Below are 70,431 nucleotides of genomic sequence, written 5' to 3' on the forward strand. Positions count from 1 at the left end.
GATAAAGGCGTAATTAGTGACTGACAGGAACGTATGAGATGGATTTAGTGTTTGCTAAATGTTTGTAGAGGAGAGTGAGCAGCTAGGTTAGCTACTGTTAATAACATATGAGCTTTACATTTCTATTGGAAACGGTTAAGGCTATTCATCATTTTCAGGCGTACATAAAATGATCCTGCATTGAAGCCCTTAACTCCCGCCTGAACCGAGCACATTTTCTCCAGTTTGGCTTTACCCCAGTCCAAAAGCTCCTGGAAAAAAGGTGTGGAAATAGCAACAAAACTGGAACAATGATGGAAATGACAAAAAAAGTGACAAAAATGTGACAAAAATTGACAAAAAATGACAACAAAAAAAATAAAAAATAAATAAAAAAATATGAAAACAAATTTAAAAAAATGACAAAAAATGAAAAAAAATGAAAAAAAAATGGAAAAAAAATGAAAAAAAAAAATGTAAAAAAAAATGAACAAAAAATGGAAAAAAATAATAATTAATAAATAAAAAAAAATGTGACAAAACATAACTAAATGACAACAAAGTTACAAATATGAGTTGAATACCCAACAAAAAAATATCCTCTCGGTTCAGGCGGGAGTTAAGAGGTTAAGCATCTTTGTCTGGATTAGTAAAGTCAAACATAAAAGTTTGAGTTGGGGGGGCCCAGGTGTGAGCGACTCCACCGCAGCTGTTTCCATAAACAGTTGAGCTGGTTGAGCTAGCTAGCTTTAGCTTCAGGTTAAACAGCGTAAAAGTCATTTTTTGTCTTATTTTTTTTTTAGCATTTTTTGTCATTTTTTGTCATTTTTTTGTCATTTTTTTGTGTCATTTTTTGTGTCATTTTTTGTGTCATTTTTTGTGTCTTTTTTTAATCATTTCTTGTGTCATTTTTTGTCTTTTTTGGTCATTTTTTTGTCTTTTTTTGTCATTTTTTTGTCTTTTTTTAATCATTTTTTTTTATCATTTTTTTCTATCATTTTTTTGTCTTTTGTGTCATTTTTTGTCATTTTTTGTGTCATTTTTTGTCATTTTTTGTGTCATTTTTTTTCTTTTTTTTAATCATTTTTTTGTATCATTTTTTTGTCTTTTTTGTGTCATTTTTTGTCATTTTTTTGTCATTTTTTGTCATTTTTTTTCTTTTTTTTAAATCATTTTTTTTGTCATTTTTTGTCCTTTTTTCACGTAAAAGTGTTTCCGGGTTAGTCCTGTTGTGTTGTGATTCTGTGCTGATGTTGTGTCGTTGAGCCTGACTGAGATCCTCGTAATAGCTGCGGAGAATGACTCGCTCTGAGACCAGCCTTCAGTGACCGGCTAATAACCCACACAAAATAGTCCCGTAGTCTGGCAGATTTAGTGACTTTAGTTTATTATAAATGTTAGGTTTGTGGGACCCTGGTATAAGCGGATTAAACAACGAGGAGCCGCGTTAGACGTTAGAATGCAGGAGGAACAACACTGTGTCGGCCGTTAGAACCGACTAATGCGGCTCCGAGTTGTTTAATCCTGACTTATTAGATGTATGTTTTCTCGTTCCCCAAGATAATTTGTGGTGTAAAAAAAAAAACTTTTTTTTTTTAATCCTTTTTTTTTCACCCCCAATTATTTTTTTGTCTGATGTAACTTCTAGGGTTTCCGTACAATATTGACCAAAACAATAAATACATAAAAAATTGGGACAAAATTTAAAAAATAAATAAATAAATGGGGCGAAACATTGGGGATAATTGGAAAATGTTTGAATATGTAAGAAAAACTGGGCTGATCCGGTTCCTTTGTTTGTGCAGAGTTTCTGAAGATGATGGAGAACGTTCAGTAACGACGCTCCAGAGAGAAAACAACAGACCCTACCTACAAACACTTACCACAGCGCCACCGTCTGTCAGAGAGAGGAACTACAGCTCCGTCTGTCAGAGAGAGGAACTACAGCTCCGTCTGTCAGAGAGAGGAACTACAGCTCCACCGTCTGTCAGAGAGAGGAACTACAGCTCCACCGTCTGTCAGAGAGAGGAACTACAGCTCCGTCTGTCAGAGAGAGGAACTACAGCTCCACCGTCTGTCAGAGAGAGGAACTACAGCCCCACCGTCTGTCAGAGAGAGGAACTGCAGCTCCACCGTCTGTCAGAGAGAGGAACTGCAGCTCCACCGTCTGTCAGAGAGAGGAACTGCAGCTCCACCGTCTGTCAGAGAGAGGAACTGCAGCTCCACCGTCTGTCAGAGAGAGGAACTGCAGCTCCACCGTCTGTCAGAGAGAGGAACTGCAGCTCCACCGTCTGTCAGAGAGAGGAACTACAGCTCCACCGTCTGTCAGAGAGAGGAACTGCAGCTCCACCGTCTGTCAGAGAGAGGAACTGCAGCTCCACCGTCTGTCAGAGAGAGGAACTGCAGCTCCACCGTCTGTCAGAGAGAGGAACTGCAGCTCCACCGTCTGTCAGAGAGAGGAACTACAGCTCCACCGTCTGTCAGAGAGAGGAACTACAGCTCCACCGTCTGTCAGAGAGAGGAACTACAGCTCCACCGTCTGTCAGAGAGAGGAACTACAGCTCCACCGTCTGTCAGAGAGAGGAACTGCAGCTCCACCGTCTGTCAGAGAGAGGAACTGCAGCTCCACCGTCTGTCAGAGAGAGGAACTACAGCCCCACCGTCTGTCAGAGAGAGGAACTACAGCTCCACCGTCTGTCAGAGAGAGGAACTGCAGCTCCACCGTCTGTCAGAGAGAGGAACTGCAGCTCCACCGTCTGTCAGGGAGAGGAACTGCAGCTCCACACACGCCACACCTGGTTTTGTTTTATGTTTTGAATGAGTTTCCTGTGAATCACTGACATAAAAATGAGGAAAAACCACTGAGTGTCTTTAGTTTTCTTCTGTTTTCTGTTTTAACCCCTAAACTCCCGCCTGAGCCGAGCACATGTTCTCCAGTTTGGCTTTACCCCAATCCACAAGCTTCTGGAGAAAAGGTGAGAAAATAGAGACAGAACTCGAAAAGACGAAGAGACGAAAAGAAAAAAGTGAGAAAACTTAGACAAAAAAATGACAAAAAAAATAATTAAAAAATGACAAAAAAATGATTAAAAAATGATTAAAAAATGATTAAAAAATGATTAAAAAACGACAAAAAAATGATTAAAAAAATGACAAAAAATGACAAAAAAATGACTAAAAAATGACTAAAAATGACTAAAAAACGACTAAAAAAAGGACAAAAAAAATGACCAAAAAATGATTTAAAAAATGACAAAAAAATGATTAAAAAATAAATTAAAAAATGATTAAAAAATGACAAAAAAATGATTAAAAAATGACAAAAAAAATAACAAAAAAATGACAAAAAAATGACAAAAAAATGACAAAAAATGACAAAAAAATGATTAAAAAATAATAAAAAAATGACAAAAAAATGATTAAAAAATGACAAAAAAATGATTAAAAAATGATTAAAAAATGATTAAAAAATGATTAAAAAACGACAAAAAAATGATTAAAAAAATGACAAAAAATGACAAAAAAATGACTAAAAAATGACTAAAAATGACTAAAAAACGACTAAAAAAAGGACAAAAAAGGACAAAAAAAATGACCAAAAAATGATTTAAAAAATGACAAAAAAATGATTAAAAAATAAATAAAAAAATGATTAAAAAATGACAAAAAAATGATTAAAAAATGACAAAAAAAATAACAAAAAAATGACAAAAAAATGACAAAAAAATGACAAAAAATGACAAAAAAATGATTAAAAAATAATAAAAAAATGACAAAAAAATGATTAAAAAATGACAAAAAAATGACAAAAAATGATTAAAAAATGATTAAAAAATGATTAAAAAATGATTAAAAAATGACAAAAAATGATTAAAAAATGACAAAAAATGATTAAAAAATGACAAAAAAAACTTTAAAAAATGACAAAAAAAATTACATAATAATGACATAATAAAAAGGTTAAAAAAACAGAAAAAAATGACCAAAAAAAATGACAAAAAAGTTACAAAATGAGTTGAATACCCAAAAAAGATGGAAAAAATGTGACGACGTGATGAAAAAGATCCATTCAGATGAGTTTTGTAGATCTTATCTTTCAAATGAGGCGTTACACTGGCCGACAGGATTTGGGTAAAGCTTGGAGAAAAAGCTCTCGGTTCAGGCGGGAGTTAAGAGGTTAACGCCGTGTTTTAAACCTCGTGGACCACCTGGTGACATCATCAGGTGAGCTCTGCGGATCGTGATTAAAGGGGAGTTTGTGTTTCTTTAAAGGAGCTGAAGGCCTGAGTCTGTGACGTCTATAAAAGGTTTGAGCCTCAGGGACCAAAATAAACCCACCGCTTTTAGACACGGCTCCGGCTTCAGCTGTCGCCGCCTCAGCTGCTCAGGAACGCAAGCCCCTCCCCCTCTCTACAGCCCCTCCCCCCTGTCCACAGCTCCTCCCCCCTCTCTACAGCTCCTCCCCCTCCCCCTCTCTCCTCTCTCCGTGATTAAAACTCCTCACTTCCACTCCTAAGTCTCCCCTGCCTCCCTCTGCACTTTCTCTCGGGGACACACTCCGACCCGCCGGGTAAATACCCGCCGGTCCAACATGGCCGCCCCCTCCACGCCGCCTCGGCCCCGCCCACCAGGAACTGCCCTCCTTACAAGGGAACGCAGAAGGGTCAGCCCCGCCCCCGTTCTGGCCTCAGGGACGGACGTTCGGACAGAGGGTCAAACGTTCAGAAAAGGAGCGGGAAATGATTCAGGACAAAATGGGGGAAATGATTCAGGACAAAATGGGGGAAAGGATTCAGGACAAAATGGGGGAAATGATTCAGGACAAAATGGGGGAAAGGATTCAGGACAAAATGGGGGAAATGATTCAGGACAAAATGGGGGAAATGATTCAGGACAAAATGGGGGAAATGATTCAGGACAAAATGGGGGAAATGATTCAGGACAAAATGGAGGAAATGATTCAGGACAAAATGGGGGAAAGGATTCAGGACAAAATGGAGGAAATGATTCAGGACAAAATGGATGAAATGATTCAGGACAAAATGGGGGAAATGATTCAGGACAAAATGGGGGAAATGATTCAGGACAAAATGGGGGAAATGATTCAGGACAAAATGGGGGAATGATTCAGGACAAAATGGGGGAAATGATTCAGGACAAAATGGAGGAAATGATTCAGGACAAAATGGGGGAAATGATTCAGGACAAAATGGGGGAAATGATTCAGGACAAAATGGAGGAAATGATTCAGGACAAAATGGAGGAAATGATTCAGGACAAAATGGGGGAAAGGATTCAGGACAAAATGGAGGAAATGATTCAGGACAAAATGGATGAAATGATTCAGGACAAAATGGGGGAAATGATTCAGGACAAAATGGGGGAAATGATTCAGGACAAAATGGGGGAAATGATTCAGGACAAAATGGGGGAATGATTCAGGACAAAATGGGGGAAATGATTCAGGACAAAATGGAGGAAATGATTCAGGACAAAATGGGGGAAATGATTCAGGACAAAATGGGGGAAATGATTCAGGACAAAATGGAGGAAATGATTCAGGACAAAATGGGGGAAATGATTCAGGACAAAATGGGGGAAATGATTCAGGACAAAATGGGGGAAAGGATTCAGGACAAAATGGGGGAAAGGATTCAGGACAAAATGGGGGAAATGATTCAGGACAAAATGGGGGAAATGATTCAGGACAAAATGGGGGAAATGATTCAGGACAAAATGGAGGAAATGATTCAGGACAAAATGGAGGAAATGATTCAGGACAAAATGGGGGAAATGATTCAGGACAAAATGGGGGAAATGATTCAGGACAAAATGGGGGAAATGATTCAGGACAAAATGGGGGAAATGATTCAGGACAAAATGGGGGAAATGATTCAGGACAAAATGGGGGAAATGATTCAGGACAAAATGGGGGAAATGATTCAGGACAAAATGGGGGAAATGATTCAGGACAAAATGGGGGAAATGATTCAGGACAAAATGGGGGAAATGATTCAGGACAAAATGGGGGAAATGATTCAGGACAAAATGGGGGAAATTGTAATAAAAATGTGTAATAAAAATGAGGAAAAACGTTGTAAAATTGTGGCTAAAATCATCTCTAACTCTACTTCAGAGTCTTGATGTTTCTGCTCGAAAGTAGCAGAGAAAATGTTTGCCCTGTAACCACGGAGACGTCTGATAACGTTAGGGCAAAAAGGGCTTCAGTTTGAGCAAGGTTCTTGCGTTCTTGAGCCTCCAGAGGACTTGAACTTAAAGCTGCAGTTCCTGACTTCAGCTGCTGTAAAGTAAATGTATCATTGTTGTAAACACAGATCTCGTCTCCAAACGTTTAAGGAACAATAGAAGAAGAAGAACCTAAATAAGGGCAGTTTCTTTTGGTGCTGAGGGGATTGTGAGAACTAGAAACAGGTTTGAAAACAATCATGGTCATTTATAAATAGGCTACTTTAAAGACACATTTTATGCGGGAAGGAGGGGGCGTGTCCTGACGGCCGCCATCGACGCAAACGCATTTCATGGAGAGAAGAAAATACATGTTGGATTGAAAGTTGTTATATGTGAATAAAGTGTTGAAGTTTGTCCTCGCTCTTTGGATGAAGCTCTGAGACAACAGAGCTCCAGGATCATCCAGACTCAAACCCTCCACCACGTTAAGGTGGCGGCTCCAGGAGGGGGTGCATTGATAATATTGATTCTAATCATGTTTAATGTTGTTCCTCTGCTTCATGTTTCTGCTCCACATGAACAAAGCTCAGAGCTGATCCTTTAAACATGATCTGAGGCTCTTTCAGACGCTCAATACAAGTTTGGATGATTTTAGTCTCTCCTTTTCATTTTTATTTAGTCTGATTTTAGTCGACTCAAATATCTGGACGTTTTAGTCACAGTTTTAGTCTCATGAGAAACTTTTCATTTAGTTTTAGTCCAATTTTAGTCACAAAAATATCACTTTGACTCAAATTAAGACTAAATATTTTAGTCAACGACATTAACACTGGTTTAAGGTACATTTATGTGGGAGGAGGGGGCGTGTCCTGACGGCCGCCATCAACGCAAACGCATCTTATGGAGAGAAGAAAATACAGATTGGATTGAAAGTTGTTGGCAGACTTTATATGTGAATAAAGTGTTGAAGTTCGTCCTCACTCGTGGACATTTGAAGCTCTTTGGGTGAAGAAGCTCTGAGACTACACTGTTCCAGAGATGGAGGACCAGACCTGGAGATGGACACGGTGTGGAAGCGTCAGGTCCTCGTGATTCATCCACATCAGCTCCTCCTCGTCCTCCGGAGCAGCCGTGACTTATGCACTACAAAAAGTCAATATCAAGCATCGTCTTAAATGACTTGAATTGAGGAAATGTTTCTTGTTTTGAGCGGTTTTCACTCATTTAGACACTTTTCCTGATCAAGTTTCCTTTGCTTGTTTGAGGACATTTCAGACCAGTTCTAGGGTAAATCTCGCTTGAAATAAGAAAGTAAAACTGCCAATGAGATACAGAACAATTTTCTTTCCCCATTGGCAAAGAAAATGACCTGAAATAAGGACGAAATGTATCGAAACGAGTCAGAAACATCTCAGAACAAGTGAAATAATCTGGGACAAATGCACAACAACTTCTTAACTTTTGGTCATTTTTTTGTCATTTTTTTAATCAAATTTTTGTCATTTTTTGTCATTTTTTTGTCTTTTTTTTTGTCAAATTTTTGTCCAATTTTTGTAATTTTTTGTATTTTTTTAGTCATTTTTTATCATTTTTTTGTCATTTTTTATCATTTTTTTTGTCATTTTTTAATCAAATTTTTGTCATTTTTTTGTCCAATTTTTGTCAAATTTTTGTAATTTTTTGTATTTTTTTAGTCATTTTTTCGTCCATTTTTTATCAATTTTTTTGTCACATTTTTGTAATTTTTTTGTCAAATTGAACTGAGGAAATGTTTCTTGTTTTGAGCGGTTTTCACTCATTTAGACACTTTTCCTGATCGGACCGAGTTTGCTTTGCTTGTTTGAGGACATTTCAGACCAGTTCTAGGGTAAATCTCGCTCGAAAATGACCTGAAATAAGGACGAAATGTATCGAAACGAGTCAGAAACATCTCAGAACAAGTGAAATAATCCAGGACAAATGCCCAACAACTTCTTAACCAGACAGAACAACTAAAATCTGGATTATTGTGCTCAAACTGAGATGTTTATACTGATCTAGTTAATGACTTTTTGCAGTGTGGGACTGGTGTCAGTTACAAAACGTTTCCATGGCTACGAAGTTCTCACGTCTTGTGAAGAACCTTTGCTTTTACAGCGAGACGAGGAAGAGCCCGGAGCCTCCGTCCCACAAAAGTGCTGCTATTCAGGGCACAGGAGGAGGAGGGGACGAGGGGGGGGGGGCAGGGTCTCCTCAGATTCAACCGGTTTCCAGTTTCACTCTGGCTTCGAGAAGAAGAAGAAGCTCCTCCAGGATCTGCTCGGATTTCCCCAAACACAGATCAGACCCAGAGCACTTTATCATCATCACAGTGAAGATCGAGAGTCTGAGTCTGAATCAGGGGGAAATCAGGGAATCAAAAGCTGAGACTCTTCCCCCAAAACATGTACAACAGCTTTATTTAAGCAGTAACAATGGGACAATTAAGCTCAGAAAACCCCCCAGGAGGAAGAGTCAGGATCATAAACATAAACTCTTCTCTGTGTTTCCTTCTGGTCCGGCTGCCATTTTGAATCTCCACAAAAATTTGATTAAAAAAAATACAAAAAAATTACAAAAATGTGACAAAAAAATTGATAAAAAATGGACGAAAAAATGACAAAAACTGACTAAAAAATTGACGAAAAAATACAAAAAAAATGACAAAAACTGACAAAAAAATTGACGAAAAAATACAAAAAAATTACAAAAATGTGATGAAAATTTGAATCTCCCCCGGGACACAGTCACTCATCTGCAGTCGCTTCTCTTAATTGAACTGATGACACCCCCTGTGAACAGCTGTAACATCTGTAAACCCCCCAGCTCTGCACGTGACCCCCCGCGTCTGATCTTTATCTTCAAATTTAAAAAAAAAAAAAAATGAAAAGAATCCGGACTTCCTCCTCTGCGCCTGATCTCCCCGCGGAACCGAGAGCCCTAAAAGTTCACGCATCTAAATCTGTTCCGCGGGAGGGGGCGGGGCCTGCGCGCGCGGTTTAAAGCGCTCGCGCGGCGTCACCGTGCGTCTAGTCTCTCTGTCGGGGCGCACGCGGATCTACCCGGAGTTTTTGGGGGGAAAACTAAAACCACAAACATGGTAAGATCCGCGGGTTTTTTACGCACCGTGGCGCGCACTTTTACGCACCGTGGCACACTTTTACGCATTTACGTAGCGGAGTAAAGGCGCCACGGGCATTCAAAACTCACTGTAAACATGACTTACGGACGCGAATGAGACGAACTCCTTTGGCACAGCTTTACGCACAGTTTTACGCACGAACGCTTTGGTCACAGAAAACAGCCATGAGCCAAAGATCTGACGCTAATCTATGAAATGCCACCGTAATCCGCTGGATAAAACGAGGCACGCGGCAATTACGCGCCGTGGCACACTTTTACGCATGAATAACTGCACCGCGGACTCTAAAAACGTCAGAAACGTCACTTTTTGCCGGAGACGCGATGGCACAGTTTTACGCACGAAGCCTTTGCCACAAACAACAGCCACGTGCGCGCGCTACAGTGTTAAATTAAACGGCAATCTATGAAATAACACGTTGGATTAAACGAGACATGGAACAATTACGCGCCGTGGCACACTTTTACGCATGAACGACTTCACCGCGGACTCTAAAACCTCACTGTGCCGCGCCATCAAAGGAGACGCGATGGCACAGTTTTACGCACGAAGCCTTTGAAACAACAGCCATGTGCGCGCTACAATGTTAAATTAAACGGCAATCTATGAAATAACACAGTAATCCATTGGATAAAACGAGACATGGAACAATTACGCGCCGTGGCACACTTTTACGCGTGAACTCAAACAAACGGCTTCCGCGTCGGGAAACATTTAAATGCCTTTTCAAATCCATTAACGCTTGAGGCTCGCGCTGGAACATGTGGAGAATGTTAATCGAGGTCATTGTTGTTGGATAAACTCACCCTGGCTCTTTCTCCTGGGGGGGGGGTCGTTTTTGGACCGTTTTGGCGCAGAGACAGCTGCAGGTGCGGATTGTGCCTCGGTGACAGATTCCCCGCGGGTTGAGTGTCTGAAGGCCATATACAGCGCGGCTAATGTGTTGAGCCCTAAAATAGCCGCGTGCGTTTTCGCCGAGTCCCGAGGCTCAAATATGCTCAGCGCCGCTCACTCACTGCGCATGCGTAACGACCGCGACGCGATAGGAATGTCGTTAACCTCTTAACTCCCGCCGGAACCGAGAGGAGCTTTTTCCTCACGTCAGCAGATTTTTCTCCATCATTTTTTTGTTGGGTTTTCAACTCATTTTAGTCATTTTTTTGTCGTTTTTTCGTCAGTTTTGTATAATTTTTTTGTCATTTTTTCATCCGTTTTTCATCAATTTTTTACCATTTTTTTATCTAATTTTTGTCATTTTTTCTTCCGTTTTTCGTCATTTTTTCGTCATTTTTTTATCAATTTTTTGTCGTTTTTTCGTCAGTTTTTCATCAATTTTTTACCATATTTTCATCAATTTTTTACCATATTTTCATCAATTTTTTTACCATATTTTTATCATATTTTTTGTCATTTTTTCGTCATTTTTTAATCATTTTTTTGTACATTTCTTGTCATTTTTTCGTCCATTTTTCATCCATTTTTACCATTTTTTATCAATTTTTTGTCGTTTTTTCGTGAGTTTTTTATCACATTTTTGTCATTTTTTTATCAATTTTTTGTAATTTTTTGTCAAATTTTTGTCATTTTTTCGTCCGTTTTTCATCCATTTTTTACCACATTTTTATCATATTTTTCATACATTTTTCGTCACTTTTTTGTCACATTTCCATCCTTGTTTTCGTCTCAGTTTTGTTGCTATTTCGTCACCTTTTTCCCAGAAGCTTTTGGATTGGGGTAAATCCAAACTGGAGAAAATGCTCTCGGTTCAGGCGGGAGTTAAGGGGTTTGATCCGCCCGTTTGTCTGAATGTAAACACTAAAGTCTATGTTGGAAATAAAGAGTCATCACATGTGTCTGTACTTTGTGTTCTCCTCACAGACTGACGCACAACAAGAGGCTCGCTCCTACCTGAGCGAGGAGATGTTGGCTGGTGAGTCTCACGCTCGGACATCGAGACACGAGAGTGACCACGAGAGTGACCACGAGCTCGGCCACTCACACCCATCTACATAATGTCACACTTTCTCCCTGAACATGACCACATTCCTGGATCTTTTATTTCAAAAAACTTTCTGCCTGATTGATTAAATTCTCTTTAAAACATTATATTTTCTTCATCGAATGTGTGAAGAAACTGATGTTTAAACAAAACTCTGAGCCAAAAAATTGGACTAAAACTAAATCAAAAGTTTCTCATGAGACTAAAACTGTGACTAAAATGTCCAGATATTTGAGTCGACTGAAATCAGACTAAATAAAAATGAAAAGGAGAGACTAAAATCATCCACACTTGTATTGAGCGTCTGAAAGAGCCTCAGATCATGTTTAAAGGATCAGCTCTGAGCTTTGTTCATGTGGAGCAGAAACATGAAGCAGAGGAACAACATTAAACATGATTAGAATCAATATTATCAATGCAAAGTCCACTACATTAGTCTTAAGTTTAGTCGACTAAAACTAGACTAAAATGAAACTACATTTTCGACTCAAACTAAAATAAAACATGTTGTCAAAATTAACACTTCTTTACCCTAATGTAAAAGCTTCTAAGGGGGAAAAAGCGTGTGTAAAAAGAGACAAACGGCCGCAATAAAGTGACCAAAATGTGTCGAAAAAGTAAAGATTAAAAAGACGATAACAGGAAAAAGATCCGTTTACTTCAGGTCAATGGTGTGGTTTTCAAATGAAGCTTCACTCTGGACTCTGGGCTGTGAGAAGCTTTTAGATTTGGGTAAAACTGAACTGGAGGAAATGCGCTCGGTTAAGGCGGGGGTTAAAATAAACCACAGACACTTTTGGACCACACACACACACACACACACACACACACACACACACACACACACACACAAGGGCGGCAGCTGCAGAAACCTGTCAATAAAGACCCACCTGTCTCTGAGTCCTCCAGTGTCAAACGTGACGAAAAAAAGACCCAAAAAAAAGACAAAAAAATATAACGAAAAAATGACAAAAAAGACAAAAAACGTGACAAAAAAATGACAAAAAATTGATAAAAATATGATAAAAAATGGATGAAAAAAGAAAAAAAATATTTAAAAAAGACGAAAAAATGACAAAAAACGTGACAAAAAATGACAAAAATACGACAAAAAAAATATTGAAAAAAGACGAAAAAATGACTAAAAATGTGACAAAAAGACAAAAAATGACCCAAAAAAAAGACAAAAAAATATAACGAAAAAATGACAAAAAAGACAAAAAAATGACAAAAAAATTGATGAAAAATATGATAAAAATATGGTAAAAAATGGATGAAAAACGGCCGAAAAAATGACAACAAATTGACAAAAAAATGATAAAAAATTGATGAAAAAAGACAAAACAAATATTGAAAAAAGACGAAAAAAAGACGAAAAAAAGACGAAAAAATGACAAAAAATGTGACAAAAAATGACTAAAAAACGACAAAAAAAACAAACAAAAAAAGATTTAAAAATGACTAAAAAATATGTGACAAAAATCGTTGAAAACCCCCCCCCCAAAAAAGATGAACAAAATGTGATGACGTGAGAAAAAAGATCCATTCAGATGAGCTTTGTAGATCTTAGCTTGAGGCGTCACACTGGCCTACAGGATTTGGGTAAAGCTGACCTGGACAAAGTGCTCTCGGTTCAGGCGGGAGTTAAGAGGTTAATGTGGCAGCACGGTGTCCCCCCCCCCCCCAGTGTCTCCTCACCGTCTCTTTGCCCCCCCCTCGCAGAGTTCAAAGCCGCCTTTGACATGTTCGACACTGACGGCGGCGGCGACATCAGCACGAAGGAGCTCGGCACCGTCATGAGGATGTTGGGGCAGAACCCGACCCGAGAGGAGCTGGACGAGATCATCGAGGAGGTGGACGAGGACGGTGAGCCGCGAGGACAAAACACTTCACGTTCATTCGCCGACTGTAAAGCCGCAGAGCAGCGCCGCTTTTACGCACAGATGGACACGTCTGTGCGTAAAAGCGCGTTCAGCGGAGAGACTGACCCGCGGACTGTCTCCCCCCCTGACTGACTGTCTCCCCCCCTGACTGACTGTCTCCCCCCCCTGACTGTCTCCCCCTCTGACTCCCTGTCTCCCCCTCTGACTCCCTGTCTCCCCCCTCAGGCAGCGGCACCATTGACTTCGAGGAGTTCCTGGTGATGATGGTGAGGCTGCTCAAGGAGGACCAGGCCGGAAAGTCCGAAGAGGAGTTGGCCGAGTGCTTCCGCGTCTTCGACAAGTGCGTGGCCCCAAAGCTCCTCCTCCTCCCCCCTTTCCTCTCCTTTCCTTTCCGCGCGCGTTCTCTCCTTTCCTCTCCGCGCGCGTTCTCTCCTTTCCTCTCCTTTCCTTTCCGCGCGCGTTCTCTCCTTTCCTCTCCTTTCCTCTCCGCGCGCGTTCTCTCCTTTCCTTTCCGCGCGCGTTCTCTCCTTTCATCTCCGCGCGCGTTCTCTCCTTTCCTTTCCGCGCGCGTTCTCTCCTTTCCTCTCCGCGCGCGTTCTCTCCTTTCCTCTCCGCGCGCGTTCTCTCCTTTCCTTTCCGCGCGCGTTCTCTCCTTTCCTTTCCGCGCGCGTTCTCTCCTTTCCTCTCCGCGCGCGTTCTCTCCTTTCCTTTCCGCGCGCGTTCTCTCCTTTCCTCTCCGCGCGCGTTCTCTCCTTTCCTCTCCGCGCGCGTTCTCTCCTTTCCTCTCCGCGCGCGTTCTCTCCTTTCATCTCCGCGCGCGTTCTCTCCTTTCCTTTCCGCGCGCGTTCTCTCCTTTCCTCTCCGCGCGCGTTCTCTCCTTTCATCTCCGCGCGCGTTCTCTCCTTTCATCTCCGCGCGCGTTCTCTCCTTTCCTTTCCGCGCGCGTTCTCTCCTGTCCTCTCCGCGCACGTTCTCTCCTTTCCTCTCCTTTCCTCTCCGCGCGCGTCCTCTCCTTTCCTTTCCGCGCGCGTTCTCTCCTTTCCTCTCCGCGCGCGTTCTCTCCTTTCCTTTCCGCGCGCGTTCTCTCCTTTCCTCTCCGCGCGCGTTCTCTCCTTTCATCTCCGCGCGCGTTCTCTCCTTTCCTTTCCGCGCGCGTTCTCTCCTTTCCTCTCCGCGCGCGTTCTCTCCTTTCCTTTCCGCGCGCGTTCTCTCCTTTCCTCTCCTTTCCTCTCCGCGCGCGTTCTCTCCTTTCCTCTCCGCGCGCGTTCTCTCCTTTCCTCTCCGCGCGCGTTCTCTCCTTTCCTCTCCTTTCCTTTCCGCGCGCGTTCTCTCCTTTCCTCTCCGCGCGCGTTCTCTCCTTTCCTTTCAGCGCGTTCTCTCCTTTCCTTTCCGCGCGCGTTCTCTCCTTTCCTTTCCGCGCGCGTTCTCTCCTTTCCTCTCCGCGCGCGTTCTTTCCTTTCCTTTCCGCGCGCGTTCTCTCCTTTCCTTTCCGCGCGCGTTCTCTCCTTTCCTCTCCTTTCCTCTCCGCGCGTTCTCTCCTTTCCTCTCCGCGCGCGTTCTCTCCTTTCCTCTCCGCGCGCGTTCTCTCCTTTCCTCTCCGCGCGCGTTCTCTCCTTTCATCTCCGCGCGCGTTCTCTCCTTTCATCTCCGCGCGCGTTCTCTCCTTTCCTTTCCGCGCGCGTTCTCTCCTTTCCTCTCCGCGCGCGTTCTCTCCTTTCCTCTCCGCGCGCGTTCTCTCCTTTCCTTTCCGCGCGCGTTCTCTCCTGTCCTCTCCGCGCACGTTCTCTCCTTTCCTCTCCTTTCCTCTCCGCGCGCGTCCTCTCCTTTCCTTTCCGCGCGCGTTCTCTCCTTTCCTCTCCGCGCGAGTTCTCTCCTTTCCTTTCCGCGCGCGTTCTCTCCTTTCCTCTCCGCGCGCGTTCTCTCCTTTCATCTCCGCGCGCGTTCTCTCCTTTCCTTTCCGCGCGCGTTCTCTCCTTTCCTCTCCGCGCGCGTTCTCTCCTTTCCTTTCCGCGCGCGTTCTCTCCTTTCCTCTCCGCGCGCGTTCTCTCCTTTCCTCTCCGCGCGCGTTCTCTCCTTTCCTCTCCGCGCGCGTTCTCTCCTTTCCTCTTCGCGCGCGTTCTCTCCTTTCCTATCCGCGCGCGTTCTCTCCTTTCCTTTCCGCGCGCGGAGAGGAAAGGAGAGAACGCGCGCGGAGAGGAAAGGAGAGAACGCGCGCGTTTTCTCCTTTCCTTTCCGCGCGCGTTCTCTCCTTTCCTCTCCTTTCCTCTCTCTCCTCTCTCTTCTTCTCCTCTCTCTTTGAGCACATTTAAAGCTGACATTTACACTAAACCCCCCCCTTTCCTCCCCCCCCTCCCCTCGTTGCACCCGTGCCCCCCCCCCCCTCAGGAACGGAGACGGCTACATCGACCGGGAGGAGTTCGCGCTGATCATCCGCAGCACCGGCGAGAGCGTCACGGAGGACGAGGTCGACGAGCTCATGAAGGACGGAGACAAGAACTCAGACGGCATGCTGGACTTTGACGGTGAGGAGGAGCCCCGCAAGGACGAGTCTTTGACCCGCAGTTATATCCACACGTTCACAAGGACGAGTCTTTGACCCGCAGTTATCCACACGTTCACAAGGACGAGTCTTTGACCCGCAGTTATCCACACGTTCACAAGGACGAGTCTTTGACCCGCAGTTATCTGTAAAGCCCGGTTAAACCGCACTGGCACCAAGCCCTGAGCCCCCACCGGAACCATGAGCAGTTTCTCCAGCTTCTCATTTTTTGGTAAATTTTTTAATCACAATTTGTCATATTTTTGTCATTTTTTGGTCTTTTTTATTTTTTTGTCAAATTTTTGTCAAATTTTTGTAATTTTTTGTAATTTTTTTGTCACATTTTTGTCATTTTTTTGTCAATTTCGTGTGACATTTTTCCCACTTTTTCATCAGTTTTTCATCAGTTTTTCATCATTTTTTTGTCACATTTTGCCACATTTTTTGCAATTTTTTTGTCGAATTTTTGTCGAATTTTTTTCATTTTTTGTCACATCTTGGTCACATTTTGGGAAATTTTTTTTGTCACATTTTTTGTAATTTTTTTTGTCAATTTCTTGTGACATATTTGCCACTTTTGCAACAATGTTTTCGTCACTTTTTTGTCACATTTCCATCATTGTTTTTGTCTCAGTTTTGTCCCCATTTTCTCACCTTTTTTCCTGAAGTGACCAAAAAAGACAAAAAATGTGACAAAAAATTACAAAAAATGTGACTAAAAACGACAAAAAAATTCAAAAAAAGACAAAAAAGTGACAAAAAATAACAAAAAAAATAAAAATTCTCGTATATTAGCCGGTATGCTAGCGCCCGGGTCAAAGCTAACACACTGACGCTTGTGTCTCCTGGGTTTTGCAGAATGAAGATGTGACAAAAATGTGAGAAAACTTTGACAAAAAAGTGATGAAAAAATGACTAAAAATACAAAAATGTGGCAAAAAATTACAAAAAAATGTGACAAAAAAATACAAAAATGTGACAAAAAAAGACAAAAAATATGGCAAAAATTACAAAAAAATGTGGCAAAAAAAGACAAAAAATTACAAAAAAATGTGACAAAAAAAGACAAAAAATTACAAAAAAATGTGACAAAAAAGTGATGAAAAAATGACTAAAAATACAAAAATGTGGCAAAAAATTACAAAAAAATGTGACAAAAAATTACAAAAAATGTGACAAAAAAAAGACAAAAAAGTGACAAAAAAGACAAAATGTGACAAAAAATTACAAAAAATGTGACAAAAAAGACAAAAAAGACAAAAAATGTGACAAAAAAATACAGAAAAATGTGACAAAAAATTACAAAAAAGTGACAAAAAATGTGACAAAAAATGTGACAAAAAAAATGACAAAAAAGTGACAAAAAATTACAAAAAATGTGACAAAAAAGACGAACAAGTGACAAAAAAAATGTGACAAAAAAATAAATAAATAAAAATCCTCGTATATTAGCCGGTATGCTAGCACCCGTGTCGAAGCTAACACACTGACTCTTGTGTCTGTTGCAGAATTCCTCAAGATGATGGAGAATGTGCAGTAATCGCAGATCGCCTCACGGACATTCCCCTCTCTCTCTCTCTCCGCCGCCGCCGCAGCAGCAGAACCGGCCCCCCCTCTGGCCCCCCCTCAGCACGTCTAGGCTTTCGCTGCTGCTTTAGACCAAGAAGCCGTTTTCAAACACGTCACTGTAACAGAGAAACCGCCCCCTGCAGTCGCCCCCCGTCACCAGACTGGATTCTGTTTTGAGGAAAATAAATAAAAGATGTTTGTTTCTTCTTTTTGTCCACTGTGATTCCCAAAAACATCCAAAACCCTCCATATTTACCACTAAAATGTTTTTGCCATTTCTGTGTTGTTATAGTTTTACTTCCTGATTGGACACGGACAGGAAGTGACATCACGGAGAACAGAATCTTTTGGGAAACACAATTTTTAGCCATTTTCTGGTGAAACATGAACTTATTTATCACATGCAAATAAAGTCAAGTCTAAATCAGGATGTTTATTCAGCAGGTTGTTCAGTAGAAGCGAAAATACGGCAGTTGTAGCTAGCGTTAGCTTTAGCACAATGCTAAAGTGTAGCATCATGTTAGCATTCTCTGTTTTTGTTTAATTTTTGCCTGAATGCCCTTTGTATTATGAAAGGTTGACCAAAACGTTCATCGAGTCGCTTCCATGCATCTTGATAAGCTTCAGGATCAGTTCGGAAAAAAGTTGCATCTAACATTTGTCTAGCAGAACCGCCGACATATTTCTTCAGATAATACAGTTTTTCCTCCTGTACTATATCCTTTCTGCCAATGAGTGTCGTGAATGCAGCCTTCCATTCAATGAACTGAATTGGATCACCTGTAAAAATGAATGGTTCAGGCGTCGGAAGTCTACTTGAAGCAATATTGTCTTGGACAATTTGAATTAACGAAGAAATTTCACAATTATCAATTAGCACAGGGGAAAGTGTCTTTGAAGAGGCTGAGGCAGGATCTTGAGTGGATCTGCAAGCAACGTTTTTGACATGATCATCAGAGGGTGAAATAGGAGCAGCTATAGCACTGCCATTCTGGGCATAATTCTTAGAGAAAGTATCCAAAATCCCACTGACAAACGGGGCACTTGTAGATTTCACAGCTGTAACCGTGGCCTTAACCTGTGTCTTATTTGTCACGGTATGTTTTGCAGGGGGGATGACGTTCTGAAGTTCAAAACATTCCATACCGTCTGTATTAATTTCATCATAAACCTTCACCCTCGCTTCTGCAACACGAATTTCTCTAGCTGCTTGAAATCGAATTAACTCAATTTTTTTGTCTTCCATCTCTCTCTTTTGTTGTTCCTCAAGTAGAATTATAGATTTTCTTATTATTTCCTCTTCAAGCATAAGTTCATAGTTTGCCCTTTTTGCAGCCAGATCAGCAGCAGCTTCAACTCGTTTAACAGCTATTAATTGTTTGTCAGAAAGAAAAGATGCCTCCGATCCATAAACCGACATTGCATAATCCCGGGAAAGCATTTCATGTAGTTTACTTCTTTCCTCGTCCTCATCAAAATTCTCTTTGTCATCAATAGCTCGGCCATAAGCAATACTAATAAGTTCTGATGTAACAGCTTGACAGGTATCAATTCGTTGTCTTACATCAACTGCTGGCGTAGCCATTTGTCTGATTTCATCGAAAATTCCCGTTACGCTTTTACTGCTTGCCTTAAGATGATCAATCAATGACCACGATTCCTCTTCAGATATGTACTTCATGAGTCTTTTCCTTGCATCACGGACATCGGTTTTCCATTGTTCATATAATGTCAGCATAAGTCGTTCCTTCCTTTGAACATCCTCTGTAGAATCCATACATTCTTGTTCAGCGTCTTCGTTTGTACCTTGCACCATTATTATTATTATTATTTTTTTTTTTTCTTTTCTTTTACATATTTAAAAAATATCTAAGATTAAATGTGCCAATACAAGTTCAAACAGTGCAACATTATCTTCAATGAAAAATTACGTGAAAAGGTCCACCGTTGCATTTTAAACACAAAAAGGCGAATCCCATCATCTTCTTTTATGCAACTCCATCAGTTCATGCGGGTTCAGTTTTGTTCGTGGCTCCGTGTGGCGCTAGTTTAATTGTAGCTCCGTATGACAGTTCAAGCTGGAAGTACTCACAGCGCCCACGGGTCAAACTTGTCCAACCAGTGCAGTGCAGCATCGAGAAGAGCGTGCGGGTCCCCGAAATCCAAATGCTTCCTTCCTTCGCTGGGTAACCGGGGCTCAGTTGATAAGGAGCCCACAAGCTAGCAGGTTAGCAGGCGAGTAGGTTTATGGGCGACAGCCAGTTCGGAAAAGCTCTTACTGTAGCCGCCTAGCTGAGAGATGAAGCGTACAAGTGGATGTGTTTGCCGTCTTTATTTTCCATAGAGTACACAGTACCACCGTAAGAGCTAAAAACAAACATATGTCAGTTCAACCAATTCAATAAACATAACCGTTGTACAATCAAAGTTACCTTTTATCCGCCTTTCAGCCAGGAGCTAAGAGTAAGTTAGAACCATATGATGCCTTCCTCCCGCCGTGTCAACATACACACGTTTAAACACTTCCTACCATGATTACCGGAAATGACGTGCCCAGGAAACAGGTCAAATTAAAACAATCCGTTACAGTCTGAAAGAGCCTCAGATCATGTTTAAAGGATCAGCTCTGAGCTTTGTTCATGTGGAGCAGAAACATGAAGCAGAGGAACAACATTAAACATGATTAGAATCAATATTATCAATGCAAAGTCCACTAAATTCGTCTTAAATTTAGTCGACTAAAACTAGACTCAAATTGAAAAGATTTTTTTCGACTAAATCTCGACTAAAACTAAAATAAAATATGTGTCAAAATTAACACTGGTTTCTTCAAACCCGATCTAATTACAAACATGTAAAAATAGCAACAAAAATGAGACGAAAACAATGATGGAAAAATGTGACAAAAATTCAACCAAAAAAATGACAAAAATTGATGAAAAAGTGCCAAAAATGTTACAAAAAATTGACAAAATCTGTGAGATCAATAAAGTATCATCTTATCTTATCTTATCTTAAAAAATGTCTCCAAAAAAATAACAAAAAAGTTACAAAAATCAGTTAAACCCTCCCCCCCAAAAAATGTTATATGTAAATAAATGTGATGATGTGAGGAAAAAGATCCATCTAGATGAGTTTTGTAGATCTTAGCTTTCAAATGAGGTGTTACTCTGGCCTACAGGATTTGGGTAAAGCTGAACTTGAGAAAAGTCTCTCGGTTCAGGCGGGAGTTAAGAGGTTAAAAGAAAAAAAAAAGACTTCAGAGCAAAGGAGTAAGAAAAGAAAACATTTAATCTTCAACAACAAAAGGGGTTACACGAGAACAAACACTGAGGAGCCGAGGATCACGAGGATCAGGAGGATCAGGAGCCGTAGTTGGCCTCGTCGAAGGCCTTCCTCGCTCGCTTCAGCTCCTCGTTCATGGTCAGCAGGTCTTTGACTCGGGCGAACTTCCGCGGGTCTTTACGGATCAGGTACACGATGTCCTGGAACAAAGGACACATTTAAAACCTGGACACGCCCCCCTGTGACTCACCACCATCTAAACACGCCCCCCTGTGACTCACTCTTTTTTGTCAATTTTTGTCATTTTTTTTTGTCAATTTTTGTCATTTTTATGTCAATTTATTATAATTTTTCAATGTTTTTTTTGTCAATTTTTTGGGTAAATTTTTTGTCTTTTTGTTCAACGTTTGTCTTTTTTTTTGTCTTTTTATTTGTCAATTTTTGTCATTTTTAGGTCAATTTTTTGTCATTTTTTGTCATTTTTTGGTCAATTTTTTGTCAATTTTTGTCATTTTTTGTCTGTTTTTAATCATTTTTTTGTCTTTTTTTTTTGTCAATTTTTTGTCAATTTTTTTGACAATTTTATTTCTTTTTTTGTCAATTTTTTCATTATTTTTCTTCATTTTTTTCATTTTTTGTCTTTTTTTCTTTCTTTTTTTTGTCAATTTTTTGTCAATTTTTGTCAATTTGTCAATTTTTATCTTTTTTTGTCATTTTTTTGGTCTTTTTTGTCATTTTTTGTCATTTTTTTGTCATTTTTTGTCATTTTTTTTTAAATTGACACCTCCATCTGTGACTCACCTCCATCTAAACACGCCTCCCTGTGACTCACCTCCGCCTCGACACGCCCCCCGGTGACTCACCTCCATCTGGACACGCCCCCCGGTGACTCACCTCCATCTGGACACGCCCCCGTGTGACTCACCTCCACCTGGACACGCCCCCCTGTGACTCACCTCCACCTGGACACGCCCCCCTGTGACTCACCTCCACCTGGACACGCCCCCCTGTGACTCACCTCCATCTAAACACGCCCCCCTGTGACTCACCTCCCTCAGACCACGCCCCCCTGTGACTCACCTCCGCCTGGACACGCCCCCCTGTGACTCACCTCCCTCAGACCACGCCCCCCTGTGACTCACCTCCACCTGGACACGCCCCCCTGTGACTCACCTCCACCTGGACACGCCCCTGCCGCCCGATGCTCATGGCTTTGTGGGTCATCTCGGTGATGAACTCGATCACCAGGTCCTCCAGGATGTCCACGGACTCGGTGTACGGATTCTGGTCGTCCCCGAAGCCGTACATCATGCACCTGCGGAGGAACATCAGGAGGAACATGAGGAGGAACATGAGGAGGAACATGAGGAGGAACATCAGGAGGAACATCAGGAGGAGGGGAAACATCAGGAGGAACATCAGGAGGAACATCAGGGGAAACATCAGGGGAAACATCAGGGGAAACATCAGGAGGAACATCAGGAGGAACATCAGGAGGAACATCAGGGGGAACATCAGGGGAAACATCAGGGGAAACATCAGGGGAAACATCAGGGGAAACATCAGGAGGAACATCAGGAGGGACATCAGGGGAAACATCAGGAGGAACATCAGGAGGAACATCAGGAGGAACATCAGGGGAAACATCAGGGGAAACATCAGGAGGAACATCAGGGGAAACATCAGGAGGAACATCAGGGGAAACATCAGGAGGAACATCAGGAGGGACATCAGGAGGAACATCAGGAGGAACATCAGGAGGAACATCAGGAGGAACATCAGGAGGAACATCAGGGGGAACATCAGGGGAAACATCAGGGGAAACATCAGGGGAAACATCAGGGGAAACATCAGGAGGAACATCAGGAGGGACATCAGGGGAAACATCAGGAGGAACATCAGGAGGAACATCAGGAGGAACATCAGGGGAAACATCAGGGGAAACATCAGGAGGAACATCAGGGGAAACATCAGGAGGAACATCAGGGGAAACATCAGGAGGAACATCAGGAGGGACATCAGGAGAAACATCAGGAGGAACATGAGGAGAAACATCAGGAGGAACATCAGGAGGAACATCAGGGGGAACATCAGGAGGAACATCAGGAGGAACATCAGGAGGAACATCAGGAGGAACATCAGGAGGAACATCAGGAGGAACATCAGGAGGAACATCAGGAGGAACATCAGGGGAAACATCAGGAGGAACATCAGGAGGGACATCAGGAGGAACATCAGGAGGAACATCAGGGGAAACATCAGGAGGAACATCAGGAGGAACATCAGGAGGAACATCAGGGGAAACATCAGGGGAAACATCAGGAGGAACATCAGGGGAAACATCAGGAGGAACATCAGGAGGGACATCAGGAGAAACATCAGGAGGAACATGAGGAGAAACATCAGGAGGAACATCAGGAGGAACATCAGGGGGAACATCAGGAGGAACATCAGGAGGAACATCAGGAGGAACATCAGGAGGAACATCAGGAGGAACATCAGGAGGAACATCAGGAGGAACATCAGGAGGAACATCAGGGGAAACATCAGGAGGAACATCAGGAGGGACATCAGGAGGGACATCAGGAGAAACATCAGGAGGAACATGAGGAGAAACATCAGGAGAAACATCAGGAGGAACATCAGGGGGAACATCAGGAGGAACATCAGGAGAAACATCAGGAGGAACATCAGGGGAAACATCAGGAGGAACATCAGGAGGGACATCAGGAGGGACATCAGGAGAAACATCAGGAGGAACATGAGGAGAAACATCAGGAGAAACATCAGGAGGAACATCAGGGGGAACATCAGGAGAAACATCAGGAGGAACATCAGGAGGAACATCAGGGGGAACATCAGGAGGAACATCAGGAGGAACATCAGGAGGAACATCAGGAGAAACATCAGGAGGAACATCAGGGGAAACATCAGGAGGAACATCAGGAGGAACATCAAAACAACAAAAAGTGAGTTGAATACCCCAAAAAAATGATGGAAAAATTACAATAAAATGACAAAAAATGACAAAAAATGTGACAAAAAATGACAAAAAAAAGACAAAAAATGACAAAAAAAGACAAGAAATGTGACAAAAAATTACAATAAAATGTGACAAAAAATAACAATAAAATGTGACAAAAAATTACAATAAAATGTGACAAAAAATTACAATAAAATGTGACAAAAAATTACAATAAAATGTGACAAAAAATAACAATAAAATGTGACAAAAAATAACAATAAAATGTGACAAAAAATTACAATAAAATGTGACAAAAAATGTGACAAAAAATGTGACAAAAAATGACAAAAAATGTGACAAAAAATGACAAAAAATTACAATAAAAATGAAAAAAATATGTGAAAAAAAGTAAAAAAAATGACAATAAAAAGACAAAAAATGTGACAAAAATGACAAAAAAATGACAAAAAAATGACAATAAAATGTGACAAAAAATGTGACAAAAATGACAAAAATATGACAAAAAATGACAAAAAATGTGACAAAAAATGTGACAAAAAATGACAATAAAATGACAAAAAAATGACAAAAAAATGACAATAAAATGTGACAAAAAAATGACAAAAAAATTACAATAAAATGACAAAAAATGTGACAAAAATTGTGACAAAAATGTGACAAAAATGTCAGGGGAAACATCAGGGGAAACATCAGGGGAAACATCAGGGCAGATGAAGAAGAGACGAAGGAGGAGATGAAGAGATGAACCGACCTCAGCTCTTTGGAGAACAGTCTCTTCCGTCGCCCGTGAGCCGAGTCCACGCCTCCACACGCCTCCTCAGGCTCCTCCTCAAACCCCGGCTCCTCCTCCTCCTCTGCCATCGTGGAACAAACTCAGCACAAAACCTGCTCCGACCTGTGAAAGACAGAAACAAAACACGTGTCAGAAGCTCCACCTGTCCATCGATGAGGCCTTCAAAGGGGGGTATTCTGCAAAATGGACTTTTCCCAGCTTTCCATCCTGTTATTCTGTCACTCCCTCATTAAAAACATGGCTGAAGTGTTGCCTTGGCACATTCACGTATTTCTGAGTAATCTGTAAAAACTCTGATGGCGGCCATTTTGAGAGAGACATTTTATACAAGGCAGTTATTCTAATTTACTGAGACAGAAACATCAGTCCAATACCGATTATTTGTTTCTAGAAGAGTCTTTATGTTCAGAACAAACTGCCCAAACTGCCAACATGTTTGGTTTCAGTTTTATTTACCCAAGGCCGTGGGAACCCAGGGTGCTGAGGGCGCTACGGCTACAAGCAATATTAACCTCTTAACTCCCGCCTGAACCGAGAGCATTTTCTCCAGTTCAGCTTTACCCAAATCCTGTAGGCCAGTGTGACGCCTCATTTGAAAGACCTACAAAACTAAACTGATCTTTTTCCTCAAATCAGATTTTTTTTAGGGTGTTTTCAACTGATTTTTGTAAATTTATTGCCTTTTTTGTCATTTTTTGTCAATTTTGACATTTTTTTGTTGTTGCTTTTTTGTCATTTTTTTGTCATTTTTTGTCAATTTTGTCTTTTTTTTGTTGCTTTTTTGTCATTTTTTTTTGTCATTTTTTGTCAATTTTTTTGTAATTTTTTTGTCTTTTTTGTCAATTTTGTCTTTTTTTTTTTGTCTTTTTTTGTCATTTTTTTGTCCATTTTTGTCATTTTTTGTCATTTTTTCGTCACTTTTTTGTCGTTTTTTTTGTCGTTTTTTTTGTCAATTTTTGTCATTTTTTGTCATTTTTTCGTCACTTTTTTGTCGTTTTTTTGTCATTTTTTTGTCGTTTTTTCGTCATTTTTTTGTCATTTTTTTGTCTTTTTTTTGTCATTTTTTGTCATTTTTCCATCCTTGTTTTCGTCTCAGTTTTGTTGCTATTTTCTCACCTTTTTTTCCAGAAGCTTTTGGATTGGGGTAAAGCCAGTCTGGAGAAAATGTGCTCGGTTCAGGCGGGAGTTAAGGGGTTAAATAAATAGGAAATAAGCAAAGAAATAGCGTTTTGGGGGGCAATCTTGTCTCTCAGCACCCCCTAGCCAAAATATCTTCCCACGGCCCTGTATTTACCCTTAAAAAACACAAACTTCTCAAAACAGGCCCGTGTTTGGACAAATGTCTCTGTAAAAACACTCCTTTATCCTGAACGTGCCGCTCTCCTCATGTAAACACTCACCGGTACGTCCGAGAACAACGCGTTTATTCAACATTAAAACACTTTATTTCCTCTAAAACCTCCCGCCGCGCTTCCCTGAGTCGCTTTAAAGTCAGACCGAGCGAGTTTTTCTGCAGAATCGCCGAGTTTTAACGAGATTTTAGAGGAAAAACTCACCTCGTGTTTGTTTTGGTGAAATCCAGCCGCGAGTGTTTCACTTCCGGTCCCGACTCCTGACCCGGAAGTGTAAACGAGTCAAACCAGTCCCGCCTCCTGTGGCCGGTCTTCGCCCAAAACAACAATATGTGTTTTATTTTAATGATTCTTGTGTTTGAAAAACCTTTAATGAGTCGCAGAAATAATTTATATGTTTTAAATTAAAGATCCGATCCGGGTTTCGGCGCGATTCGAGGCGGAAGTACGATCGTAACCACGTAAACATGCAAACATATGTATTTATCTGACAAACACCGCCTCCTACGGCCAGTTTTCACCAAGCACAACAACACTTATACTGTTATAATTATTAATGTATTAAAAATAATACCTTAAAGCGTAAATGTGAAGCAGGAGTGACGGCGAATCCGATCCTCTACGCTTGAAAAATAAATAAATAAATAAATAAATAAATGAATAAATAAAATAAAATAAAATAAAATAAAATAAAATAAAATAAAATAAAATAAAATAAAATAAAATAAAATAAAATAAAATAATAAATAAATAAATAAATAAATAAATAAATAAATAAATAAATAAATAAATAAATAAATAAATAAATAAATAAAATAAAATAAAATAAAATAAAATAAAATAAATTAAAATAAAATAAAATAAAATAAAATAAACAAATGAAATAAATGAATAAATAAATTAAAATAAAATAAAATAAAATAAAATAAAATAAAATAAAATAAAATAAAATAAATAAATAAATTAATAAACAAATAAATAAAATAAAGTTAAATAAATAAAATAAATAAAATAAAATAAAATAAAATAAATAAATAAAATAAATTAAATTAAATTAAATTAAATTAAATTAAATTAAATTAAATTAAATTAAATTAAATTAAATTAAATTAATAAATAAATAAATAAATAAATTAAATTAAATAAAATAAAATAGATAATTCAAAAATTTTGAAAAAAAATCTACCTAAACAAATCTAAAATAATAATAATTTTAAAAAACACGTAAAAAAAAAAAGTCATTCGTCATTCACAACGTGCCTCCGAGTCCGTTACCAGGGAAACAATGATAAGTTTCTATACTACGAAGTCACAAAAGGCAATTCTTGTGTTTTTGTCACTTTTCTGTCGCTATTTTGACGCTTTTTTGCAGGTTCAGATTTGAGTAAAGCCAAACTGTGTAAACGCGCGCGGTTCAGGCGGGGGTTAAGGTTCATACAAACGGAGTACGTGTCGTTTGGCCCTGGCCCGGGGTGGGAGGGGGGAGGGGGGAGGGGGTCTGTGTGTGTGAGCCTGAGGATAAACTGTAAAAATAAAGAGATAATCTGCTGTGGACGGGGTAAAGTCCGGCCTCCAGGGGGCGCTGCAGGAGGAGCAGCCCCGTCCTACTGTCCGGGGCTCATGGCGCTGGAGGAGGAGCCGCTTCAGCTCCGTGTGTCCGGGTTTGCGTCGGTTCCAAAGGTACAAGTCCAGCAGCAGCGCAGGAGCCGCCGCGCGCGAGGCTCATGAAGCGGCGGAGACGCGGAGACAGAGGCGGGGCCGGAGCGGAGCGCGTGCGGGACTTCCAGGAGACACTTCCAGGAGACTTCCAGGAGACTTCCAGGAGACTTCCAGGAGACACTTCCAGGAGACTTCCAGGGGACTTCCAGGAGACTTCCAGGAGACTTCCAGGAGACACTTCCAGGAGACGCTTCAGTGACAGCTGCTGCGCCTCCTCAGCCTGACTGTGACCCTGCTGAGGTGAGGAGCTCCAGGTGATGCTGAGGCACAGACTGAGACTTAACACCACAGAAGCGCTTCTTTGACCAGGAAGTAACGGAGTACACGTGTAATACTCAGGTACACTTCCACTCAGTTACTTTCCTCAAATCAATATTTCACATGGAGAAAAGCTGTGAGGAAAGTGTGAAAGAAGTTCATGACAGAGGAGCTTCATGAGGCACGTGACACATGTGTTCCATCATAGTTACTTTCGGATTGAAAAAATTGATAAAAAAATTTAACAAAAATTGACAAAAATGTGACAAAAAAATGACAAAAATGTGACAAAAAAGTGACAAAAATGTGACAAAAAATGACAAAAATGTGACAAAAAAACGACAAAAATATGACAAAAAATTGACAAAAAAACGACAAAAATGTGACAAAAAAATGACAAAAATGTGACAAAAAATGTGACAAAAAATGACAAAAATGTGACAAAAAAACGACAAAAATATGACAAAAAATTGACAAAAAAACGACAAAAATGTGACAAAAAAATGACAAAAATGTGACAAAAAAATGACAAAAATGTGACAAAAAAATGACAAAAATGTGACAAAAAAATGACAAAAATGTGACAAAAAAATGACAAAAATGTGACAAAAAACGCGGAAAATGTGATAAAAAAAACGACCAAAAAATGACAAAAAAATTGACAAAAAATGACAAAAATTTGATAAAAAAAATGACAAAAATGTGAAAAAAACAACAAAAAAATGACCAAAAAATGTGACAAAAAAATGACAAAAAAAACGACAAAAAAGGACAAACAATCGATAGTTACTTTCAGATTGTAACATAATCTATATTATCGTCTCAATGTGACTCTGAGTTACTTTTGGTCAAATCTAAAGTGAAACAGCACCGATGCCCTCGTCCTTCTCTTTCCCCCATTGTCCGTGTTTTGTTTTGTCGACGTAAACGACAAAGATCTGATTGTGATGAACTTTGACTCAAATAAGAGCGGGTTTGTTAAAGTAAAGTAATGAATAATAAATAAACACTGGTCACATTAATGTGTCGATATAAAGCACTTTAACCCCTTAACTCCCACCTGAACCGAGAGCATTTTCTCCAGTTTGGCTTTACCCCAATCCAAAAGCTTCTGGACAAAAGGTGAGAAAATAGAGACAAAACTGAGACGAAAACAATGATGGAAATGTGACAAAAAAGTGACGGAAAATGGACAAAAAAATGTCAAAAATGTGACAAAAAAAATGACAAAAAAATGATAAAAAATTGACAAAAAAAAAAACGACAAAATGTGATTTAAATTTGACAAAAAAAAATACTAAAAATTTACTAAAAAAGACAAAAAATTGAGAAAAAATTACAAAAAAAGTTGCAAAAATGAGTTGAATCCCCAACAAAAAAATGGTGGAAAAAAATGTGATGACGTGAGGAAAAAGATCCTCTGGGTTCAGGCGGGAGTTAAGAGGTTAAAGGCCCTTTACCTGATTCTGTTTATTGCAAACAATGAAAGGAGAAGCCACTAAATGAAATAGTTGTGCCTCATTTGTAACTTTCCTCCACATTCTTTACAGGGACAAGTTTAAAGGCGCGTTTCACGACTTACAGCGTCACTTTCAGAATCAAACTGGTACGACTGGTTTGAGTCAGATCTGAGTCCGGAAGAAGCTGCTCCTTTAAGAGGAGTGTTCAGTGTGTTTGATTAAATATACCTGAACTCCTCCTTCTTTATTACACGTGTTCTGTCATTCTCCGTGCAAACTTCTCACTGCATTTATTTAAAGTCATCCTGGTCACCGCGGTAACGGGAGCTTGTCCACATGGTCAGGTGAGCGCTGTTTAACGATACCAGTACGAAAAAGCAGGAACCGAAAAGAAGTGTCTTTATGTTCAAGGTTTTGTGCTGTTGGTCATCCAGATTTAAAAGGAAAAAATGAAGTAAAAATAAATAAAATGAAATTCAAATAGTGGCTAAAATTGTGTTCAATTTGGGGAAGCAAAAATAAATAAGGGAAAAACGTGGAAAAAATAAGAAAGAAAAAAAAGAAAAAATTGGGGGGTAAATTTTGCGAAAATTAGAAAAATTGGGAGAAAAAAAAACAGGGGGCCGTACTAGGCACAAAATGGCCGACTTTAACAAACATTAGAAATCTGTCAAAATGAGTCGTGTTTCTGCTGCTCTGACTCGTTATCTCAGGATTATCTCGTGTTTCCGTGGAAACGCTGGAAACAGTGATTTCATCTGCAGCTGTGGGGTCAAAGGTCAGAGAGCTGATCAGAGGAACAGACGTGTTTTTCCCACAGTCCTGAAGAAACAATGACAACACTTTATTTATTATGAACTTTAACCTTTTGACCCCCACGGGAGCCCAGCACATTCTCCAGTCTGCTTTACCCAAATCTACAAGCAAGAAAGCGGCAAAAGAGCGACAAAAAGAACTACAAAACGCAGGCACTATTTTAAACCCATAATGCCGTGATCGACTCTGTTGTTGGCATTATTCACCTCGCCAGGAACAGCAGCTAAAACTAGCTTTGCGGCTAATGCTAACACGTCTACAGACATGTCCCTGTCAAATAAACTAATAAAAACATAATAATACTAATGTAGCTAATGTTTACATGTGTTTTAAGAGTGAGAGGATATATCGATTTTCTGATACATCGCGATATTTTGCTTTTTAATCTGATATCGATGCTTTTACGTCATGCATATTAATGAGCGACGTCATGCATATTAACCTCTTAACTCCCGCCTGAACCGACGTCATCAGATTTCTTTTCCATCATTTTTTTGTTGGGTATTCAACTCATTCTGTAACTTTTTTGTCATTTTTGTGTATTTTTTTTTTGTCAATTTTTTTGTCATTTTTTCGTCAATTTTTTATCAATTTTTTGTCGTTTTTTTGTCATTTTTTGTCATTTTTTGTCATTTTTTGTCATTTTTTTATCATATTTTTGTCGTTTTTTTGTCATTTTTTGTCATTTTTTGTCACATTTTTTGTCACATTTTTTGTCACATTTCCATCATTGTTTTCGTCTCAGTTTTGTCGCTATTTTCCCACCTTTTTCCCAGAAGCTTTTGGATTGGGGTAAAGCCAAACTGGAGAAAATGCTCTCGGTTCAGGCGGGAGTCAAGGGGTTAATGAGCGACGTCGAATGAGTGAAATATCAAAAGAATAAATAAAAGATTTGGACATTTGTTTCCAGTTGAACTTACTCCTTAACTTCATCAAAAACACAAAAATGATCCGAACCACATTTCGTTCAGATTCAAACTTGTTTTTCGATCGTGTCCAGGTTCTTTGTAAATCTCCAGATGGATGTAATGAAGATGATTCTGTTTCCTCAGTTTGTGTGAAGCGTCAGAAGCGCCTGATGCCCTTCCCTCTGGATGGCAGTTCCGGTGCAGTTCCTGTGGAGGGCGCTGCGCACCGTGGGCCTGGTGCTTCAATACTACGTCTTCTCCATCGGCATCACCTTCTACAACAAATGGCTCATGAAAGTACGTTATTAAACCTCTGACTTCTCCAGTTCAGCTTCATCTACCTGCTCTCCATCCTCTGTTCCTCTGTAGGACAAAAACGTGACAAAAAGTGACAAAAAGTGACAAAAATGTGACAAAAAATGACAAAAAATGACAAAAAAAATGACAAAAATGTGACCAAAAAAATGACAAAAAAATGACAAAAAAATTACTAAAAAATTACAAAAAAATTACAGAAAAATGACAGAAAAATGACAGAAAAGTGACAAAAAATGACAAAAATGTGACAAAAATGTGACAAAAAAATGACAAAAAATGACAAAAAAATGACAAAAATGTGACAAAAAAATGACAAAAAAATGACAAAAAAATGACTAAAATGTGACAAAAAAATGACAAAAAAATGACAAAAATGTGACAAAAAAATGACAAAAAATGTGACAAAAAATCCAATCCAATCCAATCCACTTTATTTATATAGCACATTTAAACAACAAAACGTTTCCAAAGTGCTGCACATGCAACAAAATCAATAAAACCAAAACAATGCAAATGAGCTCTACCGCTATGAGTGTAAAACAATAGATATGAATAAAACAGGTTAAAAGAATAAATATAAATAAAAACACATTAAAAACTATAAATAAGAATAAAACTCAATAAAAAAATAAAATATAAAAATAAATAAAAAGACACAGAGGACCACACAACTTACGCGGTGCTAAAAGCCAGAGAATAAAAGTGAGTCTTAAGACGAGATTTAAAACACTCCAGGGTGGGGGCCGTGTGGATGTGAAGGGGCAGAACGTTCCACAGCTTAGAACGCTCTGTCCCCTCTGGTTTTACGGTTCGTCTTCGGAACCACGAGCTGGAGCTGGCCCTCAGACCTCAAAGCGCGTGGGGGGCGGGACATGTGGATGAGGTCTGTGATGTACTGCGGGGCCAGTCCATTCAGAGCTTTAAAAACAAACAACAACATTTTAAAATCAATTCTAAAATTAACAGGGAGCCAGTGCAAAGACGCGAGGATTGGGGTGATATGTTCACGTTTTTTGGTCCCTGTTAAAAGTCGTGCCGCGGAGTTCTGGACTAACTGCAATCGGGAAAGTGCTTTATGGCTGATGCCCGAGTAAAGTGCGTTGCAGTAGTCCAGACGGCTTGAAATAAAAGCGTGCACGACTTGCTCAAAAAGATTAAAAGATAAAAACGGCTTAACTTTGGATAAAAGACGAAGATGATAAAAACCCGATTTTAAAACGCCATTGATCTGTTTGTCAAATTTAAAATCACTGTCTAGGATGACGCCAAGGCTGGTGACTTTGGGACGCAAATAATTTTGTAGAGATCCCAAGTCCGTGAGGGTAGATCCAAATGTTATGATTTCTGTTTTCCCCTCATTCAGTTTTAAAAAATTCTGGGCTAGCCAAGCCTTGACGTCACCTAGACAGTCGAGCAGGGGTGTCAGGGGGCTGTGGTCATTCTTGGTAATGGGCATGTAAATTTGACAGTCATCTGCGTAAAGGTGGTAAGACATGCCATGCTTCTTAAAAATCTCTCCAAGTGGGAGGAGGTAAAGAGCAAAAAGAATGGGTCCCAGGATAGATCCCTGGGGGACTCCACAGTGAAGCGGGGCAGAAGATGAAGTGGAGTCCCCCAGCCTGACGGAGAAAGACCTCTCCGACAGGTAGGACCTAAACCACTCCAACGCGGTCCCCCTGACACCCACACGATCTCTTAGGCGATCTAAAAGAACTGTGTGGTCGACTGTGTCAAAAGCAGCCGTCAGGTCTAAAAGCACTAAAATGGCAGAGCCTCCAGAATCAGTCATTAAAAACAGGTCATTAAAAACCTTTAAAAGTGCAGATTCAGTACTGTGCAAAGCTTTGTAGCCTGACTGATATCGGTCTAAAGTGCCATTTTCATCTAAAAAAGGTTGCAACTGTGCAAAAACGCATTTCTCTAAGATTTTCGATACCAGGGGTAGTTTGGAGATTGGGCGATAATTTGCCAGATTTGCAGGGTCGAGGCTAGGCTTTTTAATCAAAGGCTCAACAACAGCTGTCGTACAAAAGGAGGGGACAATGCCAGAAGCTAAGCTGCTGTTGATGATGTCCCTAACAGAAGAGCCAATGGTGTCCCAAACCTCTTTAAAAAAGCGAGGAGGGACCGGGTCTGTGGGACAGGAGGAGGGTTTAAGTTTTTTAACTATCCCGGTGAGCACAGACAATGACACAGACTCAAACTGACAAAAAACAGCTGAGCATTGAGTGGATACAGAACTCCACAATGAAGACGGACATATGTTGGCCCTAATAGCAGCAACCTTGTCATTAAAAAAGGAGAGGAATTTTTCACAAGTTTCACTTGTCATCTCCAATGAAGTGGACGGACTCGGATTAAAAACAGAACCAATCGTTTTAAAAAGAACTCGAGGCTTACCGACATTATTCAAAATCAAGTTTGAGAAATACTGAGTTTTTTCAGCTTTAACAACACTTTGATAATTTCTCCAGCACTCTCTAAGAATCTGGTGCGAAACCTCCAAATGATCCTTCTTCCACCTTCGCTCCGCCCTCCGACACTCACGCCGAGCTGTGCGCGTAGTGTCATTGAGCCACGGCTCCTGCTTAGGTTTAGGACATAAGGCTTTGAGGGGTGCAACACTGTCCAGGACTTCAGAGCAGGTGGAAATAAAAGAGTTCATCAATTGCTCCGTGTCCATAAATGCAGCGGAGTTTAGATGATCCACAGGCGATTTAGTAAAAAGAGGAGAAAAAGCAGCGGCTGTGTCAGGCTTAATAACACGGCCATAGCGCACGCAAGACGGCTTCACCTCCAAGTCCAACATAAAATCAAACATGACAGGGCTGTGGTCAGAGAACACAGCATCCCCAACAACGACATTGTGAACAGGAAAGCCACAAGACAACACGATGTCTAGCGTGTGCCCGTGCACTTGCGTTGGGCCAGTGACATGTTGCGTCAGATTAAAAGCTTCCACCAAGTCCAAAAACTCTCTGGCCATGGGCTTAGAAGGGCAACATACATGCACATTAAAATCTCCGACAATTAAAACCCTGTCATAACGCGTGAGCACACAAGAAACAAATTCATAAAAGTCTCTAATAAAATCCTTGTTGTGCTTCGGTGGTCTGTAAATGACAGCGCACAGTACTGGGTTAGCCTGTCGCAGCTCAAAACAGCTCAGTTCAAATGAAGAGAAAGACCACTCAGAGACCACTTTGTGATAAACGCAGTTCTTTAAAACAGTAGCTATACCTCCGCCACGACCAGTGGTTCTCGGTGCGTTGATAAAAGTACAGTCTGGAGGTAATAACTCTGAGAAAGCAGCAGACTCACCGGTGCTGATCCAAGTCTCTGTTAAAAACAGTACATCCAAAGCGCGCGATGTAAAGAAGTCCTGCAGGATGAAAGTTTTATTCACCACAGACCTCGCGTTCACGAGTGCACACCTCGTGGAAGCTGAAGTAGCCGCCTGAGCTGCCCGGCTCAGCGGCCTGAGGTTAGCCGGGGACACACCGCCAGAAACCCGGAAAGAAGAGCGGCGAGGGCGCAGCGCGCAGAAATCCTCCCGTTGTCCGGTAATGGGCACCAGCCAAGCACCAACTGGAGCGAGTGTGCGTCGCGAGACATAGCGGTGAAAACAGTCTCTGTAATCCCGTGGAAGATCCGAGGACCACACCGCAGTGGGAAAAAGAGCCAACCAGGCTTTCAGCTTCACGAGCCGGCCGGATCGGACCCCTCGGCGTTTACGCTTCCTGGGCAACGGCGCATTCACCCTACAGAGGTGCTCAGGCAGGTCGGCCAGGTAGAATGAACCTGACTTGTTGTTTGCATCACAAATAGTACATGATTGCACCGTTTCTTTTATTTTTAGCAATTCTTGACGATTATACACCAGCAGTGAGTCGATGGTCCTTGTGACAGATGTTAAAATCAGCATAAAACAAATAAAAGTGAGCAGAGCCAAGCGGCGCACCAGACACACCGGCGCCATCTTGCTTCAAACCACAGAACAAATTTGACAAAAAAAATGACAAAAAAAATGACAAAAAAAATGACTAAAAACGACAAAAAAAATAACAAAAAATGACAAAAAATGACAAAAAAATGACAAAAAATGTGACAAAAATGTGACAAAAATGTGACAAAAATGTGACAAAAAATGACAAAAAATGACAAAAATGTGACACAAATGTGACAAAAAATGACAAAAAAAAAAGACAAAAAATGACAAAAAAATGACAAAAAATGACCAAAAAAATGACAAAAAATTACTAAAAAATTACAAAAATATGCCTCTGTTCCTCTGTAGGACTTCCTCTACCTGCTCTTCATGCCTCTGTTCCTCTCTAGGACTTCCACTACCCGCTCTTCATGCCTCTGTTCCACTGTAGGACTTCCTCTACCTGCTCTTCATGCCTCTGTTCCTCTGTAGGACTTCCACTACCTGCTCTTCATGACTCTGTTCCTCTGTAGGACTTCCACTACCCGCTCTTCATGACTCTGTTCCTCTGTAGGACTTCCACTACCCGCTCTTCATGCCTCTGTTCCTCTGTAGGACTTCCACTACCCGCTCTTCATGCCTCTGTTCCTCTGTAGGACTTCCTCTACCTGCTCTTCATGACTCTGTTCCTCTGTAGGACTTCCACTACTCGCTCTTCATGACTCTGTTCCTCTGTAGGACTTCCTCTACCTGCTCTTCATGCCTCTGTTCCTCTGTAGGACTTCCACTACCCGCTCTTCATGCCTCTGTTCCTCTGTAGGACTTCCACTACCCGCTCTTCATGCCTCTGTTCCTCTGTAGGACTTCCACTACCCGCTCTTCATGCCTCTGTTCCTCTGTAGGACTTCCACTACCTGCTCTTCATGCCTCTGTTCCTCTGTAGGACTTCCACTACCCGCTCTTCATGCCTCTGTTCCTCTGTAGGACTTCCACTACCCGCTCTTCATGCCTCTGTTCCTCTGTAGGACTTCCACTACCCGCTCTTCATGCCTCTGTTCCTCTGTAGGACTTCCACTACCAGCTCTTCATGCCTCTGTTCCTCTGTAGGACAAAAAAATGACAAAAAGTGACAAAAAACGACAAAAAAATGACAAAAAATGTGACAAAAAACGACAAAAAAATGACAAAAAATGTGACAAAAAATGACAAAAAAATGACAAAAAAATGAAAAAATGTGACAAAAAAATGGAAAAAAAAACGACAAAAAAATGAAAAAAAAAATGAAAAAAAAAAAGACAAAAAAATGACTAAAAATGACTAAAAATGACAAAAAAATGTGACCAAAAAATGACTAAAAAATGACTAAAAAATGACTAAAAATGACCAAAAAAATGTGACAAAAAAATGAAAAAAAAGACAAAAAAATGAAAAAAAATGTGACAAAAAATGACACAAAAATGACACAAAAATGAAAAAAAATGACTAAAAATGACAAAAAAATGTGACCAAAAAATGACAAAAAAAATGACAAAAAAATGACTAAAAATGACAAAAAAAATGAAAAAATGTGACAAAAAAATGACAAAAATGTGAGAAAAAATGACTAAAAATGAAAACAAAATGTGACAAAAAAATGAAAAAAAACGACAAAAAAATGACTAAAAAATGACTAAAAATGAAAAAAAAATGAAAAAAATGTGACAAAAAAATGACAAAAAAATGACAAAAATGTGACAAAAAATGACAAAAAATGACAAAAAATGTGACAAAAAATGACAAAAAATGACAAAAAAAATTACTACAAAATTACAAAAATATGACTCTGTTCCTCTGTAGGACAAAAAAATGACAAAAAGTGACAAAAAACGACAAAAAAATGACAAAAAATGTGACAAAAAACGAAAAAAATATGACAGAAAATGTGACCAAAAATGAAAAAAAAATGAAAAAAAAACGACAAAAAAATGTGACAAAAAAATGAAAAAAAACGACAAAAAAATGAAAAAAATTACTAAAAATGACAAAAAAATGTGACCAAAAAATGACTAAAAAATGACAAAAAAATGACAAAAAAATGACTAAAAAATGACTAAAAATGACAAAAAAAAGTGACAAAAAAATGAAAAAAACGACAAAAAAATGACTAAAAAATGACTAAAAAATGACTAAAAATGACTAAAAATGAACAAAAATGAAAAAAATGTGACAAAAAAATGACTAAAAATGACAAAAAAAAATGTGACAAAAAAATGAAAAAAATGACCAAAAAATGACTAAAAAATGACTAAAAAATGACTAAAAATGAACAAAAATGAAAAAAATGTGACAAAAAATGACAAAAAATGACAAAAAATGACAAAAAATGTGACAAAAAATTACAAAAAAAATTACTAAAAAATTACAAAAATATGCCTCTGTTCCTCTGTAGGACTTCCACTACCTGCTCTTCATGCCTCTGTTCCTCTGTAGGACTTCCACTACCTGCTCTTCATGCCTCTGTTCCTCTGTAGGACTTCCACTACCTGCTCTTCATGCCTCTGTTCCTCTGTAGGACTTCCACTACCTGCTCTTCATGCCTCTGTTCCTCTGTAGGACTTCCACTACCTGCTCTTCATGACTCTGTTCCTCTGTAGGACAAAAACATGACAAAAAGTGACAAAAAGTGACAAAAAGTGACACAAATGTGACCAAAATGTGACAAAATGTGACAAAAAATAAAAAAATGACCAAAAAAAGTGACAAAAAATGTGACAAAAACATGACAAAAAAATGACTAAAAAATGACAAAAAAAATGACTAAAAATGCGACAAAAATGCGACAAAAATGTGACAAAAATGTGACAAAAATGTGACAAAAAATGACAAAAATGTGACAAAAAAACAACAAAAAAAAAACAAAAAAATGAAAAAAAAAATGAAAAAAAAATGACAAAAAACAACAAAAAAATGACAAAAAAAACGACAAAAAAATGAAAAAAAAAAGGAAAAAAATGGAAAAAAAAATAATAGACAAAAAATGACAAAAAAATGACAAAAATGTGACAAAAAAACAACAAAAAAACAACAAAAAACAACAAAAAAATGACAAAAAAATGACAAAAAATGACAAAAAACGACAAAAAAGTGACAAAAAAATGACAAAAAAACGACAAGAAAATGACAAAAATGTGACAAAAAATGTGACAAAAAATGACTAAAAAATGACTAAAAATGACTAAAAAATGACTAAAAAATGACAAAAGTATGCCTCTGTTCCTCTGTAGGACTTCCACTACCTGCTCTTCATGCCTCTGTTCCTCTGTAGGACTTCCACTACCAGCTCTTCATGCCTCTGTTCCTCTGTAGGACTTCCACTACCTGCTCTTCATGACTCTGTTCCTCTGTAGGACTTCCACTACCCGCTCTTCATGACTCTGTTCCTCTGTAGGACTTCCACTACCTGCTCTTCATGCCTCTGTTCCTCTGTAGGACTTCCACTACCTGCTCCCTCATGCCTCTGTTCCTCTGTAGGACTTCCACTACCTGCTCCCTCATGCCTCTGTTCCTCTGTAGGACTTCCACTACCTGCTCCCTCATGCCTCTGTTCCTCTGTAGGACTTCCACTACCTGCTCTTCATGCCTCTGTTCCTCTGTAGGACTTCCACTACCCGCTCTTCATGCCTCTGTTCCTCTGTAGGACTTCCACTACCTGCTCTTCATGCCTCTGTTCCTCTGTAGGACTTCCACTACCCGCTCTTCATGCCTCTGTTCCTCTGTAGGACTTCCACTACCCGCTCTTCATGCCTCTGTTCCTCTGTAGGACTTCCTCTACCCGCTCTTCATGCCTCTGTTCCTCTGTAGGACTTCCACTACCAGCTCTTCATGCCTCTGTTCCTCTGTAGGACAAAAAAATGACAAAAAGTGACAAAAAACGACAAAAAAATGACAAAAAATGTGACAAAAAACGACAAAAAAATGACAAAAAATGTGACAAAAAATGACAAAAAAATGACAAAAAAATGAAAAAATGTGACAAAAAAATGGAAAAAAAAACGACAAAAAAATGAAAAAAAAAAGGAAAAAAAAAAAGACAAAAAAATGACTAAAAATGACTAAAAATGACAAAAAAATGTGACCAAAAAATGACTAAAAAATGACTAAAAAATGACTAAAAATGACCAAAAAAATGTGACAAAAAAATGAAAAAAAAGACAAAAAAATGAAAAAAAATGTGACAAAAAATGACACAAAAATGACACAAAAATGAAAAAAAATGACTAAAAATGACAAAAAAATGTGACCAAAAAATGACAAAAAAAATGACAAAAAAATGACTAAAAATGACAAAAAAAATGAAAAAATGTGACAAAAAAATGACAAAAATGTGAGAAAAAATGACTAAAAATGAAAACAAAATGTGACAAAAAAATGAAAAAAAACGACAAAAAAATGACTAAAAAATGACTAAAAATGAAAAAAAAATGAAAAAAATGTGACAAAAAAATGACAAAAAAATGACAAAAATGTGACAAAAAATGACAAAAAATGACAAAAAATGTGACAAAAAATGACAAAAAATGACAAAAAAAATTACTACAAAATTACAAAAATATGACTCTGTTCCTCTGTAGGACAAAAAAATGACAAAAAGTGACAAAAAACGACAAAAAAATGACAAAAAATGTGACAAAAAACGAAAAAAATATGACAGAAAATGTGACCAAAAATGAAAAAAAAATGAAAAAAAAACGACAAAAAAATGTGACAAAAAAATGAAAAAAAACGACAAAAAAATGAAAAAAATTACTAAAAATGACAAAAAAATGTGACCAAAAAATGACTAAAAAATGACAAAAAAATGACAAAAAAATGACTAAAAAATGACTAAAAATGACAAAAAAAAGTGACAAAAAAATGAAAAAAACGACAAAAAAATGACTAAAAAATGACTAAAAAATGACTAAAAATGACTAAAAATGAACAAAAATGAAAAAAATGTGACAAAAAAATGACTAAAAATGACAAAAAAAAATGTGACAAAAAAATGAAAAAAATGACCAAAAAATGACTAAAAAATGACTAAAAAATGACTAAAAATGAACAAAAATGAAAAAAATGTGACAAAAAATGACAAAAAATGACAAAAAATGACAAAAAATGTGACAAAAAATTACAAAAAAAATTACTAAAAAATTACAAAAATATGCCTCTGTTCCTCTGTAGGACTTCCACTACCTGCTCTTCATGCCTCTGTTCCTCTGTAGGACTTCCACTACCTGCTCTTCATGCCTCTGTTCCTCTGTAGGACTTCCACTACCTGCTCTTCATGCCTCTGTTCCTCTGTAGGACTTCCACTACCCGCTCTTCATGACTCTGTTCCTCTGTAGGACTTCCACTACCCGCTCTTCATGACTCTGTTCCTCTGTAGGACTTCCACTACCTGCTCCTCATGCCTCTGTTCCTCTGTAGGACTTCCACTACCTGCTCTTCATGCCTCTGTTCCTCTGTAGGACTTCCACTACCCGCTCTTCATGACTCTGTTCCTCTGTAGGACTTCCACTACCTGCTCCTCATGCCTCTGTTCCTCTGTAGGACTTCCACTACCTGCTCTTCATGACTCTGTTCCTCTGTAGTTCTTCCACTACCTGCTCTTCATGCCTCTGTTCTTCTCTAGGACTTCCACTACCCGCTCTTCATGACTCTGTTCCTCTGTAGGACTTCCACTACCCGCTCTTCATGACTCTGTTCCTCTGTAGGACTTCCACTACCCGCTCTTCATGACTCTGTTCCTCTGTAGGACTTCCACTACCTGCTCTTCATGACTCTGTTCCTCTGTAGTTCTTCCACTACCTGCTCTTCATGCCTCTGTTCCTCTGTAGGACTTCCACTACCCGCTCTTCATGCCTCTGTTCCTCTGTAGGACTTCCACTACCTGCTCTTCATGACTCTGTTCCTCTGTAGGACTTCCACTACCTGCTCTTCATGACTCTGTTCCTCTGTAGGACTTCCACTACCAGCTCTTCATGCCTCTGTTCCTCTGTAGGACTTCCACTACCCGCTCTTCATGCCTCTGTTCCTCTGTAGGACTTCCACTACCAGCTCTTCATGCCTCTGTTCCTCTGTAGGACTTCCACTACCTGCTCTTCATGCCTCTGTTCTTCTCTAGGACTTCCACTACCTGCTCTTCATGCCTCTGTTCTTCTCTAGGACTTCCACTACCTGCTCTTCATGCCTCTGTTCCTCTGTAGGACTTCCACTACCCGCTCTTCATGCCTCTGTTCCTCTGTAGGACTTCCACTACCCGCTCTTCATGACTCTGGTTCATCTCACCATCATCTTCTGTCTGTCGGCGCTCACCAGGAGAGCTCTGCTTTGCGCCACCGGGAAGCAACGGGTCGTCCTGAGCTGGAAAGATTATCTCTACAAGGTGGCGCCTACAGGTGAGACACGCCCACAGGTGAGACACGCCCACAGGTGAGACACGCCCTCAGGTGAGACACGCCCACAGGTGAGACACGCCCTCAGGTGAGACACGCCCACAGGTGAGACACGCCCACAGGTGAGACACGCCCTCAGGTGAGACACGCCCACAGGTGAGACACGCCCACAGGTGAGACACGCCCACAGGTGAGAAAAAAATGACAAAATATGACAAAAAATGTGACAAAAAATGTGACAAAAAAATTACAAAAAAATTACAAAAAAATTACAAAAAATGACAAAAAATGTGACAAAAAAATTACAAAAAAATTACAAAAAATGACAAAAAATGTGACAAAAAATGTGACAAAAAATGTGACAAAAAATGTGACAAAAAAATTACAAAAAAATTACAAAAATGTGACAAAAAAATTACAAAAAAATGACAAAAAATGACAAAAAATGTGACAAAAAATGTGACAAAAAATGTGACAAAAAATGTGACAAAAAAATTACAAAAAAATTACAAAAATGTGACAAAAAAATTACAAAAAAATTACAAAAATGTGACCAAAAAATGACACAAAAATGACACAAAAATGACAAAAAATGACAAAAAATGACAAAAAATGACAAAAAATGACACAAAAATGACAAAAATGTGACAAAAAAGGACAAAAAAAAATTTGTAACAAAAGGGGCAGATATTATAAGACTTGTTCTTCTCCTCTGCTCCGCTTCATTCATCCTGGTTTTATTATTGAATAACATCACTTTTGAATGAAATAAATAATTAAAATGAAATGAAATGAAATGAAATGACTTCATCCGTATCAGAGTCAATCCTACTCCACATTCAGGGACGTGGGACTGGGGGGGTAAAGGGTACTGAGTACCCCGGGCCCAGAGCAGGGGAGGGGCCTCAGTAATGCTGCCAGAAAGAGTTCTGTATTGTACTTTCTATAGTTTCTTCATAATTGATACTGTAAGAACTGAACAACTGGGCTGAAATACAATGTTTGCTACACAGAATTTTGCACAAACAATAATGATGGTAATCTCTCAGGCCCTGACATCCCTTTAAACATGTGCCACATGGTTTAGCCCACACGCCTGTGTTCAGCACCGTGCGCTTCAACTCAGCACTGACTTTGATGAGGTGGACTCTGTAATGTAATGACACAGAGCTATGAGGAAAGACAGATATTAGTCTTACCTCACTCTAATGTGCTTTTATTTAACACTCGCCTGTTCTAGCGGAGCTGAGAGGAAACTTTCTGTCATAAATGACAGTTAAACATGAGGCGAGTCCTGTCTCTGCCTGAGCTGAGTCAGAGACAGAGCTCCTTCTCTCCTCGTTTTAACCTCTAAAGTTTCTCTTTCCTCATATTTATTATAATGGAGCTTCAGGCCAATACAGGGACAAACCCACAGGTCGCGCACGCCGTTTTCCCCCGAATTAATGATGCAAATTAGCCGCGTGCATTTGGATTCACACATTATAAATGCGCAGCTTTGGAGACGAGTCCACATGGGTCTAGTGAAAGGTGGAGCTCGAGCTTTAGTCTATTCCAACGTAACTTTATAGAACAACAATTTACTGACAACACACTTAAAGGTAAAGGCTTCAAATATGGTGAGACTGAGTCAGACTGAAGCGCTTGAGTTTTTTGTTCAGGCCTGTGGCCACAGAGACATCACAGTATCATCATTTTTTTTTAAAATAGCATTTTAATGCCTATTTTAAAGTCACACATGTGTTTTTCTCAGCACAAATATCGCATGTCCCTGGTGCAGTCGTCCTGTTTAATGTGATGCTAATGATCATTATGCTCTACATAAAATTAGCCATTTCAACTGGCCCAATGAAAATAGAATATTCCACCCTAATCTAAATATCTATGTCATTACAGGATTAAAGGTTATTCCATTTCTGTAACTGAAGCCAAATCAGATGCAATTTCAAGTCAAACACTGACTTGAAACAAACAAACAAACAAACAAACAAACAAACAAACAAACAAACAAACAAACAAACAAACAAACAAACAAACAAACAAACAAACAAACAAACAAACAAACAAACAAACCGTGACCTCAGTACCCATTGGATTGGATCTGTGATTGAAACACTTTTTTGGCCGACCCATTTTTCACTCAGGTTTATATAATAAAGTTATAATAGAATAGAAATGAACTGCGCTGTCAAACCACTAAACCACTGCTATGTGGTCAAAGAACATAGAATATGAATGTGAATCATATGATGGGGGGGGGTCCACCAAGATAGTTTGTACCCAGGGCCCAGAATTTGGTGCTTACGCCCCTGTCCACATTATGTAGAACCTCATGTTCCTCCTGGAAGAACATCTGACCTCCTGACGCTCAGATCTTTGACCTCAGTGTGTTTGTGTTTCAGCCATGGCCACGGCGCTGGACATCGGTCTGTCCAACTGGAGCTTCCTCTTCATCACCATCAGCCTGTGCGTACCTCACACCTGACCTCTGACCTCACACCTGACCTCACACCTGACCTCTGACCTCACACCTGACCTCCCTGACCTCTGACCTCCCTGTGTCTGTGCAGATACACCATGACCAAGTCCACGGCCGTGCTCTTCATCCTCTTCTTCTCCCTCGTCTTCAAACTGGAGCAGCCGGTGAGTTAGAACGAGCCGCTCTTTTGAGGTTCCTCCCGTGTCTCACTGAGTTCCTCCCGTGTCTCCCTCAGAACCCGTTCCTGGTGGTGGTGGTCCTCCTCATCTCCTGCGGCCTCTTCATGTTCACGTACAAGTCCACTCAGTTTAACCTGGAGGGCTTCGTGATGGTCCTGCTGGCCTCGTTCATCGGGGGAATCCGCTGGACGCTCACGCAGCTGCTGATGCAGAAGGCGGAGCTCGGTGAGAACCTCCCACTATCTACAGCAGGGGGGCCCAAAGTGGGGACAATGAGGTTGGCCCGCCAGAGAGTGGACCGACTTCTGCACCGCATCTGGTTAACCCCTTAACTCCCACCTGAACCGAGCACATTTCCTCCAGTTTGGCTTTACCCCAATCCAAAAGCTTCTGGGAAAAAAAGCTGTGAAAATAGCAACAAAACAATGATGGAAATGTGACAAAAAAGTGACGAAAAATGGATGAAAAATTTACAAAAAAATGACAAAAAAATAACAAAAAAATGACAAAAAAATGACAAAAAAAAATGACAAAAAATGACATAAAAAAACAATAAAATTTCAAATAAATTACAATAAAAATACAAAAAAATTACAAAAAAATTACTAATACATTACACAAATGTGACAAAAAAATGACAAAAAAATGACAAAAAAATGACAAAAAAATGACAAAAAAATAACAAAAATGTGACAAAAAAATGACAAAAATTTGACTAAAATGTGACAACAATTGATGAAAAAGTGGCAAAAATGTCACAAAAATTTGACAAAAAATTTATTAAAAATTTGACACAAATTTGATAAAAAATATAACAAAAAAATGACAAATAATGACAAAAATGTGACAAATTGTGACAAAAAAATGACATGGATGAAAAATTTACAAAAAAATGACCAAAAAATGACAAAAAAAATGACAAAAAATGACAAAAAAAATCACAATTACATTTCTAAAAAATTACAATAAAAATCACAATTAAATTTCTAAAAAATTACAATAAAAATACAAAAAAATTACAAAAAAATTACAAATACATTACACAAATGTGACAAAAAAATGACAAAAAAATGACAAAAAAATGACAAAAAAATGACAAAAATTTGACAAAAAAGTGACAAAAAATGACAAAAAAATGACTAAAAAATGACTAAAAAATAACAAAAAAATTACAATAAAAAGGACAAAAAAATAACAAAAAAATGACTAGAAAATAACAAAAAAATAACAAAAAAATAACAAAAAAATGACTAAAAAATAACAAAAAAATGACTAAAAATAACAAAAAAATGACTAGAAAATAACAAAAAAATAACAAAAAAATAACAAAAAAATGACTAGAAAATAACAAAAAAATAACAAAAAAATGACTAAAAATAACAAAAAAATGACTAAAAAATTACAAAAAAATAACACAAAAATAACAAAAAAATGACTAAAAAATAACAAAAAAATAACAAAAAAAGGACAAAAAAATAACAAAAAAATGACAAAAAAATGACAAAAAAGTGACGAACAATTGATGAAAAAGTGGCAAAAATGTCACAAAAATTTGATTAAAAAATAACAAAAAAAATGATTAAAATGTCACAAAAATTTGACAATAAAATTGATTAAAAATTTGACACAAATTTGATAAAAAAATAACAAAAAAATGACAAATAATGACAAAAATGTGACAAATTGTGGCAAAAAAAATGACCAAAAAAATGTCAAAAAAGTTACATAAATGAGTTGAATACCAACAAAAAAATGATGGAAAAAAGACCTGATGACGTGAGGAAAAAGATCCTCTCGGTTCAGGCGGGAGTTAAGAGGTTAATACTAACCCTCTCCCATTCATTCTCAATGGCAAACATGGATGCAGTTCACTTTCTGGCCACCAGCGTCAAATTGGGGGCGCTGTTTCACTCCTTTCGCAAAGTTAACCTCTTAACTCCCGCCTGAACCAAGCACATTTTCTCCAGTTATTCTTTATTTTGTGGAAACTTGTTGAACTCTTTCTGTGCAGGTTTGCAGAATCCCATCGACACCATGTTCCACCTGCAGCCGCTCATGTTCCTCGGCCTCTTCCCACTGTTCCTGTTCAACGAAGGTCAGTCACCAGCAGGGGGAGCACCCAATTTTTTGTCAATTTTTCGTCACTTTTTTGTCTCTTTTTTGTCTATTTTTTGTCTATTTTTCGTCACTTTTTTGTCTATTTTTCGTCACTTTTTTGTCTCTTTTTCGTCTATTTTTTGTCTATTTTTTGTCTATTTTTCGTCAATTTTTTGTCTATTTTTCGTCTATTTTTTGTCTATTTTTCGTCACTTTTTTGTCTATTTTTCGTCACTTTTTTGTCTATTTTTCGTCAATTTTTTGTCTATTTTTCGTCAATTTTTTGTCTATTTTTCGTCAATTTTTTGTCTATTTTTCGTCAATTTTTCGTCTGTTTTTCGTCACATTTTTGTCTCTTTTTCACCACTTTTTCGTCACCCTCCTCTCACACCAGCAGGGGAAGCACCTCCTCACACACACCAGCAGGGGCAGCACCTCCTCACACACACCAGGGGCAGCACCTCCTCTCACACACCAGCAGGGGCAGCACCTCCTCTCACACCAGCAGGGGGCAGCACCTCCTCTCACACCAGCAGGGGCAGCACCTCCTCTCACACCAGCAGGGGGCAGCACCTCCTCTCACACCAGCAGGGGCAGCACCTCCTCTCACACACCAGCAGGGGCAGCACCTCCTCTCTCACCAGCAGGGGCAGCACCTCCTCACACACACCAGCAGGGGCAGCACCTCCTCTCACACACCAGCAGGGGCAGCACCTCCTCTCTCACCAGCAGGGGCAGCACCTCCTCACACACACCAGCAGGGGCAGCACCTCCTCACACACACCAGCAGGGGCAGCACCTCCTCACACACACCAGCAGGGGCAGCACCTCCTCACACACCAGCAGGGGAGCACCTCCTCTCACACACCAGCAGGGGAGCACCTCCTCTCACACACCAGCAGGGGAGCACCTCCTCTCACACCAGCAGGGGAGCACCTCCTCTCACACCAGCAGGGGCAGCACCTCCTCACACACCAGCAGGGGGCAGCACCCTCCTCTTTTTTGTCACTTTTTTCGTCCCTTTTTTTTTTTTTTTCGTCACTTTTTTATTTATTTTTCGTCACATTTTTATTTATTTTTCGTCACATTTTTATTTATTTTTTGTCACATTTTTATTTATTTTTCGTCACATTTTTATTTATTTTTTGTCACATTTTTATTTATTTTTCGTCACATTTTTATTTATTTTTCGTCACATTTTTATTTATTTTTTGTCACATTTTTATTTATTTTTTGTCACATTTTTATTTATTTTTCGTCACATTTTTATTTATTTTTCGTCACATTTTTATTTATTTTTTGTCACATTTTTATTTATTTTTCGTCACATTTTTATTTATTTTTCGTCACATTTTTATTTATTTTTTGTCACATTTTTATTTATTTTTCGTCACATTTTTATTTATTTTTTGTCACATTTTTATTTATTTTTCGTCACATTTTTATTTATTTTTTGTCACATTTTTATTTATTTTTTGTCACATTTTTTTTTTTTTTTCGTCACATTTTTATTTATTTTTTGTCACATTTTTTGTCACATTTTTTTTTTTTTTTTTGTCACATTTTTATTTATTTTTCGTCACATTTTTATTTATTTTTTGTCACATTTTTATTTATTTTTTGTCACATTTTTTTTTTTTTTTTGTCACATTTTTATTTATTTTTTGTCACATTTTTATTTATTTTTTGTCACATTTTTATTTATTTTTTGTCACATTTTTATTTTTTTTTCGTCACATTTTTATTTATTTTTCGTCACATTTTTATTTATTTTTCGTCACATTTTTATTTATTTTTCGTCACATTTTTATTTATTTTTCGTCACATTTTTATTTATTTTTTGTCACATTTTTATTTATTTTTCGTCACATTTTTATTTATTTTTTGTCACATTTTTATTTATTTTTCGTCACATTTTTATTTATTTTTCGTCACATTTTTATTTATTTTTTGTCACATTTTTATTTATTTTTCGTCACATTTTTATTTATTTTTTGTCACATTTTTATTTATTTTTCGTCACATTTTTATTTATTTTTTGTCACATTTTTATTTATTTTTTGTCACATTTTTTTTTTTTTTTCGTCACATTTTTATTTATTTTTTGTCACATTTTTTTTTATTTTTTGTCACATTTTTTTTTTTTTTTTGTCACATTTTTATTTATTTTTTGTCACATTTTTATTTATTTTTTGTCACATTTTTATTTATTTTTTGTCACATTTTTATTTTTTTTTCGTCACATTTTTATTTATTTTTCGTCACATTTTTATTTATTTTTCGTCACATTTTTATTTATTTTTCGTCACATTTTTATTTATTTTTCGTCACATTTTTATTTATTTTTCGTCACATTTTTATTTATTTTTCGTCACATTTTTATTTATTTTTCGTCACATTTTTGTTTTTTTTCCGTCACTTTTTTGTCTCTTTTTCGTCACATTTTTATTTTTTTTTCGTCACATTTTTATTTATTTTTCGTCACATTTTTATTTATTTTTCGTCACATTTTTATTTTTTTTTCGTCACATTTTTATTTATTTTTCGTCACATTTTTATTTATTTTTCGTCACATTTTTATTTATTTTCCGTCACTTTTTTGTCTCTTTTTCACCACTTTTTCATCACCCTCCTCTCACACCAGCAGGGGCAGCACCTCCTCTCACACCAGCAGGGGGCAGCACCTCCTCTCTCACACCAGCAGGGGGCAGCACACTAAATGAAGGCCTTAAACGTGATTAAAACGCTGTATTGGATCAGAATGTGGCCGCTCTGACTGTAATTCCCCGTGTGTCCTGCAGGGGTGAGCCTGAGCAGCTCGTCTCGGCTGTTCCGTCAGCCCCACCTCCCCCCCCTGCTCTCCTCCCTCCTCTCCCTCTCCGTGGGGGGGCTGCTGGCGTTCGGCCTGGGCTTCTCCGAGTTCCTGCTGGTGTCGCGGACGTCCGGCCTCACGCTGTCCATCTCCGGGATCTTCAAGGTCTTCAGGCTCCTCCTCCTCCAGGCTCCTCCTCCTCCTCCTGGCTCCTCCTCCTCGACCTCGCTGATGTTTGTGTGTTTCTGTAGGAGATCTGCACGCTCCTCCTGGCCGCGCGCCTCATGGGCGACCAGCTGAGCGCGTTGAACTGGCTCGGGTTCGCGCTCTGCCTCAGCGGGATCTCGCTGCACGTGGGGCTCAAGGTTTATTACTCCAAAAGTAAGTTCTTCATGAGGCGCGTTCAGACACAGCTCCTCACAGCTCCTCTCCAGTAGGGGGCGCCTCGTTCACCTGTGCCCAGAGACACACTCACTCCTCCTCTCCAGTAGGGGGCGCCTCGTTCACCTGTGCCCAGAGAGACGGAGAGAAACATTACTGCATCTGTGACATTATGTTATGTTTCTGTCCTTTCCCAAACCCTGTTACCCTGCAGCAAAACACAAAGTTATTACTGATGTTTCCTGATGTTTCCTGATGTTTCCTCCTAGGGCTGCTCGATTATTGAAAAAATAATAATCACGATTATTTTTGTCATAATTGAAATCACGATTATTCAAACGATTATTTGTTGCCTTTAAAAAAATCCAGCAAAAAAAAGACAAAAATCCAGCAAAAAAGTGACAAAAATCCATCAAAAAAGTGACAAAAATCCAGCAAAAAAGTGACAAAAATCCAACAAAAAAGTGACAAAAATCCAGCAAAAAAGTGACAAAAATCCATCAAAAAAAAGACAAAAATCCATCAAAAAAGTGACAAAAATCCAGCAAAAAAGTGACAAAAATCCAACAAAAAAGTGACAAAAATCCAGCAAAAAAAGAAAAAATCCAGCAAAAAAAAGACAAAAATCCAGCAAAAAAATGACAAAAATCCATCAAAAAAATGACAAAAATCCATCAAAAAAATGACAAAAATCCATCAAAAAAATGACAAAAATCCATCAAAAAAAGACAAAAATCCATCAAAAAAAGTGACAAAAATCCATCAAAAAAGTGACAAAAATCCATCAAAAAAGTGACAAAAATCCATCAAAAAAGTGACAAAAATCCAGCTAAAAAGTGACAAAAATCCAGCAAAAAAGTGACAAAAATCCATCAAAAAAGTGACAAAAATCCAGCAAAAAAGTGACAAAAATCCAGCAAAAAAGTGACAAAAATCCATCAAAAAAGTGACAAAAATCCATCAAAAAAAATGACAAAAATCCATCAAAAAAGTGACAAAAATCCATCAAAAAAAGACAAAAATCCATCAAAAAAAGTGACAAAAATCCATCAAAAAAGTGACAAAAATCCATCAAAAAAAATGACAAAAATCCATCAAAAAAGTGACAAAAATCCATCAAAAAAGTGACAAAAATCCATCAAAAAAAATGACAAAAATCCATCAAAAAAGTGACAAAAATCCATCAAAAAAAATGACAAAAATCCATCAAAAAAATGACAAAAATCCATCAAAAAAGTGACAAAAATCCAGCAAAAAAGTGACAAAAATCCATCAAAAAAGTGACAAAAATCCATCAAAAAAGTGACAAAAATCCAACAAAAAAGTGACAAAAATCCAGCAAAAAAATGACAAAAATCCATCAAAAAAGTGACAAAAATCCATCAAAAAAAGACAAAAATCCATCAAAAAAAAGACAAAAATCCATCAAAAAAATGACTAAAATCCATCAAAAAAAGACAAAAATCCATCAAAAAAAAGACAAAAATCCATCTAAAAAAAGACAAAAATCCATCAAAAAAGTGACAAAAATCCATCAAAAAAATGACAAAAATCCATCAAAAAAAGTGACAAAAATCCATCAAAAAAGTGACAAAAATCCATCAAAAAAATTACAAAAATCCATCAAAAAAGTGACAAAAATCCATCAAAAAAGTGACAAAAATCCATCAAAAAAGTGACAAAAATCCATCAAAAAAGTGACAAAAATCCATAAAAAAAAGACAAAAATCCATCAAAAAAGTGACAAAAATCCAGCAAAAAAAAGACAAAAATCCATCAAAAAAAGACAAAAATCCAGCAAAAAAAAGACAAAAATCCATCAAAAAAGTGACAAAAATCCAGCAAAAAAAAGACAAAAATCCATCAAAAAAAGACAAAAATCCATCAAAAAAGTGACAAAAATCCATAAAAAAAAAGAAAAAATCCATCAAAAAAGTGACAAAAATCCATCAAAAAAAGTGACAAAAATCCATCAAAAAAGTGACAAAAATCCATCAAAAAAGTGACAAAAATCCATCAAAAAAAATGACAAAAATCCATCAAAAAAGTGACAAAAATCCATCAAAAAAATGACAAAAATCCATCAAAAAAATGACAAAAATCCATCAAAAAAGTGACAAAAATCCAGCAAAAAAGTGACAAAAATCCATCAAAAAAGTGACAAAAATCCATCAAAAAAGTGACAAAAATCCAACAAAAAAATGACAAAAATCCAGCAAAAAAATGACAAAAATCCAGCAAAAAAGTGACAAAAATCCATCAAAAAAAGACAAAAATCCATCAAAAAAAAGACAAAAATCCATCAAAAAAATGACTAAAATCCATCAAAAAAATGACTAAAATCCATCAAAAAAAAGACAAAAATCCATCAAAAAAAAGACAAAAATCCATCAAAAAAGTGACAAAAATCCATCAAAAAAATGACAAAAATCCATCAAAAAAGTGACAAAAATCCATCAAAAAAATGACAAAAATCCATCAAAAAAAGTGACAAAAATCCATCAAAAAAGTGACAAAAATCCATCAAAAAAATTACAAAAATCCATCAAAAAAGTGACAAAAATCCATCAAAAAAGTGACAAAAATCCATCAAAAAAGTGACAAAAATCCATCAAAAAAGTGACAAAAATCCATAAAAAAAAGACAAAAATCCATCAAAAAAGTGACAAAAATCCAGCAAAAAAAAGACAAAAATCCATCAAAAAAAGACAAAAATCCAGCAAAAAAAAGACAAAAATCCATCAAAAAAGTGACAAAAATCCATAAAAAAAAAAGAAAAAATCCATCAAAAAAGTGACAAAAATCCATCAAAAAAGTGACAAAAATCCATCAAAAAAGTGACAAAAATCCATAAAAAAAAAGAAAAAATCCAACAAAAAAGTGACAAAAATCCATCAAAAAAAGTGACAAAAATCCATCAAAAAAGTGACAAAAATCAAAAATTAGAAAAAAATTAAATAAAATGTGAAAAAAAAAATGGAAAAAAAAAATTATAATCGTTTTTCTGAGATTATGCTAATTTTGTAATCGTTTACTGTTGTAATCGAATTTCGATTAATTGCACAGCCCTATTTCCTGATGTTTCCCTGATGTTTCCTGATGTTTCCTGTTGTTTCCTGATATTTCTCTGATGTTTCCTGATGTTTCCTGTTGTTTCCCTGATGTTCCCTGTTGTTTCCCTGATGTTTCCCTGATATTTCCTGATGTTCCCTGATGTTTCCTGATGTTTCCTGTTGTTTCCCTGATGTTTCCTGTTGTTTCCCTGATGTTTCCTGATGTTTCCTGATGTTTCCTGATGTTTCCTGATGTTTCCTGATATTTCTCTGTTGTTTCCTGATGTTTCCTGATATTTCCTGATGTTCCCTGATATTTCCTGATATTTCCCTGATGTTTCCTGATGTTCCCTGATGTTCCCGCCTCTCCTCGCTCAGATAAAGGCGTCTCGGTGCGGCAGCTGAGCGGCCGGAGCTCAGAGCTGGAGCTTCCTCTCCTGACGAGCCCCGAGAAGGAGCAGCAGGAGGCGCAGAGCTGTGAGGAGAGGAGCGAGGGCGAGGAGGAGGAGGAGGAGATCACCCTGCACTGAGGAGGAGACCAGACCAGAGGAGACCAGAGGAGACCAGACCAGAGACCAGACCAGAGGAGACCAGAGGAGACCAGAGGAGACCAAAGGAGACCAGACCAGACCAGAGACCAGACCAGAGGAGACCAGAGGAGACCAGAGGAGACGAGCGAGGGCGAGGAGGAGGAGGAGATCACCCTGCACTGAGGACCAGAGGAGACCAGAGGAGACCAGAGGAGACCAGAGGAGACCAGAGCAGAGGAGGCGAGCGAGGGCGAGGAGGAGGAGATCACCCTGCACTGAGGAGGAGACCAGAGGAGACCAAGCAGAGAGAGGATCTCCACAGACTGACCCAGAGTCTTCTCTCTCAGGTCACATGACTTCAGGTCACATGACTCAGAAAGGTCCGAGTGGAGGTGATTTTCATCGTTTGTATTTATTCCACTTCTTCCACATTTTCCCTCAGTTTAACTTTATTTTTTACACAAAGTTTCCTCCATTTTTCTTACTTTTTTGTAATTTTTCCCAATTTTTTTCAGATTCTTTTCCCCCATTTTGTTTTTTTTCCTCCATTTTGTTTTTTTTTCCTCCATTTTGTTTTTTTTGCCTCAGTTTTTCCCACTTGTCGCTGTTTTTCCCCCCGGTTTTATTATTATTTCATTATTGTTCTGTTTGTTTTGTGAATAAAGCTGTTCATTAAATCAGGCCTTTGTGTTTTATTCGGTCTCGGGTTCGATTCCCGCTCAGAGCTTTTCATTTTCTCCAGATCTAAAGAAACAAAAACGTGTCAAACGCAACAAAAAGGTCTAAATGCTAACAACACCTTTGGAGCCATAGGGACAAACAGGGAGAGGCTAAATGCTAACAACGCCTTTGGAGCCATAGGAATAAACAGGGAGAGGCTGAATGCTAACAACACCTTTGGAGCCATAGGGATAAACAGGGAGAGGCTAAATGCTAACACCTTTGGAGCCATAGGAATGAACTGGGAGAGGCTAAATGCTAACAACGCCTTTGGAGCCATAGGAATAAACAGGGAGAGGCTAAATGCTAACAACACTTTTGGAGCCATAGGAATACACTGGGAGAGGCTAAATGCTAACAACGCCTTTGGAGCCATAGGGACAAACAGGGAGAGGCTAAATGCTAACAACACCTTTGGAGCCATAGGAATAAACAGGGAGAGGCTAAATGCTAATAACACCTTTGGAGCCATAGGGACAAACTGGGAGAGGCTAAATGCTAACAACGCCTTTGGAGCCATAGGAATAAACAGGGAGAGGCTAAATGCTAACAACACCTTTGGAGCCATAGGAATAAACAGGGAGAGGCTAAATGCTAACACCACCTTTGGAGCCATAGGAATAAACTGGGAGAGGCTAAATGCTAACAACGCCTTTGGAGCCATAGGGACAAACAGGGAGAGGCTAAATGCTAACAACGCCTTTGGAGCCATAGGGACAAACAGGGAGAGGCTAAATGCTAGCAAAGCCTTTGGAGCCATAGGAATAAACTGGGAGAGGCTAAATGCTAACAACACCTTTGGAGCCATAGGAATAAACAGGGAGAGGCTACATGCTAACAACACCTTTGGAGCCATAGGAATAAACAGGGAGAGGCTAAATGCTAACACCTTTGGAGCCATAGGAATGCACAGGGAGAGGCTAAATGCTAACAACACCTTTGGAGCCATAGGAATACACTGGGAGAGGCTAAATGCAGGTACGTATGAACTCGTCTAAGCTCAGTCTGGACCAACACTTGCTGTTCCTTTAAATGGTCCCACACAACAGCGCCACACTGTGGTCAAACGGGTGCACAGGCGCCGTGTGGAGTTTATGTTGTTTTGTAAAAATGAGAAATGTATTTTTATTATTTTGTGGCTTTTAGATCGAAAAATCTCTCCCACAGTTCAGGCTCTGGACAAACAGGAAATACAGACTCAAACAGTCCTGTGCCTGTGGGAGACGAGCTCCGCCCCTCTCACACGCGGGACCTCCCCCTGAAGAGGCTCCGCCCCTCTCACACGCGGGACCTCCCCCTGAAGAGGCTCCGCCCTCTCACACGCGGGCCCTCCCCCTGAAGAGGCTCCGCCCCTCTCACACGCGGGCCCTCCCCCTGAAGAGGCTCCGCCCCCTCTCACACGCGGGCCCTCCCCCTGAAGAGGCTCGAGTTACGCCGGGTCTGAGGAGGAGCAGCTTCAGTCTGAGTCTGAGTCAGCGGAGTCTCAGCGGGACCTGGAGCTGAACCTGGAGGAGCTGAACCTGAAGGAGCCGAACCTGGAGGAGCCGAACCTGAAGGAGCCGAACCTGGAGGAGCCGAACCTGAAGGAGCCGAACCTGGAGGAGCCGAACCTGGAGGAGCCGAACCTGGAGGAGCCGAACCTGAAGGAGCCGAACCTGGAGGAGCCGAACCTGGAGGAGCCGAACCTGGAGGAGCCGAACCTGAAGGAGCCGAACCTGGAGGAGCCGAACCTGGAGGAGCCGAACCTGGAGGAGCCGAACCTGAAGGAGCCGAACCTGGAGGAGCCGAACCTGGAGGAGCCGAACCTGGAGGAGCCGAACCTGAAGGAGCCGAACCTGGAGGAGCCGAACCTGGAGGAGCCGAACCTGGAGGAGCCGAACCTGAAGGAGCCGAACCTGAAGGAGCCGAACCTGAAGGAGCCGCACCTGAAGGAGCCGCACCTGAAGGAGCCGCAGGTCAGTCACCTGGTCACACCGGGGTCAGGGTGAGTCCGGGGTGAGTCCGGGGTGAGTCCGGGGTGAGTCCGGGTGTTTCTGTTTCCACTGTCACTGAAGAATGTCCTCTTAAATCTGAAGAACTGATGGAAACAGAGGAACGTTTGGTCCTGGTTTACTGTGAGACAGAACGATGTGGATCTGACGTCCAGGTGAGTTTCAGTCTGACCTCACAGACTGTGGCCTCCAGTGCAGACAGGGGGCGCTGTGTGACAGACCCCATCCTGGGCCAGTGTGTTTACCTACAGATACTGAGTACTTTAGTAACGTATCCTGTTACTCTGTGCAGTCAGAGTACTGTATTCAGTTACTGTGTGTAGTCAGAGTACTGTATCCTGTTACTCTGTACAGTCAGAGTACTGTATCCTGTTACTCTGTGTAGTCAGAGTACTGTATTCTGTTACTCTGTGTAGTCAGAGTACTGTATTCTGTTACTCTGTGTAGTCAGAGTACTGTATTCAGTTACTCTGTGTAGTCAGAGTACTGTATCCTGTTACTGTGTGTAGTCAGAGTACTGTATCCTGTTACTCTGTGTAGTCAGAGTACTGTATTCAGTTACTCTGTGTAGTCAGAGTACTGTATTCAGTTACTCTGTGTAGTCAGAGTACTGTATTCAGTTACTCTGTGTAGTCAGAGTACTGTATTCAGTTACTGTGTGTAGTCAGAGTACTGTATTCAGTTACTGTGTGTAGTCAGAGTACTGTATTCTGTTACTGTGTGTAGTCAGAGTACTGTATTCAGTTACTCTGTGTAGTCAGAGTACTGTATTCAGTTACTCTGTGTAGTCAGAGTACTGTATTCAGTTACTCTGTGTAGTCAGAGTACTGTATTCAGTTACTGTGTGTAGTCAGAGTACTGTATTCAGTTACTGTGTGTAGTCAGAGTACTGTATTCTGTTACTGTGTGTAGTCAGAGTACTGTATTCAGTTACTGTGTGTAGTCAGAGTACTGTATTCAGTTACTGTGTAGTCAGAGTACTGTATCCTGTTACTCTGTGTAGTCAGAGTACAGTTACTCTGTGTAGTCAGAGTACTGTATTCAGTTACTCTGTGTAGTCAGAGTACTGTATTCAGTTACTGTGTGTAGTCAGAGTACTGTATCCTGTTACTGTGTGTAGTCAGAGTACTGTATTCAGTTACTGTGTGTAGTCAGAGTACTGTATTCTGTTACTCTGTGTAGTCAGAGTACTGTATCCTGTTACTCTGTGTAGTCAGAGTACTGTATTCTGTTACTGTGTGTAGTCAGAGTACTGTATTCAGTTACTGTGTGTAGTCAGAGTACTGTATTCTGTTACTCTGTGTAGTCAGAGTACTGTATCCTGTTACTCTGTGTAGTCAGAGTACTGTATTCAGTTACTGTGTGTAGTCAGAGTACTGTATTCAGTTACTCTGTGTAGTCAGAGTACTGTATTCAGTTACTCTGTGTAGTCAGAGTACTGTATTCAGTTACTCTGTGTAGTCAGAGTACTGTATTCAGTTACTGTGTGTAGTCAGAGTACTGTATTCAGTTACTGTGTGTAGTCAGAGTACTGTATTCAGTTACTGTGTGTAGTCAGAGTACTGTATTCAGTTACTGTGTGTAGTCAGAGTACTGTATTCTGTTACTGTGTGTAGTCAGAGTACTGTATTCAGTTACTGTGTGTAGTCAGAGTACTGTATTCTGTTACTGTGTGTAGTCAGAGTACTGTATTCAGTTACTGTGTGTAGTCAGAGTACTGTATTCTGTTACTGTGTGTAGTCAGAGTACTGTATTCTGTTACTCTGTGTAGTCAGAGTACTGTATTCTGTTACTGTGTGTAGTCAGAGTACTGTATTCTGTTACTCTGTGTAGTCAGAGTACTGTATTCTGTTACTGTGTGTAGTCAGAGTACTGTATTCTGTTACTCTGTGTAGTCAGAGTACTGTATTCTGTTACTGTGTGTAGTCAGAGTACTGTATTCTGTTACTGTGTGTAGTCAGAGTACTGTATTCTGTTACTCTGTGTAGTCAGAGTACTGTATTCTGTTACTGTGTGTAGTCAGAGTACTGTATTCTGTTACTGTGTGTAGTCAGAGTACTGTATTCTGTTACTGTGTGTAGTCAGAGTACTGTATTCTGTTACTCTGTGTAGTCAGAGTACTGTATTCAGTTACTCTGTGTAGTCAGAGTACTGTATCCTGTTACTCTGTGTAGTCAGAGTACTGTATTCAGTTACTCTGTGTAGTCAGAGTACTGTATCCTGTTACTCTGTGTAGTCAGAGTACTGTATTCTGTTACTGTGTGTAGTCAGAGTACTGTATTCAGTTACTGTGTGTAGTCAGAGTACTGTATTCAGTTACTGTGTGTAGTCAGAGTACTGTATTCAGTTACTGTGTGTAGTCAGAGTACTGTATTCAGTTACTGTGTGTAGTCAGAGTACTGTATCCTGTTACTCTGTGTAGTCAGAGTACTGTATTCAGTTACTGTGTGTAGTCAGAGTACTGTATTCAGTTACTGTGTGTAGTCAGAGTACTGTATTCAGTTACTGTGTGTAGTCAGAGTACTGTATTCAGTTACTCTGTACAGTCAGAGTACTGTATCCTGTTACTCTGTGTAGTCAGAGTACTGTATTCAGTTACTCTGTGTAGTCAGAGTACTGTATCCTGTTACTCTGTGTAGTCAGAGTACTGTATTCTGTTACTCTGTGTAGTCAGAGTACTGTATTCTGTTACTCTGTGTAGTCAGAGTACTGTATTCAGTTACTCTGTGTAGTCAGAGTACTGTATTCTGTTACTCTGTGTAGTCAGAGTACTGTATTCTGTTACTCTGTGTAGTCAGAGTACTGTATTCAGTTACTCTGTGCAGTCAGAGTACTGTATTCAGTTACTCTGTGTAGTCAGAGTACTGTATTCAGTTACTCTGTGTAGTCAGAGTACTGTATTCAGTTACTGTGTGTAGTCAGAGTACTGTATTCAGTTACTCTGTGTAGTCAGAGTACTGTATTCAGTTACTCTGTGCAGTCAGAGTAACTTTACCAGAGTACACACTTGTCAGGATGAAGTGTTTTGGCCTCGTCGCCGTGGAAACGTCGTCGGTTACAGAGCGTTTCCACGGCGACGAGGCCACAGCGACTCCATGTTTGTTTCTGTCTTCACTCCCTGTGGCCCCTATTGTTGATGTTTTGTGTCTGTACCTGTGGATGATTAAAGGGCTCTGATTGGTCGGTTGTACTTCCTGCTCGTGTGGGTGTTTTGACCATGTGAGTCTCCTGGGGGGGGGGCAGACGCGCCCCCCGGGTTTGTTATAATGTTTTAAACTCTTCACTCTGTGTGACTCTGAAAGAACCTCAGGGCGTCGGACACGAACTCGTGACTCAGCCTGTGGAGCTGTTGGGACAGGAGTGGGATCAGGGCTGGAGCGGCAGAAAACACCGTCCTTTTGGGTTAAAAAACAAAAACAGTCATATGCAGTAGTGGAGGTGATAAAACAATAACATTGGCTTGAACTAAAACAGTCTAAGCTACGAATCGAGGACAAAAGTTTCATTTTGTTTCTGCTGAATTCAAGCTCAGGCCTCAGAGACTCAACACTTTCATCTTTTCATTTATAACTTGAAGGAACTTTTGTAAAATGACTAAACAATCTTAAAATGTGAGTTCCGTTAATGAAGTTCCTCTGAGACTGCAACACAAATAAACTTCTCCAAACCACATGATCGACTGTAGATGAAGATGAAACAGTAAAACTCACCACAGAGTCACAGAGGTGAGGAGTGAGAACAGAAATCACAAAAAGACAAACATTGTAAATCCTTTCAATGGAAACTAGAAGATTTCCAAACTGCACTGACGACGAGTCACCTGACAACTCCCAGCATGCACTTCTTTGCAAACATTTGTCTAAAATGTATAAATATAGAGGTCTGAGGTTCTGTGGGTCCTGGAGGGAGTTACAACAAACTATTTCCTCTGATATTCACAGTGTGAGGGGCATGAGTGTGATGTCCCAGAGGCCCATCGCTCATTATAGAGATTATCTGTGAACCATGACTCAATAAAGGCCACCAGAGGGCGTCACATCCCTCTAGTGGAGGAGTTGTGTAATTGCATCTGAGTAATGATAGATCCTCCAATGGCTCTTGCTGCTAATTGTGGACCGTGTAAGTTATTACGGGCCTTATCTCGGTCTGACTGGCCCGACCGGCCCAAAAGTGCGTCGGCCCATCAGGAAAACTCCCGAATCTCCCGACGGCCCGTCCAGCCCTGAGTGGGATCATCACATCTTCTCTCTTAGCCCTTTCCCACCAGGCTGGTGCCGGTGCTGGTTCTGGGCCAGTTCCAGTTTCAGAACCGGTTCTTTCGTTTTCCACTGAAAAAACGCTGGCTCTTGGTTCCAAAATCTGGGAACCAGTTAAAAGCTGGAGCAAGAAACGAGCAGCAGTGATGTCAGCGGCTGGGGGCGTGGCTCTCTCCTCCCACAAACAATATGAGTTAGTTTGTGCTTAGAACTTCCTGGAGAAACAGTCTCTGTGGAGGAAACGGTTGTTTTGCTTTAAACAAGAGTTAGAAAGAAGAAATCAAAATGTTAACGGCTGCTGTGACTGAAACAAACTTATTTTTCTGTATTTTATAACCAGAAGTGGCTGCAGTGAGATGTTACTATCCATGTTTGATGTTGACTTCCCAAAGCGTTGCTATGACAACAGGCACAGCTCCCATTTTGGTGGAAAACCAAGTCAGTCTGGAACCGACCCGGCACCAGAACCAGCCCAGAACCAGTACCTGGGTGGAAAAGCCCTCACAGAGGGAGTGCGGCTCCACAGCGCCCCCTGTGTTCCTGTGACGCCTCTTTAAAGTCTAAACAGGGGAAACTCGTCCAAAGCTTTAGATTTGGGTAAAGCTGGAGAAGCTTAAGAGTGATTCAAATACAACCCTCACCTGTTTCTGCAGACGGAGGAGGGCCTTATAATCACAGGCCCCGCCCACTCGGCTCTTGTGCATGTTTTATGACTTTGTAGTTTGGTTTCTCTTCCGTCGCGTCTTTCACTGTGGATTTAGTTTGAGTCTCAGTTAGCTTTACCCAAATCTAAAAGCTCTCTGGGCCACAGAGACGCCTCATTTGAAAGCTAAGACCTTCAAAAATGACCTCAGATTTGCTCTTGTGATGCTTCATTTGCCGCGGATTAGATTTGGGTAAAGCTGAGCTGGAGAACGAGACATTCAGAACATTTAGTTTGACATTTTTTCTTCTCTTTTATTTTTTTAAACCAATTTTTCAGATTTTTTTCACAATTTTTTTTTACCCATAAAGACGTTTTTTATTGTATTTATTTATTTATTTATGTTACATTAAAACTGTGATATATTAGTGATTTACAAATGTAATATGTAATATATAATACTGTTCCATAAATGTACTCAGTTACTCTCAGTTACTCTCAGTTACTCTCAGTTACTCTCAGTTACTCTCAGTTACTCTCAGTTACTCTCAGTTACTCTCAGTTACTTTCAGTTACTCTGTTGTATAGACTTATGTCCGGGTCCTGTGTTCTCCGACGATGAGCTCAGTCTGGAGAGCACGGTCAGGACAAGGCCATTCTAAAGTGTAGAACCTTCAGGAGGACTGAGGCTGGACCACCCAGAGCCTCCACACACAGACCTGGACATGGGCTTCAGATGTTCCTCTGAAACACCCTGGTCTCCATCACACCTCAGCAGAGCCACCGGCTGATCCAGGACACACTCCAGCATGAAGGAGGTCACATCATCTCACTTTAGTCTCAGAAACATGACCTTTAACCCCTCGGTCTGAAGGAAGCTCCGGGAGTTAAACCCGTGACCTCCTCTGTCTGAGACCCAGTGGAAAACGTGATGAAGCTCTGGGATTCCTGCGCTCCTCAAACGCAGCCGCAGCTTTTCCTTTGTCTGAGCGTCGTGTCGCGGCTCGTCTCAGAGCGTCGGATTCAGTCTCAGAGCGGGGGGGACGAGGGGGGGACGGGGCATTCCTCTGAGCTGACGACACCTCCTGTATCTGCTCCTCCTGCTCCTCATGTATCTCCTGTATCTCCTCCTCCTGCTCCTCCTCCTCCTGTATCCTGTATTCAGCTTTACCCAAATCTAAAAGCTTCTGGAAAAAAGTGTCCAAAAGGCGACAGAAATGAAAATGGAACAAAAGAGCGACGAAAATGTGGCAAAAAAACACACAGAAACAGAAAAGAGACACAATGCAACTCACACAAGAAGTTACAGAGCGTCTCGTTAAAGGAGATGTTTCCGGTTAAATAAAGGTCAGAGTAATAAAAACACTTCCTCTGCAGATCCTCAGGTCTGAGCCTGAGGCCGGGGCTTTACGGCCGCTCATTAGCCGTTAGCCATTAGCCGCTAGCTGTTAGCGCCGCTCTGTAATGAGGCTCTGAAGGACCGAGTGCCCGTGGGAAAACTCTGAGTCTTTACGTCCAGTAGAACCATCTCACGTGTTTGCTCCTCTGAGACGACGGGTCAGTTTATGTTGGAACAAGTTTCATGAATGTCACGTTTCGTCTTTGTTTGTTTTTATTGAAGTTTGGGGACCTGGTCATCAGTGGCTCTGACCGATCCCTGAGCAGGAAGGACCTGGTCAGGGCCTGGTCTTCATCGGTGAGCAGTTCATCTTCATCGGGTCATGCACACTGCAAAAAGTGTTTAACTAGATCAGTATAAACATCTCAGTTTGAGCACAATAATCCAGATTTTAGTTGTTTTGACTGGTTAAGAAGTTCTTGGTCATTTGTCCCAGATTATTTCACTTGTTCTGAGATGTTTCTGACTCGTTTCGATACATTTCGTCCTTATTTCAGGTCATTTTCTTTGCCAATGGGGAAAGAAAAACTGGTCTTATCTCATTGGCAGTTTTACTTTCTTATTTCAAGCGAGATTTACCCTAGAACTGGTCTGAAATGTCCTCAAACAAGCAAAGCAAACTCGGTCCGATCAGGAAAAGTGTCTAAATGAGTGAAAACCGACAAAACAAGAAACATTTCCTCAATTCAGGTCATTGAAATTTGACCAAAAAATGACAAAAATTTGACAAAAATGTGAAAAAAAATGGACGAAAAAATGGACGAAAAAATTACAAAAATGTGATGGAAATTTGACAAAAAACTGAAAAAATAAATTAAAAAAAGACAAAAAATTGACAAAAAATTGACAAAAAAAAATACAAAAAAATGACCAAAAGTTAAGAAGTTGTTGGGCATTTGTCCTGGATTATTTCACTTGTTCTGAGATGTTTCTGACTCGTTTCGATACATTTCGTCCTTATTTCAGGTCATTTTCTTTGCCAATGGGGAAAGAAAACTGGTCTCATCTCATTGGCAATTTTACTTTCTTATTTCAAGCGAGATTTACCCTAGAACTGGTCTGAAATGTCCTCAAACAAGCAAAGCAAACTCGGTCCGATCAGGAAAAGTGTCTGAATGAGTGAAAACCGCTCGAAACAAGAAACATTTCCTCAATTCAGGTCATTTAAGCCAATGCTTGATATTTACTTTTTGCAGTGCAGGCGGTTTTTCACATACTGAAGTTACGTGGCGTTCACTGATGTGGCGTTCAGGGCCAGGCCGTGATTACCTGCACAGAAACAGCTCATTATCATAGATACTCAGTGTTGTCTGTAATTCCCTATACCGTGTGTGTTTGTGCTGCAGGTGACGATGTCTCGCTCCGCCGGCCCCGCCCTGACGATGATGATGATGATGATGATGATGATGATGATCACAGGAGCCGACGCCCAAGGTACCGCCTCCACATGTTCAGCACATCTGTCTGCAGCCTCACCAGAGCTACAGCTGTTCACCTTATTCCGCCCCGCCCACTTTTCCCTTGTCTCGGCTCCTCATTTTCCAGAGTTATTGTCACTTTTTTTTTTGTTGTTGTCGAGTTTTTGTCACATTTTTGTTGAATTTTTGTCACATTTTTGTTGAATTTTTGTTGAATTTTTGTTGAATTTTTGTTGAATTTTTGTTGAATTTTTGTTGAATTTTTGTTGAATTTTTGTTGAATTTTTGTTGAATTTTTGTTGAATTTTTGTCACATTTTTGTTTAATTTTTGTCACATTTTTGTTGAATTTTTGTCACATTTTTGTCACATTTTTGTTGAATTTTTGTTGAATTTTTGTCACATTTTTGTTGAATTTTTGTCACATTTTTGTTGAATTTTTGTCACATTTTTGTCACATTTTTGTTGAATTTTTGTCACATTTTTATTGATTTTTTGTTGAATTTTTGTCACATTTTTGTTGAATTTTTGTCGATCGATTTGTGCAAAATGGCCGATGTTCATGTGGAGGAAACGTTGAGTCTGTGGAGAAACATGAGCTCAAGTGAAGCCTGTTTTCGTGAAGATCTGGGATGTTTTAGTTTCCAGGTCAAAGGTCGTTTTTCTTCTTCTTCTCCGGTTCTAAATAAAGCGGCGCCGGTGTGAAGCTCCGCCCCCTTCCTGCTCGGACACAGCGCCTCTGTTCTCCGCTCGGGCGCAGATGTGCCTCTGTCAGAGCGGCGCTTGTTTCTGCCGGCGCCGAAAATAAGAAGAGGAAGAGGATTTATCGCCGGGGTCAAAGGTCGCGTCGAGAGACAGAGAAAAACAGAGAAAAACCGAGACTTACTGTCCTCCACTGTCCACCACTGTCAGGGGGCGGGGCCAGCAGCCTCAGGGGGCGGGGCCAGGACAGGTTGATGATGTCACGTGTCTGTGCGCAGGTCGTCTGAAGCTCACGGTTCTCTCTGAGGAGCGTCTGCAGCTGAAGTGGAAGGAGCCCGAGGGGCCGGTGCAGGGCTACAAGGTCCGGGTCAAGCCCATCTCAGGTCGGCCATTTTACAAACGCCCCGGTTACCATGACAACAGCGTTCTACACAGCCAGACCTGCCGTTCTCCTGAGTCTGAAGCGGGGGCGGACTGGCCATGTGTCCGTTCACCCTGACCCCCCGGGCGAAACCCAGCTTTACCCAAATCTAAAAGCTTAACCCCTTAACTCCCGCCTGAACCGAGCACGTTTTCTCCAGTTTGGCTTTACCCCAATCCAAAAGCTTCTGGGAAAAAGGTGAGAAAATAGCGACAAAACTGAGACGAAAACAAGGATGAAAATGTGAAAAAGGTGACAAAAAATATACAGAAAATATACAGAAAATATACAAAAAATATACAAAAAATATATAAAAAATATATAAAAAATATACAAAAATATACAAAAATATACAAAAAATTTACAAAAAATTTACAAAAATTATACAAAAAATATACAAAGAATATACAAAAAATATACAAAAAATATACAAAAAATATACAAAAAATATACCAAAAAATATACAAAAAATATACAAAAATATACAAAAAATATACAAAAAAATATACAAAAATATACAAAAAAATATACAAAAAATATACAAAAAATATACAAAAAATATACAAAAATATACAAAAATTGACAAAAAATTGACAAAAAATTGACAAAAAATTGACAAAAAATTGACAAAAAATTGACAAAAAATTGACAAAAAAGTCACAAAAAATTGACAAAAATGAGTCGACTGCCCGACAAAAAAAGTGCTGAAAAAAAATCTGACGTGAGGAAAAAGATCAGTTTAGTTTTGTAGATCTTAGCTTTCAGATGAGGCGTTACACTGGCCTACAGGATTTTTCAGGTAAAGCTGAACTGGAGAAAATGCTCTCGGTTCAGGCGGGAGTTAAGAGGTTAAAAGAAAAGCATCCGAAAACAAAAATGTGCTGGAAAAGCAACAAAAAAGTGACGACAAAGCGATGAAAAAACAATAACATGGAAAAAAAAAGAAAAAAAGTGACAAAAACATGACAAAAATGCAGCGACAACGTGACAAAAAGTTACCGTCACTTTTCTAGATTGTATCTTTCAAACGAGGCGTCACAGTGTTGCTCTCCAGTCAAGAAGCTTTTACATTTGAGCAAAGCCGAACTGGAGAAAATGGCGGGGGGTCAGAGGTCAACATGTGTCCAGGGCTGTTTTTCAGTCCCAGTCCGGCCCTGGTCTGAAGCCGATCCAGACGTTTAACTGGTCACCATGGAAACGACGTTCTTCCTCCTCCTTCCTCTTCCGTGACCTCTGACCCGTGTGTGTCCGCAGACGTGCCGCAGCCGGAGCTGATGCTGACCACCACCAGGGGGCGGGCCACGGTGGCGGGGCTGGACTCCCGTCAGGAGTACACGCTGCAGGTGCTGCTGCTCAACGGCACGGCGGAACGGCTGCTGGTCAAGCGCCGCTTCAGCAGTAAGACACACCGGGGGGCGGAGTCACAAAGGGGGCGGAGTCACACGGGGGCGGAGTCACACCAGCTACATGTCATTAACATTTAGTAGCATTACCTTTAAACTGTGTATTTTTGGATTTCCTTCCACAAACTTCTCAAGAGTTGATGAGTTTTGGTCCATTTCCTCCAAACAGAACTGGTGTCACTGAGACACATGTGTAGCCGCCTTGTGTGCCTATGCCTTTTCAGCCTGATGTCAGAACACAGCCCGGTCTTTCATTCATGTGAAGATCTGTGGAGGTCAAAGGTCGTTCAGGAACAGGCCCGTAAAACAACCGGAGATGAGCTGTGATAGCTTTCAGCCTCTATTAGCTTGACATTAGCTGGTGCTAGCTTAACATTAGCCGCTGTTAGCTTGACATTAGCTGGTGCTAGCTTAACATTAGCTGCTGTTTGCTTAACATTAGCTGGTGCTAGCTTAACATTAGCCGCTGTTAGCTTAACATTAGCTGGTGTTAGCTTAACATTAGCCGGTGTTAGCTTGACATTAGCCGCTGTTAGCTTGACATTAGCTGGTGTTAGCTTAACATTACACACATGTGTAGCCGCCTTGTGTGCCTATACCTTTTCAGTTCTGATACATTTAAACTGGACTGAGGTCAGACTTTGTGACAGTTTGTCTTTGGGTCATTGTCCAGTTTCAGGACTTGTTTCTGGATAAAGACAAACTCTGACCAGGTTCAGCTTCTTCTCCAGGTTCAGCTTCTTCTCCAGGTCTTTGCTTCTTCTCCAGGTCGTTGCTTCTTCTCCAGGTTCAGCTTCTTCTCCAGGTCTTTGCTTCTTCTCCAGGTCTTTGCTTCTTCTCCAGGTCTTTGCTTCTTCTCCAGGTTCAGCTTCTTCTCCAGGTCTTTGCTTCTTCTCCAGGTCGTTGCTTCTTCTCCAGGTCTTTGCTTCTTCTCCAGGTCGTTGCTTCTTCTCCAGGTCTTTGCTTCTTGGGTTGATCTTCACATTTCAGACGCAGCTCGTTCATCTCTGACACAGAACCCGCCTTCTTTCTGATCTGTGTGATGATTGGACGTTTACATCCTTGTTTTAACCAATGACCCTGAACCTTCAAGAGTCTGGAGGAGCCAGACCTGAGCTTCAGAGCAGCTTCATCATCTGGGCGTTAACTGTTTTAGTGTTTGGAAACTTCTGACTTTGTAGAGAGTAACGAAAACATTTACTCTTCTGGCTTTTGAACATTCTCTTACCCCATCAGCCGTTGTTTTACTTTCTTTCCTCCAGTGAGAAACGTCCTCAAACAAAATAAACTTGGTCCAATCAGGAGAATGTAAATGAGTCTAAAGAATGATCAGGTCCTTTAACCCCAGGCCTGAGGTTTCGTTTTTGGCGTGAGTTGTATTGTTGTCATAGAAACACTGTGACTGAAGCAGGTCACACACTGACCCTGCAGGTGCATTCTGGGAGCTCAGACCTCGCCCTGAGGAGCAGCTCTCGACCTGAAATGAACCTCCGACTAAAGTGACGCCCTGAGGGGGGGGTCGGGGGGGGGGGGGGTTCAGGCTCTTTCCTACAGGATTAGAAAGACTTAAGAGGCTACGGTTCAGGTCAGCCCTCCTGTCCCCGTCGGGAAACTCCTCCTCTGCCTCTGACCTTTGACCTGTCGGAGCAGCTGTGAGGCCCAGATGTGGAGCCAGGATTAACCTATTGTACATGTTTTTAGTGGTGGGGTAAACCGGACACGGGGAGAACCTCCTCACCTCCAGTGTCTGTGTTCACTGGTGTAGGAATGAGTGACTGGTTCTATACTGTAAAGCTAACATTAGCCGCTGTTAGCTCAACATTAGCTGCTGTTAGCTTAACATTAGCCGCTGTTAGCTCAACATTAGCTGCTGTTAGCTTAACATTAGCCGCTGTTAGTTTAACATTAGCTGCTGTTAGCTCAACATTAGCCACTTTTATATAAATAAAGATCTTCTTCTTCTTCTTTTAGCTTAACATTAACCTCTGTTAGCTTAACATTAGCTGGTGTTAGCATAACATTAGCCGCTTTTATATGAATAAAGATCTTCTTCTTCTTCTTTTAGCTTAACATTAGCTGCTGTTAGCTTAACATTAGCCACTGTTAGCATAACATTAGCTGCTGTTAGCTTAACATTAGCCACTTTTATATAAATAAAGATCTTCTTCTTCTTCTTTTAGCTTAACATTAGCTGCTGTTAGCTTAACATTAGCCACTTTTATATAAATAAAGATCTTCTTCTTCTTTTAGCTTAACATTAGCTGCTGTTAGCTTAACATTAGCTGGTGTTAGCATAACATTAGCCGCTTTTATATGAATAAAGATCTCTTATGTTAACATTAGCTGGTGCTAGCTTAACATTAGCCGCTGTTAGCTTGACATTAGCCGCTTTTATATGAATAAAGATCTTCTTCTTCTTCTTTTAGCTTAACATTAGCCTCTGTTAGCTTAACATTAGCTGGTGTTAGTGGAGCATTAGCCACTTTTATATAATAAAGATCTTCTTCTTCTTCTTTTAGCTTAACATTAGCCTCTGTTAGCTTAACATTGGCTGGTGTTAGTGGAGCATTAGCCACTTTTATATGAATAAAGATCTCTTATGTTAACATTAGCTGGTGTTAGCTTAACATTAGCTGTTGTTAGCTTAGCACTAGCTGGTGCTCACCTCCTGTCTGTGTCCACTGCTGTATGAATGAGTGAGTGGTTCTTTACTGTAAAGCGCTTTGGGGCTGATGAAGGTAGAAAAAGCGCTTTATAAGTTGAGTCCATTTACATTTTCCAAACATGCTAATGAGCTGAGCCTCTGTGTTCCAGTGCAGAGCGTCAGGAACATGCTAATTAGCATAATTAGCATAATGACCTGTGTTCCAGTGCAGAGCCTGCGTCAGGAACATGCTAATTAGCATAATTAGCATAATGACCTGTGTTCCAGTGCAGAGCCTGCGTCAGGAACATGCTAATTAGCATAATTAGCATAATGACCTGTGTTCCAGTGCAGAGCCTGCGTCAGGACGAGGTTCTCCGCAGTCGGGAGAAGAAGCGTCTGGTTCCTCTGGGCTCGGGGTCAGGAGAGACCGAGGCGCCCGACGCCGGGACGGAGCTGCTGCCCGCCGTGTTCTACCCCCACACCAGCCCCGCCCCCGCTGAGGCCACGCCCCCCGGTGAGGACGAGCCTGATGTCAGAACACGGCCCGGTCTTTCATCCATGTGAAGATCTGTGGAGGTCAAAGGTCGTTCAGGACGGAGACAAAGACACAAACAGACCCGTTAAACGACCGGAGATGAGCTGTGATAGCTTTCAGCCACTGTTAGCTTAACATTAGCTGGTGTTAGCTTAACATTAGCTGCTGTTAGCTTGACATTAGCTGGTGCTAGCTTAACATTAGCTGGTGTTAGCTTAACATTAGCCGCTGTTAGCTTGACATTAGCCGCTGTTAGCTTAACATTAGCCGCTGTTAGCTTGACATTAGCTGGTGCTAGCTTAACATTAGCTGGTGTTAGCTTAACATTAGCCGCTATTAGCTTAACATTAGGAGCTGCTAGCTTGACATTAGCTGGTGCTAGCTTAACAATAGCTAGTGTTAGCTTAACATTAGCCACTGTTAGCTTAACATTAGCTGCTATTAGCTTAACATTAGCCGCTGCTAGCTTAACATTAGCTGGTGCTAGCTTGACATTAGCTGCTGTTAGCTTAACATTAGCTGGTGCTAGCTTAACATTAGCCGCTGTAAGCTTAACATTAGCTGCTGTTAGCTTAACATTAGCCGCTGTTAGCTTAACATTAGCTGCTGTTAGCTTAACATTAGCCGCTGTTTGATACAAAAAAGCAAGAAACACATGAGGGGAAAAATGCAACAAAACTAAAATGTAAAGACAAAAACCAGGAAGAAGTTCAGATGAGTTTCATTGGCCGAGGCTGAAAACGCTCATGTTGAGAAGCTTTTAGATTTGGGTAAAACTGGAGAAAATGTGCTTTGTTAAAGGTTTAAACCTGCAGATGAAGCTACAGCACAAAGCCACAGGTCACAGCGCTAAAAGTCCCTTTACTCCGCAGTTCCCACGGTGACCGAGTCTCCTCCGACTGAAGCTCCTCCTCCTTCTGAAGCTCCGACTGAAGCTCCTCCTCCTTCTGAACCTCCGTCTGAAGCTCCTCCTCCTTCTGAAGAGTCCGAGGAGGTGCTCGATAAAACCAAAGAGCGGCGAAAGAAGAAGAAAGAACGCTCGAAGGGAGAAAGAAAAGAGGAGCAGGGGACGAGCGAGACCAGAGACAAGCCCCGCCCCCCTCAGACAGGTGAGAAAGCCCCGCCCCCCTCAGACAGGTGAGACAAGCTCCGCCCCTCAAATCTAAACTTTCTCTAATTATTCAGAAACTACTTTAACAAACTGAATTA

At 40.0% G+C, this 70,431-nt stretch overlaps 5 protein-coding genes across 7 annotated transcripts in view; 4 read left to right on the forward strand and 1 right to left on the reverse strand.

The window, feature by feature from the left end:
* LOC306981420 (troponin C, skeletal muscle-like) overlaps positions 1 to 1,902 on the forward strand; it is an 18,592-nt gene extending 16,690 nt beyond the window's left edge. The window contains exon 6 of the mRNA XM_079581036.1: positions 1,785 to 1,902. Within this exon, the coding sequence (XP_079437162.1) occupies positions 1,785 to 1,816 (32 nt within the window). The 3' untranslated portion in view covers positions 1,817 to 1,902. The remainder of the gene's footprint in view (positions 1 to 1,784) is intronic.
* Positions 1,903 to 9,164: 7,262 nt separating this feature from the next.
* Positions 9,165 to 17,525, forward strand: LOC306981421 (troponin C, skeletal muscle). The gene is made up of 6 exons (XM_079581037.1): positions 9,165 to 9,286; positions 11,207 to 11,258; positions 13,050 to 13,193; positions 13,436 to 13,550; positions 15,596 to 15,732; positions 17,258 to 17,525. Exons 1-6 carry the CDS (start codon positions 9,284 to 9,286, stop codon positions 17,287 to 17,289), a joined length of 483 nt encoding a protein of 160 aa, XP_079437163.1. The 5' UTR covers positions 9,165 to 9,283; the 3' UTR covers positions 17,290 to 17,525.
* A 3,128-nt stretch (positions 17,526 to 20,653) lies between these two features.
* Positions 20,654 to 25,997, reverse strand: taf13 (TATA-box binding protein associated factor 13). Its single transcript, XM_079581039.1, has 4 exons — positions 25,939 to 25,997; positions 24,341 to 24,484; positions 21,777 to 21,918; positions 20,654 to 20,803 (listed from the first exon to the last, which is right to left on the reverse strand). The coding sequence occupies exons 2-4, from the start codon at positions 24,448 to 24,450 to the stop codon at positions 20,681 to 20,683; spliced, it is 375 nt and encodes a 124-aa protein (XP_079437165.1). The 5' UTR covers positions 24,451 to 24,484; positions 25,939 to 25,997; the 3' UTR covers positions 20,654 to 20,680.
* A 5,045-nt stretch (positions 25,998 to 31,042) lies between these two features.
* On the forward strand, positions 31,043 to 53,387 carry LOC306981411 (solute carrier family 35 member C2-like). 3 transcript variants are annotated; one of them, XM_079581023.1, is made up of 10 exons: positions 31,043 to 31,192; positions 41,410 to 41,560; positions 43,960 to 44,023; positions 44,128 to 44,200; positions 44,272 to 44,440; positions 46,227 to 46,310; positions 49,114 to 49,289; positions 49,376 to 49,505; positions 52,937 to 53,035; positions 53,321 to 53,387. In XM_079581023.1, exons 1-10 carry the CDS (start codon positions 31,082 to 31,084, stop codon positions 53,365 to 53,367), a joined length of 1,104 nt encoding a protein of 367 aa, XP_079437149.1. In that variant the 5' UTR covers positions 31,043 to 31,081; the 3' UTR covers positions 53,368 to 53,387. The 3 variants fall into 3 exon arrangements, with proteins under 3 accessions (XP_079437149.1, XP_079437148.1, XP_079437150.1); XM_079581022.1 differs by lacking the exon at positions 53,321 to 53,387 and having other exon boundaries at positions 52,937 to 53,201; XM_079581024.1 differs by lacking the exons at positions 41,410 to 41,560; positions 53,321 to 53,387 and having other exon boundaries at positions 52,937 to 53,201.
* A 10,057-nt stretch (positions 53,388 to 63,444) lies between these two features.
* LOC306981210 (collagen alpha-1(XX) chain-like) overlaps positions 63,445 to 70,431 on the forward strand; it is a 39,016-nt gene continuing 32,029 nt past the window's right edge. Inside the window, exons 1-5 of the mRNA XM_079580773.1 lie at positions 63,445 to 63,531; positions 64,495 to 64,599; positions 65,892 to 66,035; positions 69,034 to 69,201; positions 70,095 to 70,331. Coding sequence (XP_079436899.1) covers positions 63,450 to 63,531; positions 64,495 to 64,599; positions 65,892 to 66,035; positions 69,034 to 69,201; positions 70,095 to 70,331 — 736 coding nt within the window. The 5' untranslated portion in view covers positions 63,445 to 63,449. The remainder of the gene's footprint in view (positions 63,532 to 64,494; positions 64,600 to 65,891; positions 66,036 to 69,033; positions 69,202 to 70,094; positions 70,332 to 70,431) is intronic.

This window comes from Gobius niger (assembly GCF_951799975.1).
Source record: "Gobius niger genome assembly, chromosome: 22".
NCBI classification, from domain to species: Eukaryota; Metazoa; Chordata; class Actinopteri; order Gobiiformes; family Gobiidae; genus Gobius; species Gobius niger.

Excerpts from the sequence above, each read along its gene's own strand:
- LOC306981421 (XM_079581037.1), top strand. Across the intron at positions 13,551-15,595 it reads TGCTTCCGCGTCTTCGACAA|GAACGGAGACGGCTACATCG; the intron begins GTGCGTGGCCCC and ends CCCCCCCCTCAG. Across the intron at positions 15,733-17,257 it reads CGGCATGCTGGACTTTGACG|AATTCCTCAAGATGATGGAG; the intron begins GTGAGGAGGAGC and ends TGTCTGTTGCAG.
- taf13 (XM_079581039.1), bottom strand. The coding sequence starts at position 24,450 with ATGGCAGAGGAGGAGGAGGAGCCGGGGTTTGAGGAGGAGCCTGAGGAG. Across the intron at positions 21,919-24,340 it reads CTGTTCTCCAAAGAGCTGAG|GTGCATGATGTACGGCTTCG; the intron begins GTCGGTTCATCT and ends GTTCCTCCGCAG. Across the intron at positions 20,804-21,776 it reads AGGGGCGTGTCCAGGTGGAG|GACATCGTGTACCTGATCCG; the intron begins GTGAGTCACAGG and ends CCTTTGTTCCAG.
- LOC306981411 (XM_079581022.1), top strand. The coding sequence starts at position 31,082 with ATGGCAGTTCCGGTGCAGTTCCTGTGGAGGGCGCTGCGCACCGTGGGC. Across the intron at positions 44,024-44,127 it reads CTCTTCATCACCATCAGCCT|ATACACCATGACCAAGTCCA; the intron begins GTGCGTACCTCA and ends GTGTCTGTGCAG. Across the intron at positions 44,201-44,271 it reads TCTTCAAACTGGAGCAGCCG|AACCCGTTCCTGGTGGTGGT; the intron begins GTGAGTTAGAAC and ends TGTCTCCCTCAG.